The sequence below is a fragment of the Palaemon carinicauda genome, chromosome 9 (genome assembly GCF_036898095.1).
Source record: "Palaemon carinicauda isolate YSFRI2023 chromosome 9, ASM3689809v2, whole genome shotgun sequence".
NCBI classification, from domain to species: Eukaryota; Metazoa; Arthropoda; class Malacostraca; order Decapoda; family Palaemonidae; genus Palaemon; species Palaemon carinicauda.
This window is the reverse complement of record NC_090733.1, coordinates 54,585,338-54,657,426: the sequence shown is the minus strand read 5'-3', so window position 1 is coordinate 54,657,426 and position 72,089 is coordinate 54,585,338.

Sequence of the window (72,089 nt, the reverse complement as noted above, 5' to 3'; positions counted from 1 at the left end):
CATACATATATATATATATATATATATATATATATATATATATATATATATATATATATATATATATTTATATATATATATATATATATATATATATATATATGTATATATATATATATATATATATATATATATAGAATTGAATTATGATGGCTTCCAGTTTTGGGCACCAAAATATATTATAATATAGTCTCGTGTCTGGGAACCAAGCATATAATATTATTTTTGGGCTCAAGCCATGTCGTCCTGATGGAAGTTCCTATAGGGTAGCTTCCTAGGGTATATTACAACTACGGTGATATTCCCAGAGAATTTACCTTAAGGTACCAGAATTCTAACTCCTGGAGCGAGTATCCCTCGTGAAAGGGATATCGCGACATATCAGAGGACGTATTCTAGACACGTCACATGGCAATCTACATCCTTGACAGAGATTTCGTCTCGTAGGAGGTGATTGACGAGATACGAATTCGGGAAAGAAAAAGGGGGAGCCGCTCCCAAGGCTTCCCTATCCCCCGATTCGTATGCGTGCCTGGCGCCAATCCTGGCGCCATCTGTATTCCTTTTTGCGTAGTTTAACAACTCGGTGTTTTTTCCTGTTTTTCTCGCAAATCTTGGATTTATTCGGCTTTTCATGGCTTCTCCGTCTTCGTTGGCCTCTGATAAGTTGAGTATAGTGTCTGTTATGTATAAATGTAGGCTCTTGGTAAAATTTTGAGTGATTAATAGGATTAATCTTTGATACAAGAGCCGTAGCCTACCAGAGGTGTCCTGGACACTGTCGCTCGCTAGGTATAAATTAGTTAGTCAGAGCGACATTCCTGGTTGTTTTGCTTTAATAAATTTTAGCTATTTAGCTTTACATAGGATTTCCTTTCGTGCTTAGTATTATTTGGCGAAGTATTCGCCATTCTGGCCTACGCTAGGCCATGTAGCCTAGTCGTTTGGTCCTAGTACTTCATGCATGATTTTGGTTTTTCCGAGTGTAATTAAAACTTTATTGAAGCTTTAGGCTATATTTTATACATTTTAGACTGTGTGGAATATTTCCAAGATTGTATACGTGTGAGTTTCGGTGAATTAGGTAATCGATTCTCTTGGTGCCTAGGCTAATTGCTTATGGAGCCTTAGTATACTTTATCATACTCCCCGGTTGCTTTCTTTTCTTCGGAGAAGGTATGCAATCCCTTTCCCTCTGTTTAAGCCTTGGGCTTATCCCTAAGTGGTTTTTTCCGAATTTATTTTCGATAAAACTATACTAGGGTGTTACTGTACCTTCCTGTTCCTGTAGTTATGGTTCAAGAGGGACAGAACAACAGAGTTTTTAGTCTGAGTCTGTGTTTTCTGGCTTGGGGCAGAGTCCCCCTCGCTGACCTAACACATACAAAGGGAGTTTAGCTCCCTTAGGTCACTACCGAAGGTTTCTGTAGTTATGATTCCTTCTTTTGTGATCTACCAGACTAGTCCTGTTGCTGTTCTCGGGGGAGGATAAGTTCTTCCCTTGGGAGTAGCAACGCCTTCCTTGCTTTGGTGCTCTGGAAGCTGGCAAGTATTGCTGGCCTTTCCCCTTAGATCTCCCTTAGGCTAAGATAAGTTTCTTGGCTGCGGGTGATCTGTCACTAAAGCAAGGTTGGCAGGACCCTCTTGTCCCTTCCCCCTCTATCTCCGTAATGGCCTAGCCATTACTGTACTGTACCTTGCCGGCCGGCAGAGCTGGCCGGCAGGGGTCTTACTGTACTGTACGTCGTTCTACTTCTGGACCTAGTATAGGTTGGGATGTGGAATTGACTCAGCCCATTGCCGGCCGGCAGAGCTGCTGGCCGGCAAGGGTCTTATGTTTTCGAGTGCTGCCCGGACCTCTCTTGGTCCCTCATCCATGCCTGCCGGCAGAGCCGGACGGCATTGGTCAAGGAAGCCTGAATTAGTTTCTCCCCTTCCTTATATGCACTCTTTCGGTTGCCGGGCTTGGGGGTTGTGTACACTCTTATCCCGGCATCCATTCTATTTTCTTCTAGTGCTGTACCTATCCCGGCTGCCGGCCTATGAGGCCGGCAGCCGGGCAGGTGTAGTCTTCTGGTTCTTTTGCTGCCGGCTGGCATCGGTCTTGTACCTTTGCCGGCCGGCTTATGTCAGTCCTTGTCTGCCGGTCACCAAGAGTGTGGCCGGCAGCTGGGTACTACCTTGTGTAGTTGCTGGCCGGCAATGGCTGTTACCGGCCGGCAGTTGCTGCCGACCGGCACAGGCATTTGAACCAGAGTGCTGCCGCCCTATAGCTGTTAAGTAGTATACTTTAAAGCTAGTTGTGGTGTGTGCCGGCCGGCAAAGGCAGGCCGGCACACATCCCCCTATACTGTACTAGTATTCTTCTGTATAGCATATACAGTAAGAAGAAAACTATAGTAAAGGTTTAGGTACAGCTCTGTATCTTCTAACACTATTGTGTTTTCTTGCACAGCCCTTTGCTGTTGCCCTCAGATAGGAAGCTGAGTTCTTCCCTGTCTATTATCCAGGATTTTAAAATCATTGCTTAGGTGTGAGCTCCACCTGTTTCCTCTGGAAACCTTGCATTGGTTACTCTAGAAGAGATAAACCATTTTGATTTTATTATCTGGAAGGCTGCAACAATGGGTTGTGAGGGAAACACAAGTGTGTGTCTTTCCTTTATGAATTGTTATGCTATACTATGCATATCCAGTGATACATAGTTCACTTGATACTCATGGAAATTTCTTCTCTTTACAGGAGGACCCTCCGAAGTGCGGAAATGTTTTCTGCAATGTCCGCAGCAAGAACCTCTGCGGACATGAGTGTTGTAGGAGACACGCAGCATGCGCTGTCTCCAAGGATGATCTCCAGTATTGGGACCCTCAGGTATGTACTGTATGCACTAACCTGATTACTGAGGCTTTTGATTCCCCTAGAATGGCGGAATCAAGGGATATAGCAAGGGAAAAGCTTCGTACTTGGGTAAGGGGCTTCAAGAAGAACACCTCTGGCCCTTATCTTCCAAGTGAGAAGATGAGGGCGTATCTTTTTCCCCAGGCATCAGCTGATGCAGTGATTCCCCAGCCTCAAGAGGAGATCCCTCAAGATCAAGTCCAGGTGGACGTGGAAGTCGCAGTCGCGATGCAAGACATCCAGTTGGATGACAGGATGTCTGACCTGGACGAACGTTTGGAAGAAGACCTCCTGGCAGAAGGTCAGGATCAAGTTCAAACCCCGGATGTCGTAGAGGATGAGGTCGACGAGGTGTCGGCTACTCCGGTTCAGATGCCGGAGCCTATCCCCTCAACATCGGCTGGTCTCCCAGTAGAACTGGGACAGGCCCTCTCTTCGATTGTTGGAATGATCCAACAAATGCAGAAGGAGAATCAGGAGAAGGCGGCTGCAATGGAACTGCGTATGCAGTCCCTGGCAGAATCACATGGGCCCCGGAAAAGGCTCAATGTGAAAGACCTTCCCATATGCTCAGATGCTAACCCATGGAGGTATGCTGAGCACATGCCGATGACGACTGGAAAGATCGTCATCTCGGATAAGCTGGGTTCAGTTACCCTAGAGGAGGTAGAATTCTGGCCCAGCAAGGCATCATATCCGGACTGCTATGTCCGGCTGAGAAAAGAACCAGCTTCAAGGGAGGAGACAGAGCCGAAGGAGGTCATTATTATGGACCACGCTAAGGCTCAAGCCCTACTTTCATCCTCGATGAAAGAGAGGGGCTTCTCTAACTCGAAGGTAGCTGCATTGAGCAAGAAGCTCCCTTCTTTTGTGTCCTCTCCTGATAGAGCCTTCCCCTTTTTACAGAAAGGGTTTGCGGCTGTCCTAAAGGCAGTCGAGGCCGGCAAGCCTTGCCCCTCCCTGGAGGAGTGTAAACCCTTGTCGCTGGCCCTGCCTATGGACCACAAAGACTGGAAGGATGTCCATCTGACATTCTCAGTGGGAAAGTTGGAGGCTGATATTGCCGGACGGCAATTCGGCGAGGACCTCCCCAAGCAGTCCGACTCTCTTTTACGAAGGGAGTTCGAGACAAAAGAAAGACTGGCTGCCTCAATGTCTCATCAGACTACTCTTGAGACGATGGCAAGTGACCCCAAGGTCCATGAAATGTTCATGGTAGTGGCTAAGTCTCACCTAGCCACAGTGACGAAGGACCTTTATGGCTTCGTCAAGGCAAGGAGAGCTTGCAGGGAGTTCGTGTTCACCGGGGCTTCGGTGAGACACGAGCCAAGGAAGTTAATCTCCTCCAACATTTGGGGAAAAGACCTTTTCCCTACCGATGTGGTCAAAGAGGTTGTTGATAAGGCCGCCGTGGAGAATAGAAACCTTCTCCAGAAGTGGGGCCTGGCTATCAAAAGAAAATCTTCCCCGGATGAGGGTCCTCAACCAAAGAGGAAGAATATGAGGACTAGGCTACCGTCTCGGCCAGCCAAGCCTTATAGACAGCAACAGCAACTGCAATTGCCATTGCCTCCAGTGCCCCAGATGGTGGCACAAACCCCGACTACTTTTCAGTGGGTACCCCAGGCTGTGCCAGGTCAGTCAACCACATTCACCCCAACGTTCGAAGGACAGTCTTCTTCCTTTCGTGCAAAACCTAGAGGAGCAGCCAGAGGCTCGTCTAGGCGCCCCTCAAGGGGAAGGGGATTCAGAGGTGGTCGTGGTCAGGGAGGCAAGACCTCAGGACGGCAGTCCAAGTGAAACGATACCGGTAGGAGGGAGACTGATGAAATTTTGGGATCGCTGGACCTTCGATCCCTGGGCCCAAAGCCTACTCAAGAATGGACTGGGCTGGAGCTGGTACAGCACTCCACCCCCGTGCCTTCGGTTTTTCCAACACTCCACCCCCGTTTTGGAGGAGTACGTTCAAGAACTGTTGGAGAAAAAGGTGATCCGAAAGGTGAAGTCCATCAAATTCCAAGGGAGGCTGTTTTGTGTTCCCAAGAAAGACTCGGAAAAACTCAGAGTCATTCTGGACTTGTCGCCACTCAACAAGTTCATAGTGAATTGCAAATTCAAGATGCTAACACTGCAACACATAAGGACCTTACTGCCCAAGAGGGCATACTCAGTCTCTATAGACTTGTCAGACGCCTATTGGCACATTCCAATCAGCCGTCGACTCTCCCCCTACCTAGGGTTCAGGCTACAACGGAGACTGTACGCCTTCAGAGCCATGCCATTCGGGCTAAACATAGCCCCAAGGATTTTCACGAAGCTTGCGAGCGCAGCTCTCAAACAATTACGCCTAAAGGGAATTCAGGTAGTAGCCTACCTGGACGACTGGCTGGTGTGGGCAGCATCCGAGACCGAATGCTTGCAAGCTTCCAGTCAGGTGATCCAGTTCCTAGAGTACCTAGGCTTCAAGATCAACAGAAAAAAGTCTCGACTTTCTCCATCCCAAAAGTTCCAGTGGCTGGGAATCCACAGGGACCTTTTGTCACACAGTTTCTCCATCCCGACGAAGAAAAGGAAGGAGATAGCGGGCTCTGTCAAGAGACTCCTAGATTCCGAAAGGATATCAAGACGCGAACAGGAGAGGGTACTAGGCTCTCTCCAGTTTGCTTCAGTGACAGACCCAGTGCTAAGAGCACAGCTAAAGGATGCAACCGGAGTTTGGAGAAGGTATGCATCAAACGCGCGAAGAGACCTGAGAAGACCAGTGCCGCCTCGGCTACGTACTCTTCTCAGACCTTGGTCCCAAGCCAGACATCTAAAGAAGTCGGTTCTTCTTCAGCCACCTCCCCCGTCGATGACGATTCACTCAGACGCCTCAAAGGAGGGATGGGGAGGTCACTCTCATCGGAAAAAAGTCCAGGGGACTTGGTCCAAGCTATTCAGGACCTTTCATATAAACTTTCTAGAAGCTATGGCAGTGCTCCTTACCTTAAAGAAAGTCTCCCCGCGTCACTCGATCCACATAAGATTGGTGATGGACAGCGAGGTGGTTGTGAGATGCTTGAATCGACAAGGGTCGAGGTCACCACCTCTCAACCAAGTGATGTTAGCCATTTTCCGATTGGCGGAAAAGAAGAAGTGGTACCTGTCGGCAGTTCACCTTCAAGGAGTCCGCAATGTGACAGCGGACGCTCTATCCAGGTTCACACCGATAGAGTCGGAATGGTCCTTAGACGCAGGATCATTCTCCTTCATTCTGAATCAAGTCCCAGAACTGCAGATAGACCTCTTTGCGACGAAAGACAACAAGAAGTTGCCCCTGTACGTGTCCCCGTACGAGGACCCCTTAGCGGAAGCAGTGGACGCAATGTCCCTCGACTGGAACAGATGGTCCAGGATTTATCTGTTCCCTCCTCACAACCTTCTGTTGAGGGTCCTCAACAAACTGAGATCCTTCAAGGGGGTAGCGGCAATAGTGGCCCACAAGTGGCCGAACAGTATGTGGTTCCCCTTAGCGTTGGAACTACAGATGAAGTTCGTGCCGCTACCACATCCAGTTCTGACCCAGCGAGTCCAGAAGTCGACTGTCTGCGCTTCATTACAGAAAACCCGGACCCTGCAGCTCATGATTTTCTCGCCCTTGCGGTGAGAAAGCGTTTCGGGATTTCGAAAGCCAGCATAGACTTCCTAGAGGAATATAAGTGCAAATCGACTAGAAGGCAATATGAGTCATCTTGGAGAAAATGGGTGGCCTTTGTAAAGGCAAAGAATCCGCAGGAGATCTCAACAGACTTCTGCTTATCTTTCTTCATCCACCTCCATGGCCAAGGGTTGGCAGCTAACACGATTTCAGTGTGTAAATCTGCTTTGATGAGACCCATTTTATTTGCCTTCCAGATCGACCTAGGTAACGAGATCTTTAATAAAGTTCCGAAAGCCTGCGCTAGGCTCAGACCTTCAGCACCTCCAAAGCCCATCTCATGGTCTTTAGACAAAGTTCTTCATTTCGCCTCCCTGTTGAGCAATGAAGAATGTGCGTTAAAGGATTTGACGCAAAAAGTTATTTTCCTATTTGCACTCGCGTCCGGGGCCAGGGTTAGTGAGATCGTAGCCCTCTCGAGAGAGGCAGGTCGTGTTCAGTTCCTGGATAGGGGGGATCTGAACCTGTTTCCGGATCCTACGTTTCTCGCCAAGAATGAGTTACCCACCAACAGGTGGGGTCCCTGGAGAATCTGCCCTCTGAAAGAAGATGCATCTCTATGTCCAGTAGAATGCCTAAAGGTCTATCTTCGTAGAACTTCAGACTTCAAGGGTGGTCAACTATTCAGGGGAGAAACATCAGGCTCAAATTTATCTCTGAATCAACTCAGAGCAAAAATCACATATTTTATTCGCAGAGTGGATCCTGACAGTACACCCGCAGGTCACGATCCGAGGAAAGTTGCCTCATCCCTAAATTTCTTTAATTGTATGGATTTTGAACATCTCCGTTCATACACGGGCTGGAAGTCTTCCAGGGTGTTCTTTCGCCACTATGCGAAGCAAGTAGAGGAACTTAAGAGATCTGTGGTAGCAGTGGGTCGTGTAGTTAACCCTACTGTTTAACTCTGCGAGGAACAGTGGTCTTAATTGGGACGATTAAGTCCAGGGTGAGTGTGTAGGTACATACTGTACTACAAACTAAATGAGGGCACCAAGTGCCCATATAGACTGTTCCTTCTTTCAAAGGTGAACCTAGCATAAGTTCAGACATGTGTGCCGAGCGTTTCTAACGCTAATGTGATTGATTTGTAATACAGACTTTTATGACTTGATATCTAGGTATCTTATTAAAGTGGTGTTTAATGGTTTTTCTTTCAGATAAACAAGTTCTGTTTACTATCATACTTATGCTTAAAGTTTTGGGTTATCCTCTTTTATGTATATATATATATATTTGTTGTTAACCTGTCTGTTTATTATCTGTCAATAAACTTGTTCTTGAGAACCTTGCGTCTCTTTCACCTGTGTCAATTTATTGGTATAATTGAGCATTTTAATTCTATGTATCTTATCTGGGATAATTCTGATAGAATTGTTCTGTTATGCAAGCTATGTTGCATTGGTTTATGTAGTCCCCTAATGGGAGGACTCCGTCCCATAAAGGGACGAGGGCGGTTTTATTAGTTTCTTCCTATGCGGATATAAACCTTTGTCCAATACAAGTATTGTGCGGATTACTGGTCAATATATATTGACGCAGTGGTTCTATACAAACTATGCTTTACTTAATATAGGGCGAGACCACTATATTAGCTTGCCTGGTATTCATACATAGATATATGTACTCTTCGAGACTTTCCAGAGTCTAGTAGGACTCTTCCCTGTAGGGGGCAGGAAGCTCTAACATAGTTTATAGTTAGTTGAAAAGATGTATAACGGTAACATCTTAGGTCTCTAGGTCTAGTCGACCGGGAAAAAATTACCTCCGGGGAGTACGGCACGTTCTGAGAATCCACAGATACAGTAATGCTCTGGTACACTTCCATCAGGACGACATGGCTTGAGCCCAAAAAACGGATTTTGAGCGAAGCGAAAAATCTATTTTTGGGTGAGATAGCCATGTCGTCCTGATGGACCCGCCCTTGCCTTTCTAAGAAAGGGCTGTAGGACCCCTCCCTACATACAGTATCTGTAGCACCTCGTGTACGCTACAAGGAATACAGATGGCGCCAGGCACGCATACGAATCGGGGGATAGGGAAGCCTTGGGAGCGGCTCCCCCTTTTTCTTTCCCGAATTCGTATCTCGTCAATCACCTCCTACGAGACGAAATCTCTGTCCAGGATGTAGATTGCCATGTGACGTGTCTAGAATACGTCCTCTGATATGTCGCGATATCCCTTTCACGAGGGATACTCGCTCCAGGAGTTAGAATTCTGGTACCTTAAGGTAAATTCTCTGGGAATATCGCCGTAGTTGTAATATACCCTAGGAAGCTACCCTATAGGAACTTCCATTAGGACGACATGGCTATCTCACCCAAAAATAGATTTTTCGCTTCGCTCAAAATCCGTTATATATTATGGCCGGGAAACTATACAACCTCTCAAATTCCAAACACATCTGTTTGCTTATACAATAAATCTGTTATGCTTGAAAAAAATATCAATAACCGAACTCTGAGACAATTATATAACTTCCAGACAGCAATATATAAAATACTGAATATCCAAAGGTCTCTAAGTACACTCAAAACTAAACTGGGTAATTATTATTATGAAAATTCAAACAACTCAAACGTCGGCCATTCACGGGATACGTGCGAATATGCATTAAACACTGATCATAGAAATAATACACTCTTTACAAAAATATATATATTCTATGTAAATTACAACACAAAAAATTTACATAAAACAAATAAATCACTCGAAATATTAGGTCTGAATAAAACTTAAATTAAGACAAAAACGTTACGATCTAAAAACTATATAACTACTTGATTTAGAATAATAAATCTGAATAAAACTTAGACCAAGACAAAAGAAGTACTTATGAAAATTATGCAATCACTTGTTCCACTTGAAATTAAATCAGAATACAATATTTAAGTTTAACACTTAATGAAAATAGATAACCAGATCACAATACAAGAACCTATCACCTTCCTACAGGGACATTTACAAGAACTCTAAGAGAATCTTTATTAGTACTCACTATGATTATAAAAACTCGTCGCACCAAAACTTCGATATTTCACTAAACACTTTTAAAAAAGTACACTGAGCTGCTTGCGGGAGACGGGGGAGATGGCTGTCTTAAAGCTGGAATTCTCTCTCTATCTATGCAGCCCTGGGTTTGACTTTTTCTAGGAAATTTAGCTACTTGCAGAAGATTCCAGGAGAGCGAGTTCTAGAAGTATGGGGGCTGGGGTAAGGCGTCAGAGTTACCAAGCATTGCTCTGTCAAACAGGTATCCACACAACACGAGACAAATTCTTTCAGTCAGCTAGCTGTGCCCACCCTTTGTCCCCTAAATAAAAAAAATAAAATCCAGCCCTAAGGCCCCGAGAATCTTCCAAAGCACATAGCATATTACGTATGCTCTCAGAAATTTGACGCAATACCTCATAGAAATATAAAGGAACCTTACACAACCCTTTGTAACAAAAATACGTGAAATAAAAAGTTAATTCTTAAAAATAATGTAAATGTACATATGCTAAATTGAATGAATAATACAATGAAATTAACGATGAACGAGTTTCGTAATTTACATACAAATCTTAAATCTACACGAGAGGAACTCATCTTGAGAGATGGCTAACCTCTCTTCAATGCACATCTGAAAACATAAATAAAATCATGAATAAACTATTGTATTTATACTTGATCCAGCTTCATAAAATTATTTATTCCGGGCCTAAATCCATCGATTCTGCCCGAGTTAAATAATCTGCAACTACATTATCTTTACCTGAAATATGCTTTAAATTAATACAATAAGGTAGCATACATAATGACCACCTAATTAACCTTTGATTATTATTTTTCATCTTATTAACAAAAGTTAAAGGATCCGAATACACTGTAATCTCTTTATTTTGTCGATTCACATAGATTGGAAACTTATTTATCGCTGCAATCAGTGCAAGCAGTTCCGTTTTAACTGTCGAGTAGGGTCGTTGCTGCTTCTTCAGCTTCGATGACATAAAACACACAGGATGAAGAATCCTTCCTCGTCTTCTTGCAATAAGACAGGCCAAATCCCATTATCCGACGTATCCATTTGGATAAGGAATTTCTCATCTGGTGCTTGAAATATTGGTTTCGAAGTTAATATGGTCTTCCTCAGATTCTTCCTTTCTCCTGATATCTCAATAACGAAGGTCCGGTCACTGCTCTCTTTCAAAATCCGGAAGGGTTCAGGGAACTTGTTGGCGAGAGGGAATCTCCTTTCTGGTGAATAACCCGCACCTGTTATCCTACCTCAAACTACCTGTTCGTGCTCTTCATACCAAACCTTTTCTTTGCTCGTCCTTAGCTTGTTTTCATGTCTTCTGAGGAAAATTTCCTTAACTCGCCGATCCATTTTCTCAAATCCTCGACATTATTTTCCTTCTGTTTCCTCTCGATCTTTCCCTTTTCTTGCCAACATTCCCTTCGGTCCTTGTATTTCTCGGTCCAAATACTATTTCATTTGGGCAACATCCCATGCTTTTTTGATAAGCATTACGTACCTCAAATAACATCAATGGCAGTCCGATGTCCCATTCATTTCCCGTTTCATTGCAGAACTTCGTTAACATACTTTTCAATGCTTCATGAAACCTCTCTAATGCACCTTAGGGGATCCGGATGGTAAACAATTGATAGTTATTGTTTCACATCCAACATTTTCATTGTCTTGAAATAATTTTGACGAGAAATTCTTTCCTTGGTCTCTTTGAACGATTTCCAATATACCAAATTTAGTGAAAAAGTAAAAAAGTCTAGTAACTTCTCGGCTATTATTTTGGCATTGGTGTATCTCGTCACTGGACACATCAAGGTTAGCATATATTCATGACCTTTTTTCGTCCTTTGTAAAGGTCGTATAACGTTGATCATTACTTTGCGGAAGGGTTCTACTCGCACTTCTATCTGGTGTAAGGGAGCTTTCTTGATGTACTCGTTCAGCTTTCAAGCCATCTGATATACGTGACGTGCACAGCAAAACTGGCTCACGTCCTTATGCATGCCAGGCCAGAAAAAGTGTTTCTTAATTTTCTCCATCGTGTTCCTTATCCCATGTCCCGTCTCGTGTGCTACCACTATCACCTGTCTTCTCAGCGTTGCGGGAATTTGTATCTGATGATATATCCCCCATTCGCCATTTCCAGGGATATTGGTGGGTCTATGCTTCCTCATAAGCAACCCGTCCTTAAGATAATAACAGGTCAGAGACTGCTGTGCCTCCGTCTCGTCTATCACATTGTACAATAACTCTGTTAACATTGCATCCTTCCGTTGCAATCTTATCAGCCTTTTCCTAATCACTTGTCCTACTTCTAACGCTGAATTTTCTATTTTTTCCAGGTTCTGTCTTCTTTATTTTCTTGTCCACCCGTCTGTCGTTCCTCTTTGCTGAGGCATACTCGGGAGTTCTCCTCTTGCGTACCATCAAAGGAGTCCTCTTCTTCGGAAAACAAATCCTCCAAGTTCATTTCTCCTTCGATTTCTTTTTCTTCTTTTTCAGCCACTTTCTTCGTCATAATCCTAGTCGTAACACAACTAGGAAACGGATACGGGTAGTCCTTCTCGAGTTCAGTCGTAGGAGTATACTTCAATGGTTTCTCCATTACATTGGGACAAGGCACAAACTGCGCTCCACCAACCTCATTACCCAGCAGGATGTCTACTCCTTTGACAGCCAATGAATACTTTACTGCAAAGTCGAAATTACCTGTCACCAATTTGCATGACAGTTTCAAACGGCAAATAGTGGTAACCTCCTCACCTTCTATTCCCTTCAAAATAACCAAGTGTCCTTTGAGAAACCGACCCACCAACGGGTGTACTACTCATACCACCACACTCTGGTTGCAACCTGTGTCGCGCAATATCCTGACTGGGATTCACTCACTCCGGTCTATTACTTCTAATATGCCTTTATAAATAAATGATTTAAAGTCCTCCATGCTGCTGGGTTCCTCCTGTTAGTCGTGTAAACGTTAGCTGGTTTGGTTTCTTCTCCGTCCTTTCCCGATTGCTTGTTCGTCTTTGCATTCTGTGAAGTTGAATATTCCTTAATCACTTGGGCAACAGCTTTCGGTTGGTCTGACTAACATTCCTTACTGATAAGGCCTCTCTTGCCACACTTAAAACAGACAACATTAACCTTCGGCACGTCTTTCACAATACTTGAAGGAGGACGATTCTATGATTGTTGCTGTGGTACTATCGCATTCTGCTTAGGAACAGTACCAGTGCTACTTCCGCTGTAACTTTTGAATTTGTTCATCTAATTACTACTGAACTGGTTTCCATGGTTCGGCGAATACTTAACACTTGGTCAGAATGACGGGTGAAACTTCATGCCCGAGGAGTGTTTATGACTGATAATATTATAATCTTCACTCAGCGGAGCAGCTTTATCAAGTATCTCCACCTCTCTCTCTCAGCAACATTCGAATATGTTCAGAAATTCCTCATAGATACTGCTCTAGTATCATCAATTCTTCTAAATCAGCCATCTTCCTCATGTTAGCAGCCTCTGTACATCTCTTAAAACATTGTCGTAGCTTATAAGTGTAATCCAGGAGGGTCATGTTATCGTCCTTTCTCAAACTTCGGAATCTTTCATTATGATATTCAAGGGTCATCCGATACACTTGCAGCACGCTCCTTTTCACTTCTTGATACTCCTTCCTCTGGTCCTGAGATAAGGAAAGGTATGCACTGCACCCTATTCCAGTCAATACACTCTGCAATAGCACAGCCCATTTATCTTCTGGCCATTTCATCGTTGAAGCGACCGCTTCAAAATGATCAAAGAACTCATCTGGAACCTCTTCTGTGAACCTTGGATTAACCTCTGGGAATCTGACACATTAAACACGGGTTCAGGCCTACCAGGGAGCGCCTCTGTCTGCGTTGTCGACTGTGCACGGGTATGCAACATTCCAACTCCCTAGCATGGCGTTTTTCTTCTCTTTCTTCCTCTTCTCACCTTGCTTCCATTAACCTTGCATGTCTTGCGCTCTCTCGGGCTTCTTCTCGTTCTTTTTCTTCCATTTTCTTTGCACTTACCATCATCTTCAACTTGATCAAATTCTCCTTCGCTGCAATTCGTCGAGTTTCAGCCTCAACATCTCTATTTGCTTTCATGCTTTCAGTTTGTTGGTCAACTGGTCCTTGCTTCACTGAAATTTCCTCCTCAGCTTTCTAAAACAGTTCACGAGCTGCTACAATATTTTCTAACGACAACTTTCCCGAATTTATCAACACTTCTAAAGCTAGACACTTGATTTGGGCTTTAATCATCATGCCATTAAGATAGAGAGCCACTGAGCTTCAGTTACATTAGCTTCTGACAATTCCTGAACATTTTGGCTATTCAAAAACTCTTGGATATTAAACTGTGCCATCTTGTTCTTTTATACTTTTCCCACAAAATATGTATTCTAATAATACACAAAATTCTATCAACATTGTACTACTCAAACTTTTAATCAAAACACAGCCCTGTTTTCACCAATATTTAAAACAGACTCGCTCAATCCCAAGGGTCTGGGCACCAAAAATATATTATATGATTATAGCTCCCGGTGCTGGACACCGTACCTTTTGGGAATGGCTATTTGGGCGCCAGTTGGCAGTTGGGCACGGTCTTTGGGGCACCATCCGTTTTGGCACCAGCCGGGCATTTTAACAAATTTTAAAACTTTTATTGAAAGGTATAAACAGGCACATAAAAATTTAAAAACAAGCACATAAAAATGTGAAAAAACCTTTAAAACTTTATTCAGCTTTATTTATTTCATTTGGTAATTATGTGCAAGGCTTCTCGAGTACTCAACAGCATCCATATTTTCAAATCTAAGAACAGTTTCATGTATTCTTCTATCTGCATCTCAATACTTTTTTAGTTTTTGTGGTGGTTCATGACCACCCAGTAATTTTTCATAAAATGCACCTCTACCTTTTTGCACTTTACGCAGGGCATCTATCAATTTCCAAATGGTGGGATGGTGCGTGCCAATTTTGTATTTCAGTCAACGGTGGGCTGCCTCAGCATTATTGTTTGTGGGATCTTCCCCATTTAACGTTCTCTGATAAAGGTTCCGAATCTCAGGAAGAAATAGAGGAGTTCGTCTTCCATTTCCTTGTCTGTTCTGACGACCAGCATATGTATCTTCAAACCAGTTGAGTAAATATCCAAGTTCTTGCTGCAGTTTGGTCATTAGAGCATCCAGATATTCATCAATCTTGTTCAAAGGCACAAAAGTAATGGCAATAATCATTTTAGCTTTTAGAGCGAGATCTGGATCAGTGTTATACAAACTAGTGAACCCCAGCCTAGCTATATGATTTTGCATATTTTGAGCTAAATGAAAAAAGCATCCTTTGATTCAAACATCAAGGAATGTTTCAATCATAGCACTGTGTGCAGCTTGTCCAAAATTGCAGAGGATTGAACTGGGTTTCAAGTTGGGTTCCATTTCTTTCAGTAACTCGAACATTTTCACATATGTGGTGCATTGTTTGTTGGTCAAAAGAGCATAAACTGCATGGTGAAGTCCTCCGTATTTTTTTACCATGATTATATAAATTTGACAAAAGAGGCTGGGTGCAATACTGAAGATGCCATCGGCAAACCACATATTTGATGTCACTAAGTGCTGCAACCAACTTTGTCTCCCGAAGATCAATATCCAGTCGTTGTCAGCTCCACTTGATTTGCCAAAGACGTATAGGAATCCGTTATGAGCAAACTTCTCTTTACCACGTTTTGTTAGTATTTCCTCAGCCATCCAGTGGATATAACGAATGTTTTAAGTTAAAGATGTATAAAATACATAAAAAGTTGGTAAAAGAACGAAACACTTGCAACAGCGCACCCAAAGCTAACTCGACTAAGGCTAAAAACTGACTGACACAACGCAAGGCGTCATTGGTATAGATAGCTTGAGCAAACAACTAAACAAGGAGACAACTAGTTTTCTTATTCAAATGGTCACAGTTCACTCAATTTAAAAGATAGTTTTCCTTTTTCTAAGTGTGTTTATTTGTTATCTTTTAATTTATAACTGATATACCGGTAATGTAATTTTGTCCATACAGACAGATTTAAAAGTAAAAAAAATATTCTTAAGATTTATAAATACAGTAAGATTTATAAATAAAATGAATTAACAACTGATATACTCAGTGGGCTGGTTAAAACATTTGTTAATATATATATATATATATATATATATATATATATATATATATATATATATATATATATATATATATATATATATATATTATATATATATATATATATATATATATATATATATATATGTATATATATATATATATATATATATATATATATATATGTATATATATATATATATATATATATATATATATATATATAGTATATATTTGTGTGTATATATATGTAAATGTATATATGCATATATAACAGATTTTGAGCGAAGCGAAAAATCTATTTTTGGGTGAGGTAGCCATGTCGTCCTGATGGAAGTTCCTAATTGGTAGCTTTCTAGGGTATATTTGACTAAAGTGATATTCCCAGAGAGTTTTACCTTAAGGTATCCCGAATTCTAACTCCTGGAGCGAATATCCCTAAATAATCTTACAGGGATATCGCATAATATCAGAGGACGTATTCTTGACACGTCACATAGCTATCTTCGCCCCGAACAGTATTAAGGCTTCGAGGGGGATGTAGTGACAAGAATCCGAAACGAGAATGAAAAGAGAGCCGCTCATAAGGCATCTCTCCTATTCCGTTTCCAGTGTGTATCTGATGAAGGCGGTAGCGCCCTCTTTATTCCTTGTAGCGATATACGAGGTGGTACAGATACTGTATTATAGGGAGGGGTCAATAAGCCCTTTTACAATAAAAGGAAGGGCGGGTCCATCAGGACGACATGGCTTCCTCACCCAAAAATAGATTTTTCGCTTCGCTCAAAATCCGTTTTTTGGGCTCAGGCCATGTCGTCCTGATGGAAGTTTACTAGAGCATTACTGTATCTGTGGATTCTCAATCAGTGCCGTACTCTCAAGAAAGTATTTTCCTGGTCCGTCTAGACCTAGAGACCTATGATGTTACCGTCATACATCATATCATCTAAGCATGAACTATGTTAGTGCTTCCTGCCCCCTACAGGGATGAGTCATACTAGACTCTGGAAAAGTCTCGAGGAGTACATAATAACTTATGGATGACAAAATGACAAGCTTGTATAGTGGTCTTGCCCTATACATTATAAAGCAAAGTTTGTATAAGAGTCGCCAAAGTCAGAATGAATTTGTGACACCTTCCCCAATGTGACTACTCTTAATAACTATCGGATAAAGGTCATATCGACATAGGAACAAATTTGCATCTCTCCCGTTAGGGTACCACCTCAACCCAGGAGAGTGGACTTTGCTTGAATAAGGGAACAATCTTAAAAGACATACCATGATAAAAATATCCATATTTTAATCTTCATGCTCAGTACATATCTCATAAAAATGAGTGTGGGCGAATAAAACGCAGGGTTCACTATGAACTAGTTTATTAAAATTTAATAAATCTGCATATCAGATCTACCTTTATAAAATTTATAAAAAGTGGATGATATCCATTAAAGCACAAAGAAAACAGTCAACAGAAAATATTGTTTCATCTACCATGAAACAGACTTGCCACTTCAATTGAATAGTAATAATGCTACAGTCTGTATACTGTTTAATTACACTAGCGTAAGAAACGCTTGGCACAAGTGTCCGTATTATGCCATAGTTCACCAACGTCAGTGGAACAGTTCGTAAGGACACTTTCGTGGCCTATCGCTCAGTGTGTAGTACACACAGTGACTACACACCCACCCTCTTAATTAATCGTCCCAAATTAATTACACTGTTCCTCGGAGATTTAAAACAGGAGGTTAAAGGATTCTACCTGGTGCTACCACAGATTACTTGAGTTGCTCCACTTGCTTCGCATAGTGCATAAAGAACATCTTGGATGACCACCAGCTGGTGTACGAACAAAGATGTTCAAGGTCCATATAAATAAGGAAATTTTATGGAAGAAGCAACTCCTCTCGGATCATGACTAGTGGGTGTACTGTCAGGACCCGATTTGCGAATAACACAGGTGAGTTTCACCCTTAGTTATAGATAACCTTGAGCCCGAGGTTTCTCCTCTGAACAGCTGTCCTCCCATAAAGTCTGAAGTTCTATGAAGATAGACCTTTAGGCACCCCACTGGACATAGAGATACATCTTCCTTCAGAGGGCAGATTCTCTAGGGACCCCACCTGATGGTGGGTAGCATGTTCTTGGAAAGAAACGTTGGGTCTGGAAATAGATTCAGTTAACAATAGTATTGTGTCGGCTGCTCACCCTTTCCTCCTCACTAGGGAGAGAAAATCATGAGATGTACGTTTCTGGTTTTCTGTGATGAAGCGAAGACAGTCGACTTCTGTACTCGCTGAGACAGGGATGGATCCGGTGGCGGTACAAATTTTAGGCGTAGTTCCAATGCCAGAGGGAACCACACGCTATTTGGCCACTTGTGGGCCACTATTGCCGCCTTCCCTTTGAAGGATCTCAGTTTGTTAAGGACCTTCAAAAGGAGATTGTGCGGAGGGAACAGATAAATACCAGACCATCTGTTCCAGTCTAGGGACATAGCGTTCACAGCCTCCGCTAGCGGATCCTCATATGGGGACACATAACGATCTATTTTCTTGTTGTCTTTCGTCGCAAAGAGGTCTATCTGCACCTCCGGGACTTGACTCGAGATGAAGGAGAACGATCCTGCGTCTAGGGACCATTCTGACTCTATTGGTGTAAACCTGGATAGAGCGTCCGCTGTCACATTGCGGAACCCTTGAATATGAACTGTTGACAGGTGCCATTTCTTCCTTTCTGCCAAACGAAAAATGGCCAACATCACTTGGTTGATTTGAGGTGACCTCGACCCTTGTCGATTCAGGCATCTCACTATCACCTCGCTGTCTAGAACCAGTCTTATGTGGGTCGAGTGGCGAGGAGATACCTTCTTTAAAGTCAGAAATACTGCCATGGCTTCTAGAAAGTTGATGTGAAATGACTTGAAAAGATTGGACCAAGCTCCTTGGACTCTCTTCTGATGAGAGTGACCTCCCCAGCCTTCCTTTGAAGTGTCTGTGTGGATAGTTACTGACGGGGGAGGAGGTTGAAGAAGTATTGATTTCTTCAGTTGCTTGGCATTGGACCACGGCTTGAGAAGCATTCGCAGTCGAGTCGGTAGAGGTATTATTAGATCTCTTCGCGCGTTTGATGCTTATTTCCTCCAGACTCCTGTTGCATCCTTTAGCTATGCTCTTAGCAAACTGTAGAGAGCCCAGCACTCTCTCCTGTTCGCGCCTTGATATCCGTTTGGATTTCAGCAGTCTCTTGACAGATCCTGCTATTTCCTTCCTTTTTTTCCCAGGAATGGAAAGTCAATGTGACTCCAAATTCCAATGGATTCCCAACCACTGAAATTTTTGAGCTGGAGAAAGTCGAGACCTTTTTATATTGATCTTGAATCCCAAATGTTCCAGGAACTGGATCACTATCTTAGAAGCTTGCATGCATCCTGTCCTGGATGCTGCCCACACCAGCCAGTCGTCCAAGTAGGCTACTACTTGGACCCCCTTTAAGCGTAATTGACGGACGGCTGCGTTCGCGAGCTTCGTGAAAATCCTTGGGGCTATGTTTAGCCCGAAAGGCATGGCTCTGAAGGCTTAAAGTTTTCTATGTAACTTGAAGGCTAGGTAGGAGGAGAGGTGGTGATTAATTGGAACATGCCAATAAGCGTCAGACAAGTCTATAGAGACAGTAAATGCCCTTTTGGGCAGTAGGGTCCTTATGTGTTGAAGTGTGAGCATTCTGAACTTATAGATCATTATGAACTTGTTGAGTGGCGACAAGTCTAGAATGACTCTGAGTTTTTCTTTGTCCTTCTTTGGAACACAAAACAGCCTCCCTTGGAATTTGATGGACTTAACTTTCCGTATCACTCTTTTGTCTAAGAGCTCTCGGACGTATTCTTCCAGAACGGGGGTTGAGTATTGGGAGAATTGAGGAAATTGAGGTGGAGGGCTGCTCCAACTCCAACCTAGTCCATTCTTTATTAGGCTGTGGGCCCAGGGATCGAAGGTCCAGCGATACCTAAATAGCTGTAGCCTCCCTCCTACTGGAAGCATCTCACTTCTGCTGTTGTGGATCTGAGGCCTTGCCTCCTTGACCGCGTCCTCCCCTGGATCCCCTTCCTCTTGAAGGGCGTCTAGAAGAATCTCTGGCTGTTCCTCTAGCCCTTGAACGAAAGGAAGAGGTCTGCCTTTCGAAGGCTGGGTTAAAAACTGGCGACTGAGTCGCAATTGTTGAGGTACCAGCTGGTACGTGGTTGGAGATTGTGCCATTATCTGAGGTACCGCGGTCACAGGAAGTTGTTGCTGTTGTTGCTGTCGGTAAGGTATAGCCGGCCGAGAAGATGGCCTAGGCCTTTTTATCTTCCTCTTGGGTTGGGGACCCTCATCCTGAGAAGACTTTCTCTTAAGATCTAAGCCCCACTTTTTGAGAAGGTTCCTATTCTCTGTGGCGGCTTTGTCTACTACCTCTTTAACCACATCGTTGGGAAAGAGGTCTTTACCCCAGATACGAGAGGAGATCAGTTTCCTCAGTTTGTGCCTCACCGCAGCCGAGGCGAACACAAACTCTCTACAGGCTCTCCTAGCTTTAATAAAGCTATAGAGATCCTTCGTAACTGTGGCCAGATGGGTTTTGGCAACTACCATGAACATGTCCTGGATCTTGGAGTCACTTGCCATCGTTTCTAATGTCGTTTGCAACGACATCGATGCCGCAAGTCTTTCCTTCGTCTCCTGCTCCCTGCGCAAGAGAACCTCCGACAGCTTAGGGAGTTCCTCACCGAACTGACGTTCAGCAATATCAGCTTCCAGCTTCCCAACTGAGAAGGTAACGTGTATGTCCTTCCAGTCTCCTTGGTCCAAGGGCATGGTCAGAGATAACGGCTTGCACTCCTTGGAGGGGCATGGTTTCCCTGCCTCTACCGCCTTTAAGGCTGCCTTATATCCCTTTTCCATGAAGGGAAAGGCTCTGGTAGGCGAGGCCACAAAGAAGGGAAGCTTCTTACTCAAGGCTGGCACCTTTGAGTTCGAGAAGTCCCTCACTTTCATCGAGCTGGATAGTAACGCCTGAGCTTTACTATGGTAAAAAATTATGGCCTCCTTCGGCTCAGTCTCCTCCTTTGAGGCTGGCTCCTTCCTAAGGCGGACATAACAGTCCGGGTAGGAATCTTTATTGGGCCAAAATTCCACCTCTTCCAAGGGAATTGCTCCCAACTTTTCAGATATGACAATCTTCCTGATTGTCATTGGCATGTGTTTGCCCTACCTCCAAGAATTGGTATCCGAGCGCAAAGGAAGATCCTTCATGTTGAGTCGCTTCTGGGGCCCACGTGATGCTGCAAGCCTACGTATCTCCAGTTTCATTGCAGCCTCCTTCTCATCATTCTTCTTCTGAATTTGTTGGATCATCTCAACAATAGAAGAAAGAGTCCTTCCCAGGTCATCTGGGATAGCAGACGATGTAGAGGGAACAGGTTCTGGGTCCGGAACCGATGTAACCGACACCTCATCGATTTCTTTCTCTTCTACTGAGCCTGGCACAGCTCCTCCTCTTGACCTTCTCCTAGAAGGTCCTTCTCTGTAGAATCCGACACCTCCGACATCCTATCGTCCAATTGGATGTCTTGAAGGGCGGCCGAGACATCAGAATCCACCGGATTCTGGGCAGTTGGTACCTCCACCTGAGGCTGAGGAATGACTGCATCGGCTGATGCCTTAGGGAAAAGGTAGGCCCTCATCTTCTCATTTGGAAGGTAGGGGCCTGAGGTGTTTTTTCTGAAAACCCCTCACCCAGGATCGTAACTTTTCCCTGGCAGCATCCCTTGACTCCGTCGACTTGGGGTCGTCAAAAGCCTCAGTAATCAGGTTAGAATATACTCCACAAACCTGAGGGTCCCAATACCGGAGATCACCTCTGGAGGTTGCGCATGCTGCGTGCCTCCTACAATGTTGATATCCACAGAAGAACATACTGCGGACATTACAGAACACACTCCCGCACTTTGGATGGTCCTCCTGTAAAGAGGAGAAAATCCATGAGTATCAAGTGAAAGCTTTTCACTTATATTGAAACATTTAGCTTATATAGAAAAGCTATAAAAGAAAGAAGGAAAGACACATGCTTGTATTTCCTGTCCAGTCAATTGCCGTAACCTCCCAATATATTAAAACTAAGGTTAATTCTATAATAGAATACTTTATGTAATTTCCTAAACGGAAATTTAATGTGTAGTTTTAATATACGGGATCGAAAGAATACAAAAAGAACTCATTTTCTATATAATGTACGGTCTCAACAAAAGGCTGTACAAGATAACATTAATTATGAAGAAGAACTTTAGTGTTATCACAAACTCTGTACAGCAGTTCTACTAATGCAGTGTGCACTACACTACGAATATAGCAACTACTGTACATCGCATGCTGTTGTGCCAGCCAGCACGTGCCGGTACGTACCGGCGTATGCCAGCACGTGCCGGCCGGCATCTACCCTTTTATAGATCAAAGATATACTATCTTTAACTAATAGGCAGCAGCCCACTGATTCGCGACTGTGTGCCGGCCGGCAATCATTGCTAGCCGACGGCTGAAAACACCAATACCCGGCTGCTGGCCGCTAATCGTAACGGCCAGCACATTCGGGCTGTGATTCCACTGCCGGCCGGCAAAGGTAATAAAACCCATGCCGGCCGGCAGTAGCCAAGAACCAGAGAACCTCTACCTGCCTGGCTGTCGGCTGTCAAGCCAGCAGCCGGGATAGAGGTGCAACACAATAGTCAGAGAAACAGTATGGATGAAAGGTTATAAGGTGGCATGCCATACGACCTTCCATCCAGAAAGAGTGAACTTATGGTAGGGAGAATGTATAATTCAGGCTTCCAAAGAATTCACAGCCTGCCGGGGTCTACCGGCTGACATGGAAGAGAGACCAAGGGAGGTCTGGGGTTCACTCTGCAAAGAACAAAGGGTCTCTGCTGGCCGGCACGTAATGCCGGCCAGCAGAGAGCTGAGCCGGTCCTCCATCCTAACCTATGCTAGGTACAGAAGAAGGACTATGGCCAAAGGAAAATAAAAGAAAGAGAGGTGGGGAAGGGATAAGGGTCCTAAAGACTTCGTTCTAGCAAGAGACACACTCGGCAGTTAGGGAAGCTCATCCTAACCAAGAGTTGTCTATTAGGGAGGAAGACTGGCAATGCTTGCTATCCTCCTACAACCAGAACAAAGTTAGATGAAGTTATTTCACCGGGCACTGAGAAACTCATTCTCCAGCCCGAGAAAAAACAACACAGGACAGTCTGCTAGGCCACTAGAGGAAGGAATCATCCTTACGGAATCCTTCCAACATGGACTAGGGAAGCAAAGCTTCCTGTGTTCGCACCTAACCTAGCAAAGGAGACTCATTCTCCATGCTAGGAAGAAGCAGACCACAGACTAAAAACTCTGAAGTTATGCCCTAACCCAAAAACCAGTCACTCTGGTTATCAGGACAGGGCAGCTATATCCTAGAATAGTAATACCTGAATTAATATACAGGTAGAACCACTAGGATTAAGCCAAGGGCTTTCAGAGGGAGAGAGGGATTGAACTTGGCCTCCAGAGGAGAAAAGAACAATCGGGGATGTGCGAAAGTATACTACTGTACCTAGAATACTAGCTAGGTAAGGTGAGAATCGATTACTTAAATCACCGAAACTTTCGTATACAATCTTGGAAAAAACATTCAACAATATCTTACATGTATAAAATATTTGCCTATAGCTTCAATAATATAACACTTGGAAAAACTTATACCATGCATGAAAGTACTAGTGCCAAACGTCTAGGCTACGAAGCCTTGCGAAGGGCAAGATCGGTACCTCGACCCGTGTCGAAATCACCGAGCTAAAACTGACCGAACGATATAAGCATTTCTAGAGTAGCTAAATAGCTAAATTATTAAAGCGTAACAAACCGGTAACGTCGCTCTAGCTAACTAACTGACCCATAAGAGCAGCTATAGCATCCGGGATGCCTCCGGTAGGCAACAGATCTTGTTTACGTTAATATCACTTTTGATTTAATTCAAAACGACAAGAGCTTATATTTATACATAGTAAAGATAATACTCAACTTTCCAGAGGCAGAAGAGGTCGGAGAAGTCATCAAAAAGTTGAATTAAATCCAAAATATAGAGAGAACACAAGGGAAAACACCGAGTAGTAGAGCTACACAAAAAGGAATAAAGAGGGCGCTACCGCCTTCATCAGATACACACTGGAAACGGAATAGGAGAGATGCCTTATGAGCGGCTCTCTTTTCATTCTCTTTTCGGATTCTTGTCACTATATCCCCCTCGAAGCGTTAATACTGTTCGGGGCGAAGATAGCTATGTGACGTATCAAGAATACGTCTTCTGATATTATGCGATATCCCTGTGAGATTCTTTAGGGATATTCGCTCCAGTAGTTAGAATTCGGGATACCTTAAGGTAAAATTCTCTGGGAATATCACTGTAGTCAAATATACCCTAGAAAGCTACCAATTAGGAACTTCCATCAGGACGACATGGCCTGAGCCCAAATATATATATATATATATATATATATATATATATATATATATATATATATATATATATATATATATATATATATATATATATACCAAGGCACTTCCCCCAATTTTTGGGGGTAGCCGACATCAATAAATGAAACAAAAACAAAAAAGGGGACCTCTACTCTTTATGTTCCTCCCAGCCTAACAAGGAACTCAACCGAGTTCAGCTGGTACTGCTAGGGTGCCACAGCCCACCCTCCCCCGTTATCCACCACAGATGAAGCTTCATAATGCTGAATCCGCCTACTGCTGCTACCTCCACGGTCATCTAAGGCCACAGAGGAAGCAGCAGGGCCATTCATTCCTATTTCTAGCACGCTCTCTTGCCTCTCTCACATCTATCCTCCTATCACCCAGAGCTTCCATCACTCCATCCATCCACCCAAACCTTGGCCTTCATCTTGTACTTCTCCCATCAACTCTTGCATTCATCACCTTCTTTAGCAGACAGCAATTTTCCATTCTCTCAACATGGCCAAACCACCTCAACACATTCATATCCACTCTATCTGCTAACTCATTTCTTACACCCGTTCTCACTCTGTGGAGGATTAATTTTATTTTAATTTATTTTTGTTTTGTTTTGCCAAATTGAGAGAGAGAGAGAGAGAGAGAGAGAGAGAGAGAGAGAGAGAGAGAGAGAGAGAGAGAGAGAGAGAGAGAGAGAGAGAGTTGTTTTAGTATTGTTAAATCGAGATATTTTATTTGCTTTAGCTTTGTCATTAGAGAGAGAGAGAGAGAGAGAGAGAGAGAGAGAGAGAGAGAGAGAGAGAGAGAGAGAGAGAGAGAGAGAGTGAGTGAGTGAGTGAGTGAGTGAGTGTTTATTTACTTTAGTTTTGTCTAACAGCAAGAGAGAGAAAGTGTGTTTATTTGCCTTAGTTTTGTCAGAGAGAGAGAGAGAGAGAGAGAAAGTGTTTATTTGTTTTAGTTTCGTCAAATAGAGAGAGAGAAAGAAAGAGTGTTTATTTGCTTTAGTTTTGTCAGAGAGAGAGAGAGAGAATTTCATTTGCTTTAGTTTTGTTAGATCGCGCGTGCGCGAGAGTGTGTGTATGTGCATTTGTGCGTGCGTGTTTTGTGTGTCCGCGGTGCGCGCCGAAGAACAAGGGTAGTTTGCGAATGATTGGTTGTTGTTGGAAAGATTGTCGGTATATTTGAGGTTGTTTGTTTATATTTTTTAGCTAGGATAGGGCGGTGATGAATGTCTTGGGCGAACGCATTGGATCTTGGACTGTAGAAGGAGTCGGTTCTATTTTTTTTGTTCTTCGAAAGCCGGCTGTTTAGTTTTTTTTTATATTCGGGGTAAGTACTGTTTTTATTCATTTTTTTAGGCGCGTTCGTGAATGATAGAAAGTTTATTGTTTATCTTTGATTATAGTGCGATAGTTAAGTTAGTTAGGAGTGTTCGTAAGTGTTTTTTCTTTTTTATTGCAGGCCGTAATTCCTCCTTTGGAGAAGTTTTCTTGAATGTAAATTTGTTTGTTGACGACTTGGCCTGTAACAGAACTTGATAGGACTGCTCAGATTGATTTACTTGTTGACGACCCGGACCGAATTTACTTCTGATTGCTGTTTATGATGATGATACCGATGAGGATGATGATGATGATGATTACGCTCACGGACTAAATCAATTAAAACATTTTGTATTGACTGAGTGTCAAGTGTTGCCATATTGTGGCGTTGCAACCGAGTTGTGGGGTTGGGCTATAAAAGAACTGTTGGCCCTTGTGTGGACAACGACGTCCACACATAAACAAATATTAGTTTTGGTGTGTGGGGTAATTTTAGGTCTGTTAGGGTTTTTGCGGGTTATATGAATGGTGCTTTTGGTTATTATATATTATATTATTTGGTGTTAAGTTTTGATTAGTTTTAATTGTTGGTAATTTGATTGTGGATGGTTATTGATTTATTTATAATAGTTTGTAAGAATATAGTGTTAAGGATATGTTTTGTTTTGATTTTTGTCCTTTCGTCCAAGAGTCCCGCTGCTGATAACGTAAGGGGAAAGTTTGTTTTGTGGAGACCATTGTAAGTAAGTAAGATTCAAGGGTGTGGGGGTTGTTTTGTTTACATCCCGCCACATAAATTTGGCGCCCGAACAGGGACGACTGTTGAAGGTGGGATTGAAACTGGACTGTTGAACAAGGGTATTAAAATAGGTTTAGGAATTAGATTTAAGATATTAATGGTATCGAAATGGAAGAACTGGAAGAACAGTTGTATATTTTAAAGGAGTAATTCCGGTTGTCTAATGAGCGAGAGGAGAGGTTGTTGTTGGAGAATGCGAGGTTAAGTAGTGAGAATGAGGAGATGCAAAGGAAACTTAGGGAACTTCAGGGAACTGTAGAGAGAGTGGAAGAGGGTGTTGAGATGAGGATGCGAGAAAATGAGAAACGAATGGAAGCTATGATAGGGCAAGTAATGGGGATGATGAAAACTGTCATGGGTGAAGGTGCAGTCGGAGGAGTGGCTTCTGCTTCTGGTAACGGGTTGATGGTGGAAGAGGATAGGGTAAGTGATAATGGGGAAGGTAGTGATAGTGATATTGAAAGTAAAGGGCCTAGACATAGTAAGATTGGAACGAAGGGTGATAGGAAGAAGGAGAAGAAAGGTAAAGATAATGTGAAGAAAGAAAAGAAGAAAGGTCAGGGTGTGAGTGAGGATGATCATGATTGGGTGAAGGTGGTAAGTAAGAAAAAGGGTAAGAAGGGAATAGTTAAAGATAGGACTTTGAGTGTAGAATTAGATTCATTGTATTCAAATGAAGAAGAAGGCAACAAGAAGGGAGTAGACAGTGAAGATAGTAGTGAGAATGAAGTAGAGGAAGTTTGTAAGACAGTGTTTATGAGAGAGGTACCTAGGTGTGAAAGTTTTAATGAACATAGCAGTAGGGATGTATATGACTTCTTTAGGGAATATGAAAAGTTTTGTCAGGCTAAGTATGGGGATAGTAAGAGAGTTTGGGCTAGGGAGTTGGGAGAATTTTTGTCAGGATATTTGTTGACGATGTATGGGGTGATAATGAGTGTAGGAGAGGTTGAGTATGAAAGTGTAAAGAAGAGGATAATTGAACAGGTAAAACGTATGAAAGGTAGTGTTAGGTATAAGCGAAAAAATGATTTTGATGAAGCACGAATGAAGGTGGGTGAAGCAATCTCGATGTATGTATGTCGGTTAGAAACATTGGCTAGAAAGAAGTATGGGGACGAAGGAATAAATGAAAATAAGGAACTAATGAAGAAGTTTTTGGGTACAGTACCAGAGAGTGTGTGTGAGTTTATTAATTTGAAACGGAAGGAGAAAATGAGGTGGACTAGAGAGAGATTGACTTGGGATGATATTTTAGAGATAGTTGAGGATTACAAGTTGGATAGGTGTATGAAAGAAAGTAAATCTGTGAGTGTAAGAACTGGAATGGAGGAATGTGTGCCAGAATTTGGTAGTTTTAGAGATGCTGTTATGAGAGGGCCAATGAGGGCAGCGGATAGTGTAGTAGATAGAAGTGTTAGGGTGAGTAATGTAGGAATACCCATGCCGAGAAATGACGGGTTTAGACAGGGAAATCAAGTTTGGAGAGATAGAAGTGCTAGTACGCAGCAAGTTAGGTTAGGTAGTGGTATCCGTGAAGAGAGGTGTTATAGGTGTGGGAAGGTAGGACATAAAAAGAACGAGTGTAGATGGGCATTAGGAGCATGTTTCGGGTGTGGAGAGACAGGGCATCGTATTAGCGACTGTAAGAAAGAGAAAGTGGTTAAGTGTTATCGGTGTGGTATGACTGGGCACATAGCGAGTGGATGCCGTAGTAATCGTATGAATGTAATTTGTGGTAATTGTGGTAAGGATGGTCATTATGCTAGAATGTGCAAGGAGCCGGGGGGTAAGTGTACTGAATGTGGTGCAGATGGGCATGTAGCTAGGGTTTGTAGAAAGAAGGGATCAAGTCAGCCAGGATGTTCGGGAAACTAATTAATCAGAGGGTTCAGCTGGGTGAGTCCTCGTGTGTGTGGGGAGTGAATGTGATGCATGTTCGTGAGGGTTTATTGCATGAAGATGTGATGGGAGAAAGAGCACATGATTGCATGAGTGTGAAAATGATTTTTAATGGTGTAGAGTTGGTTGGTTTGATTGATACTGGTTGTGGTGTCAATTTAATGTTTAGGAATGCATATGATAAGGTAAAAGAGGTTTGTGAATTTAAGGGATGTAAGGGTGAAGTAAAAGGTATTGGTAATTTGCGTATGCCTGTGCAAGGAAAGTTGCGGGAAAATGTTATGATTGGGGGGCTGATGATGGAGGATAATGATTTTTACGTGGTCGAGGGAGCGAATGAGAAATATGACGTACTGCTTGGGTATAAATTTCTGAAAAAATGTGGTATGATTGTACATGCAAGTGTTAATATGATAGAAATAAAGGTTAAAGGTAATATTTGTGGGGAATTTTATTTAAAGGAAGACTGCAGAGTGAGTACGAAGGTGTGGAAGGGAGTGCCGTTGGTAGCAAAGGAAAGTGTAAAGTTATCGGGTAAGAAAGGTGAGGTTATTAGTGTAAAAGTTGCATGGCTGAGCAGTCTGGGAATTTCAAATAGTGACAAGGATGAATATGTAGTGGAAGGTATGGAAGCAGGTAATTTGGTGAAAACGAGTGCGTATATATATGATGGTGTTATGAATATGCAGGAACCCCAGGTGTATGTAAGGTTGTTGCCGAGTGTTAGGAGGAAGAGAGTACGTGGTATACGTGAGGGCGATTGCATGGGATGTATGTATACACTGATCAATGTAGAGGATGGAAGATATGTTAAGGCGAGACAGGTAATGGCTGGTAAGGTAAAGAACGATGACGATTGGGATTACGATACGTTGAAAGGAAGAATTAAGTTAGATGAGAGTATAAATGAGGTCGAAAGGGAACGATTGCTTAAGATGTTATGGGATAAGCGGAGAGTTATGAGCCTCGGTGACGATGATTGTGGGGGGTCAGACCTGCCAGAATTTAAAATAGTTCTCAGTGATGATACCCCCATATATCAGTGTCCCAGGCATTTTTCTCCGCCTATTGCCAAGGAGATAGAGGAGCAGTGTCAGGAATTAGAGCGTATGGGTGTAATAGAAAGGAGTGAGAGTGCCTGGAATAGCCCTATTGTCCCTGTACGAAAGCCTGATGGAAGTGTACGCGTGTGTATTGATTATAGGAAGGTGAATGAGGTGACTGTTAAAGAACGTTTTCCAATGAATGTGGTGTCTGATTGTGTTTATAAGATGCATGGAATGAAAGTTTTTACTAAATTAGATTTTGTGCGGGGCTATTATCAGATGCCTCTGGCAGAGGGGAGCAGGCCCATTACTGCATTTTCAAGTACGAATTGTCACTTTCAATTTAAAAGGTTGAGTTTTGGTCTTGCTAATGCGCCTGCTGCCTTCCAAAGAGCGATGAATGTTGTATTGGCTGGTTTCGATCGACAGAAGGTGACTGTTTTTATAGATGATATTCTGATTGCGAGCGAGACTGTTGAGGAACATATGCGGTTGCTTGAGGCAGTGTTGAGGCGGTTAATTGAAGTTGGTGTGAAAATTAAGCTTGAGAAGTGTACGTGGTTGTCCAGGGAGGTGGAATTTCTTGGGCATGTAGTGGGTGAATCTGGTATAAGGAAGAGTGACAAGTTTGTGAATAAGGTGCGAGAATTTCCACGTCCCCGGACTGTGCGTGAGTTGCGAGGTTTTCTTGGTTTGGTTGAGTTTGGTCGCAAGTTTGTTAGAGATTGTTCAGGTATAGGGAAGCCTTTGAATGAATGGACGGGTAAAAGGAATAGTACAAAATTAAAATGGGATGATTGGATGATAGAAGCGTTTGAAAGGTTGAAGGAAGAGGCCGCGAAAGACGTCACTTTGGCATTTCCAGACTACAGTGAAAATGCGAATATGCTAGAGTTGTATACGGATGCGAGTGGGGTTAGTATGGGTGGTTGTTTGGTTCAAATGCAGAGAGTAAATGGAGAAGAGCAATTGAGAGTAATAGCGTATGTTAGTAAAGCATTTAATAAAGCTGAGCGGAAGTATTCGACGATTGACAGGGAATTGGCTGCAATACGATTTTGTGTGAAAGCATTGAAAGTATTTTTGTATGGTGTAAAATTCATTGTGCGTACTGACCATCAGCCCCTAGTGTACATGATAAGGAAAGAGTGTGTGAATGCAAGGGTTGCTAGGACCATAGAGGATCTGAATGAATTTGATTTTAGGTTAGAATATGTACCGGGAAATAAGAATGTGATAGCAGATGCGATGTCGAGGATGCATGGGAGGATGGAAGATAAAGAGAGTAATCAGAATTCTGAAAGGTTGCCTGAAGGTTTAGTTGTGGAGCAGAGTTGTGAAGGGCAAGATATGGTATATAAGTGTATCCTAATGGGTTTAAGTAAGTTGGTACAAGAGGGGTTAAATACGGAAATACCAGGTAGTGTAACTGAGCTTAAAAGAAGGGTGATGAATGAAGTCTCAAAAGAAATGGTATATGAGGAGGAGAGTAGTGTACTAGAAGGGGAAGTATTATCAAAGATATTAATGGTGGTAAGTATGTTGTATGGTGTAACTGTGTATTTGTATTTTGGATGGAATCGACCGATGGAATATAGGGCATGTAAGGAGAATGATAGGGAATATATTTTGAGGATTCAATGTAATGAGGAATGTTGCAAATTGTTGAGTGAGAAGGATAATGGTGCAAGTGACCTTAATCTAAGATATGATGGTATAGAGGACAGTGAATATGATGATGAACAAATTGGTGAAGTGAGCGACAGAATTGAAAGGAGAGTAAATGTATGTATGCATGGTGTAAAAGGAAGGATGATGACATATGTGAATATAAATGAGAATGAATATTGTAGTTTAATTGATACGGGTGCTCAAGTGTCATTAGTAAATGAGTCGGTTATCAGGGAAATTGAGAGGTACAATTGGGAAGTGAAAAGACAGTGTACGAGTGTGAGAATTCATGGAATAGGTCAGGGAAGTTTACTTGTTTGGGAAGAAGTGAGGTTGAAGGTGAAATTAGGGAGTATGGAAGTTGAACATAATTTTATTGTAATGGGAGAGAATGAAATGCCTAGTTGTTTTTTGTTGGGAATAGATTTTTTGAGGTTGCACCATGTGTCAGTTGATGTTGGTAAGGGTTTGCTTTCAAAGAATGGCTGTAAAGTAATAGTAATTGAGGATAATAGTGTATTCATGGCGAATTTTGTTGGCATGATTGATATTGCAAAAAGTGAAGATGATTTGTTGAGCAAAGAAGAGGTGGAAGAAATGCAAGGTGAATGTTTAGAGATAAATAGGTTACGTGAATGTATTTTAAATGGTATTAGGGTGGAAGAATGGCCGTGTGATTTGGAAGCGTATAAGAAAGTTGTTAAAAGATTTATTGTTTGTAAGAATATTGTGTATTTTTTGCATAGGGGAATGGATGAAGATATATATGTTCCTGTATTTCCAATGCATGCAGCTGTAAGTATGTGTATGGTAGTGCATGACAGGTATGGGCATATGGGGAAGAGTAAATTGTGGGAATGCATGCGAGAGAGGTTGTTTACGCCTGGGTTGAGTCAAATTTGTAGGGATGTAGCGATTACTTGTGAGGATTGTCAGAAGGGAAAATATCAGAGCATGCATGCAAGTCCGCCTGTTTTGAGGTTACGTATGAAAGAGCCATTTGAGATGTTTGTGATTGATTGTGTTTCGTTGCCTGTGACTGCGAGGAGACATGTGGGAATGATTATCATGGTCGATCATATGAGCAAGTTTGCGTATGCAGTACCCATCAAGAATAAAAGAAGTGAGACTGTAGCGAGAATGGTAAGTCAAGTGATGTTGCCAATGAGTGTGTGTAAGCCTGCAAAAATGTTAAGTGACAATGGTCCGGAGTTTGTTGGATGGGAGTTTGAGCAGATGTTGAGAGAATGGGGCATTGAACATGTATATTCGACTCCGTATATGCCAAGTGCGAATGGTTTGGCTGAAAGGACTGTAAGAACCTTGACAGAAATTTTGCGGATGATGAGTACATGTGATAATGATTGGGATTTATATGTTGGGCGTGCGTTGTGGGCGTATAATGCGACGGTGCACAAGAGTACTGGTATGTCTCCGTGTAAGTTTGTGTTGAATTTTGAAAAGATAGTAAGACCGGGATTGAGTGTGTCCGAGAATGATAGAGATGTTTGGAAGAAAGCAAATGAGAGATTTGAAAGCTACAAAGTGGGAGAGAAAGTGTTAAAAGAAGTAATTGAAAGAGGAAGAATGAATGTCAATAAGGTACGTGATAAGTTTGAAGGTCCATATGAGGTGTTAGATGTTGGTTCTAGTGGGTTGAGTTATGTTTTAGGTAAAGTAAGTGTGGATGGTAGTGTGGAAAAGGTTAGGGCACACCACAATCAGTTGCGAAAATGGAAGGAGGTACCAAGATATATTCAGGAGAATGGTATGAATAAATGGCTGAAAACGAACAAGTATGAGCCGAGTATTTGTGAGGCTTTAGGTTTAGAAGATAAGCAATTGGTGTTAGTAGAGTATGGAAAGAAAAAGAAGTCTGAGAATTTTACTGGGGATAAAAGACAGGAGAATGTTGGCGGGAATCAGAATAAACAGGACAAGGGTGTAAATGTACAGGTGAGCACGGAAGATAAATGTATTAATACAGATGAAACTTGGATGAGTATGAATGATACTTATAGTGTGTGTGGTTTTTCGTTAGATGAGGCAAGAGAACGTATGACAAACACGAGAATGAAAGATAGGAGAATGATAAGCAGTATGAATGATTCTTTTGTTAAAGTAGAAAATGGTTTAGATGTAATGGATGAATTGTTGACAGAAATTAGTGGGATTTTCGGGCCAGATGAAACTGAGGTAGATGAAATAGTGAATGATATCTTAGACGAGCAGAACATAGACGGGAGTAGTAAAAGTACATTGAATGAAAACGACATGGAAGAAGTGAATAAGAGAGTGCAGGTATATGAAGGCCCAGTTACTCGAAGCCGAGGCCCTGTTCCTGATTGCGACTGGGTAATGAGAAAATAGGTAAGTGTTGTGTGAGGATTTGGCAAAGTAAGGGGGGAGGAATGTGGAGGATTAATTTTATTTTAATTTATTTTTTTTGTTTTGCCAAATCGAGAGAGAGAGAGAGAGAGAGAGAGAGAGAGAGAGAGAGAGAGAGAGAGAGAGAGTTGTTTTAGTATTGTTAAATCGAGACATTTTATTTGCTTTAGCTTTGTCATTAGAGAGAGAGAGAGAGAGAGAGAGAGAGAGAGAGAGAGAGAGAGAGAGAGAGAGAGAGTGAGTGAGTGAGTGAGTGTTTATTTACTTTAGTTTTGTCTAACAGCAAGAGAGAGAAAGTGTGTTTATTTGCCTTAGTTTTGTCAGAGAGAGAGAGAGAGAGAGAGAGAGAGAGAGAGAGAGAGAGAGAGAGAGAAAGTGTTTATTTGTTTCAGTTTCGTCAAATAGAGAGAGAGAAAGAAAGAGTGTTTATTTGCTTTAGTTTTGTCAGAGAGAGAGAGAGAGAGAGAGAGAGAGAGAGAGAGAGAGAGAGAGAGAGAGAGAGAATTTAATTTGCTTTAGTTTTGTTAGATCGCGCGTGCGCGAGAGAGTGTGTGTATGTGCGTTTGTGTGTGCGTGTTTTGTGTGTCCGTGGTGCGCGCCGAAGAACAAGGGTAGTTTGCAAATGATTGGTTGTTGTTGGAAAGATTGTCGGTATATTTGAGGTTGTTTGTTTATATTTTTTAGCTAGGATAGGGCGGTGATGAATGTCTTGGGCGAACGCATTGGATCTTGGACTGTAGAAGGAGTCGGTTTTATTTTTTTGGTTCTTCGAAAGCCGGCTGTTTAGTGTTTTTTTTTATATTCGGAGTAAGTACTGTTTTTATTCATTTTTTTAGGCGCGTTCGTGAATGATAGAAAGTTTATTGTTTATCTTTGATTATAGTGTGATAGTTAAGTTAGTTAGGAGTGTTCGTAAGTGTTTTTTCTTTTTTATTGCAGGCCGTAATTCCTCCTTTGGAGAGGTTTTCTTGAATGTAAATTTGTTTGTTGACGACTTGGCCTGTAACAGAACTTGATAGGACTGCTCAGATTAATTTACTTGTTGACGACCCGGACCGAATTTACTTCTGATTGCTGTTTATGATGATGATACCGATGAGGATGATGATGATGATGATTATGCTCACGGACTAAATCAATTAAAACATTTTGTATTGACTGAGTGTCAAGTGTTGCCATATTGTGGCGTTGCAACCGAGTTGTGGGGTTGGGCTATAAAAGGACTGTTGGCCCTTGTGTGGACAATGACGTCCACACATAAACAAATATTGGTTTTGGTGTGTGGGGTAATTTTAAGTCTGTTAGGGTTTTTGCGGGTTATATGAATGGTGCTTTTGGTTATTATATATTATATTATTTGGTGTTAAGTTTTGATTAGTTTTAAGTGTTGGTAATTTGATTGTGGATGGTTATTGATTTATTTAATATAGTTTGTAAGAATATAGTGTTAAGGATATGTTTTGTTTTGATTTTTGTCCTTTCGTCCAAGAGTCCCGCTGCTGATAACGTAAGGGGAAAGTTTGTTTTGTGGAGACCATTGTAAGTAAGTAAGATTCAAGGGTGTGGGGGTTGTTTTGTTTACATCCCGCCACATAAATTTGGCGCCCGAACAGGGACGACTGTTGAAGGTGGGATTGAAACTTTACTGTTGAACAAGGGTATTAAAATAGGTTTAGGAATTAGATTTAAGATATTAATGGTATCGAAATGGAAGAACTGGAAGAACAGTTGTATATTTTAAAGGAGTAATTCCGGTTGTCTAATGAGCGAGAGGAGAGGTTGTTGTTGGAGAATGCGAGGTTAAGTAGTGAGAATGAGGAGATGCAAAGGAAACTTAGGGAACTTCAGGGAACTGTAGAGAGAGTGGAAGAGGGTGTTGAGATGAGGATGCGAGAAAATGAGAAACGAATGGAAGCTATGATAGGGCAAGTAATGGGGATGATGAAAACTGTCATGGGTGAAGGTGCAGTCGGAGGAGTGGCTTCTGCTTCTGGTAACGGGTTGATGGTGGAAGAGGATAGGGTAAGTGATAATGGGGAAGGTAGTGATAGTGATATTGAAAGTAAAGGGCCTAGACATAGTAAGATTGGAACGAAGGGTGATAGGAAGAAGGAGAAGAAAGGTAAAGATAATGTGAAGAAAGAAAAGAAGAAAGGTCAGGGTGTGAGTGAGGATGATCATGATTGGGTGAAGGTGGTAAGTAAGAAAAAGGGTAAGAAGGGAATAGTTAAAGATAGGACTTTGAGTGTAGAATTAGATTCATTGTATTCAAATGAAGAAGAAGGCAACAAGAAGGGAGTAGACAGTGAAGATAGTAGTGAGAATGAAGTAGAGGAAGTTTGTAAGACAGTGTTTATGAGAGAGGTACCTAGGTGTGAAAGTTTTAATGAACATAGCAGTAGGGATGTATATGACTTCTTTAGGGAATATGAAAAGTTTTGTCAGGCTAAGTATGGGGATAGTAAGAGAGTTTGGGCTAGGGAGTTGGGAGAATTTTTGTCAGGATATTTGTTGACGATGTATGGGGTGATATTGAGTGTAGGAGAGATTGAGTATGAAAGTGTAAAGAAGAGGATAATTGAACAGGTAAAACGTATGAAAGGTAGTGTTAGGTATAAGCGAAAAAATGATTTTGATGAAGCACGAATGAAGGTGGGTGAAACAATCTCGATGTATGTATGTCGGTTAGAAACATTGGCTAGAAAGAAGTATGGGGACGAAGGAATAAATGAAAATAAGGAACTAATGAAGAAGTTTTTGGGTACAGTACCAGAGAGTGTGTGTGAGTTTATTAATTTGAAACGGAAGGAGAAAATGAGGTGGACTAGAGAGAGATTGACTTGGGATGATATTTTAGAGATAGTTGAGGATTACGAGTTGGATAGGTGTATGAAAGAAAGTAAATCTGTGAGTGTAAGAACTGGAATGGAGGAATGTGTGCCAGAATTTGGTAGTTTTAGAGATGCTGTTATGAGAGGGCCAATGAGGGCAGCGGATAGTGTAGTAGATAGAAGTGTTAGGGTGAGTAATGTAGGAATACCCATGCCGAGAAATGACGGGTTTAGACAGGGAAATCAAGTTTGGAGAGATAGAAGTGCTAGTACGCAGCAAGTTAGGTTAGGTAGTGGTATCTGTGAAGAGAGGTGTTATAGGTGTGGGAAGGTAGGACATAAAAAGAACGAGTGTAGATGGGCATTAGGAGCATGTTTCGGGTGTGGAGAAACAGGGCATCGTATTAGCGACTGTAAGAAAGAGAAAGTGGTTAAGTGTTATCGGTGTGGTATGACTGGGCACATAGCGAGTGGATGCCGTAGTAATCGTATGAATGTAATTTGTGGTAATTGTGGTAAGGATGGTCATTATGCTAGAATGTGCAAGGAGCCGCGGGGTAAGTGTACTGAATGTGGTGCAGATGGACATGTAGCTAGGGTTTGTAGAAAGAAGGGATCAAGTCAGCCAGGATGTTCGGGAAACTAATTAATCAGAGGGTTCAGCTGGGTGAGTCCTCATGTGTGTGGGGAGTGAATGTGATGCATGTTCGTGAGGGTTTATTGCATGAAGATGTGATGGGAGAAAGAGCACATGATTGCATGAGTGTGAAAATGATTTTTAATGGTGTAGAGTTGGTTGGTTTGATTGATACTGGTTGTGGTGTCAATTTAATGTTTAGGAATGCATATGATAAGGTAAAAGAGGTTTGTGAATTTAAGGGATGTAAGGGTGAAGTAAAAGGTATTGGTAATTTGCGTATGCCTGTGCAAGGAAAGTTGCGGGAAAATGTTATGATTGGGGGGCTGATGATGGAGGATAATGATTTTTACGTGGTCGAGGGAGCGAATGAGAAATATGACGTACTGCTTGGGTATAAATTTCTGAAAAAATGTTGTATGATTGTACATCCAAGTGTTAATATGATAGAAATAAAGGTTAAAGGTAATATTTGTGGGGAATTTTATTTAAAGGAAGACGGCAGAGTGAGTACGAAGGTGTGGAAGGGAGTGCCGTTGGTAGCAAAGGAAAGTGTAAAGTTATCGGGTAAGAAAGGTGAGGTTATTAGTGTAAAAGTTGCATGGCTGAGCAGTCTGGGAATTTCAAATAGTGACAAGGATGAATATGTAGTGGAAGGTATGGAAGCAGGTAATTTGGTGAAAACGAGTGCGTATATATATGATGGTGTTATGAATATGCAGGAACCCCAGGTGTATGTAAGGTTGTTGCCGAGTGTTAGGAGGAAGAGAGTACGTGGTATACGTGAGGGCGATTGCATGGGATGTATGTATACACTGATCAATGTAGAGGATGGAAGATATGTTAAGGAGAGACAGGTAATGGCTGGTAAGGTAAAGAACGATGACGATTGGGATTACGATACGTTGAAAGGAAGAATTAAGTTAGATGAGAGTATAAATGAGGTCGAAAGGGAACGATTGCTTAAGATGTTATGGGATAAGCGGAGAGTTATGAGCCTCGGTGACGATGATTGTGGGGGGTCAGACCTGCCAGAATTTAAAATAGTTCTCAGTGATGATACCCCCATATATCAGCGTCCCAGGCATTTTTCTCCGTCTATTGCCAAGGAGATAGAGGAGCAGTGTCAGGAATTAGAGCGTATGAGTGTAATAGAAAGGAGTGAGAGTGCCTGGAATAGCCCTATTGTCCCTGTACGAAAGCCTGATGGAAGTTTACGCATGTGTATTGATTATAGGAAGGTGAATGAGGTGACTGTTAAAGAACGTTTTCCAATGAATGTGGTGTCTGATAGTGTTTATAAGATGCATGGAATTAAAGTTTTTACTAAATTTGATTTGGTGCGGGGCTATTATCAGATGCCTCTGGCAGAGGGGAGCAGGCCCATTACTGCATTTTCAAGTACGAATTGTCACTTTCAATTTAAAAGGTTGAGTTTTGGTCTTGCTAATGCGCCTGCTGCCTTCCAAAGAGCGATGAATGTTGTATTGGCTGGTTTCGATCGACAGAAGGTGACTGTTTTTATAGATGATATTCTGATTGCGAGCGAGACTGTTGAGGAACATATGCGGTTGCTTGAGGCAGTGTTGAGGCGGTTAATTGAAGTTGGTGTGAAAATTAAGCTTGAGAAGTGTACGTGGTTGTCCAGGGAGGTGGAATTTCTTGGGCATGTAGTAGGTGAATCTGGTATAAGGAAGAGTGACAAGTTTGTGAATAAGGTGCGAGAATTTCCACGTCCCGGACTGTGCGTAAGTTGCGAGGTTTTCTTGGTTTGGTTGAGTTTGGTCGCAAGTTTGTTAGAGATTGTTCAGGTATAGGGAAGCCTTTGAATGAATGGACGGGTAAAAGGAATAGTACAAAATTAAAATGGGATGATTGGATGATAGAAGCGTTTGAAAGGTTGAAGGAAGAGGCCGCGAAAGACGTCATTTTGGCATTTCCAGACTACAGTGAAAATGCGAATATGCTAGAGTTGTATACGGATGCGAGTGGGGTTAGTATGGGTGGTTGTTTGGTTCAAATGCAGAGAGTAAATGGAGAAGAGCAATTGAGAGTAATAGCGTATGTTAGTAAAGCATTTAATAAAGCTGAGCGGAAGTATTCGACGATTGACAGGGAATTGGCTGCAATACGATTTTGTGTGAAAGCATTGAAAGTATTTTTGTATGGTGTAAAATTCATTGTGCGTACTGACCATCAGCCCCTAGTGTACATGATAAGGAAAGAGTGTGTGAATGCAAGGGTTGCTAGGACCATAGAGGATCTGAATGAATTTGATTTTAGGTTAGAATATGTACCGGGAAATAAGAATGTGATAGCAGATGCGATGTCGAGGATGCATGGGAGGATGGAAGATAAAGAGAGTAATCAGAATTCTGAAAGGTTGCCTGAAGGTTTAGTTGTGGAGCAGAGTTGTGAAGGGCAAGATATGGTATATAAGTGTATCCTAATGGGTTTAAGTAAGTTGGTACAAGAGGGGTTAAATACGGAAATACCAGGTAGTGTAACTGAGCTTAAAAGAAGGGTGATGAATGAAGTCTCAAAAGAAATGGTATATGAGGAGGAGAGTAGTTTACTAGAAGGGGAAGTATTATCAAAGATATTAATGGTGGTAAGTATGTTGTATGGTGTAACTGTGTATTGGTATTTTGGATGGAATCGACCGATGGAAGGGCATGTAAGGAGAATGATAGGGAATATATTTTGAGGATTCAATGTAATGAGGAATGTTGCAAATTGTTGAGTGAGAAGGATAATGGTGCAAGTGACCTTAATCTAAGATATGATGGTATAGAGGACAGTGAATATGATGATGAACATATTGGTGAAGTGAGCGACAGAATTGAAAGGAGAGTAAATGTATGTATGCATGGTGTAAAAGGAAGGATGATGACATATGCGAATATAAATGAGAATGAATATTGTAGTTTAATTGATACGGGTGCTCAAGTGTCATTAGTAAATGAGTCGGTTATCAGGGAAATTGAGAGGTACAATTGGGAAGTGAAAAGACAGTGTACGAGTGTGAGAATTCATGGAATAGGTCAGGGAAGTTTACTTGTTTGGGAAGAAGTGAGGTTGAAGGTGAAATTAGGGAGTATGGAAGTTGAACATAATTTTATTGTAATGGGAGAGAATGAAATGCCTAGTTGTTTTTTGTTGGGAATAGATTTTTTGAGGTTGCACCATGTGTCAGTTGATGTTGGTAAGGGTTTGCTTTCAAAGAATGGCTGTAAGGTAATAGTAATTGAGAATAATAGTGTATTCATGGCGAATTTTGTTGGCATGATTGATATTGCAAAAAGTGAAGATGATTTGTTGAGCAAAGAAGAGGTGGAAGAAATGCAAGGTGAATGTTTAGAGATAAATAGGTTACGTGAAAGTATTTTAAATGGTATTAGGGTGGAAGAATGGCCGTGTGATTTGGAAGCGTATAAGAAAGTTGTTAAAAGATTTATTGTTTGTAAGAATATTGTGTATTTTTTGCATAGGGGAATGGATGAAGATATATATGTTCCTGTATTTCCAATGCATGCAGCTGTAAGTATGTGTATGGTAGTGCATGACAGGTATGGGCATATGGGGAAGAGTAAATTGTGGGAATGCATGCGAGAGAGGTTGTTTACGCCTGGGTTGAGTCAAATTTGTAGGGATGTAGCGACTACTTGTGAGGATTGTCAGAAGGGAAAATATCAGAGCATGCATGCAAGTCCGCCTGTTTTGAGGTTACGTATGAAAGAGCCATTTGAGATGTTTGTGATTGATTGTGTTTCGTTGCCTGTGACTGCGAGGAGACATGTGGGAATGATTATCATGGTCGATCATATGAGCAAGTTTGCGTATGCAGTACCCATCAAGAATAAAAGAAGTGAGACTGTAGCGAGAATGGTAAGTCAAGTGATGTTGCCGATGAGTGTGTGTAAGCCTGCAAAAATGTTAAGTGACAATGGTCCGGAGTTTGTTGGATGGGAGTTTGAGCAGATGTTGAGAGAATGGGGCATTGAACATGTATATTCGACTCCGTATATGCCAAGTGCGAATGGTTTGGCTGAAAGGACTGTAAGAACCTTGACAGAAATTTTGCGGATGATGAGTACATGTGATAATGATTGGGATTTATATGTTGGGCGTGCGTTGTGGGCGTATAATGCGACGGTGCACAAGAGTACTGGTATGTCTCCGTGTAAGTTTGTGTTGAATTTTGAAAAGATAGTAAGACCGAGATTGAGTGTGTCCGAGAATGATAGAGATGTTTGGAAGAAAGCAAATGAGAGATTTGAAAGCTACAAAGTGGGAGAGAAAGTGTTAAAAGAAGTAATTGAAAAAGGAAGAATGAATGTCAATAAGGTACGTGATAAGTTTGAAGGTCCATATGAGGTGTTAGATGTTGGTTCTAGTGGGTTGAGTTATGTTTTAGGTAAAGTAAGTGTGGATGGTAGTGTGGAAAAGGTTAGGGCACACCACAATCAGTTGCGAAAATGGAAGGAGGTACCAAGATATATTCAGGAGAATGGTATGAATAAATGGCTGAAAACGAACAAGTATGAACCGAGTATGTGTGAGGCATTAGGTTTAGAAGATAAGCAATTGGTGTTAGTAGAGTATGGAAAGAAAAAGAAGTCTGAGAATTTTACTGGGGATAAAAGACAGGAGAATTTTGTAGTTGTTGGCGGGAATCAGAATAAACAGGACAAGGGTGTAAATGTACAGGTGAGCACGGAAGATAAATGTATTAATACAGATGAAACTTGGATGAGTATGAATGATACTTATAGTGTGTGTGGTTTTTCGTTAGATGAGGCAAGAGAACGTGTGACAAACACGAGAATGAAAGATAGGAGAATAATAAGCAGTATGAATGATTCTTTTGTTAAAGTAGAAAATGGTTTAGATGTAATGGATGAATTGTTGACAGAAATTAGTGGGATTTTCGGGCCAGATGAAACTGAGGTAGATGAAATAGTGAATGATATCTTAGACGAGCAGAACATAGACGGGAGAAGTAAAAGTACATTGAATGAAAACGACATGGAAGAAGTGAATGAGAGAGTGCAGGTATATGAAGGCCCAGTTACTCGAAGCCGAGGCCCTGTTCCTGATTGCGACTGGGTAATGAGAAAATAGGTAAGTGTTGTGTGAGGATTTGGCAAAGTAAGGGGGGAGGAATGTGGAGGATTAATTTTATTTTAATTTATTTTTTTTGTTTTGCCAAATCGAGAGAGAGAGAGAGAGAGAGAGAGAGAGAGAGAGAGAGAGAGAGAGAGAGAGAGAGAGAGAGAGAGAGAGAGAGTTGTTTTAGTATTGTTAAATCGAGACATTTTATTTGCTTTAGCTTTGTCATTAGAGAGAGAGAGAGAGAGAGAGAGAGAGAGTGAGTGTGAGTGAGTGAGTGAGTGAGTGTTTATTTACTTTAGTTTTGTCTAACAGCAAGAGAGAGAAAGTGTGTTTATTTGCCTTAGTTTTGTCAGAGAGAGAGAGAGAGAGAGAGAGAGAGAGAGAGAGAGAGAGAGAGAGAGAGAGAGAAAGTGTTTGTTTTAGTTTCGTCAAATAGAGAGAGAGAAAGAAAGTGTTTATTTGCTTTAGTTTTGTCAGAGAGAGAGAGAGAGAGAGAATTTCATTTGCTTTAGTTTTGTTAGATTGCGCGTGCGCGAGAGAGTGTGTGTATGTGCGTTTGTGTGTGCGTGTTTTGTGTGTCCGTGGTGCGCGCCGAAGAACAAGGGTAGTTTGCGAATGATTGGTTGTTGTTGGAAAGATTGTCGGTATATTTGAGGTTGTTTGTTTATATTTTTTAGCTAGGATAGGGCGGTGATGAATGTCTTGGGCGAACGCATTGGATCTTGGACTGTAGAAGGAGTCGGTTCTATTTTTTTTGTTCTTCGAAAGCCGGCTGTTTAGTGTTTTTTTTTATATTCGGAGTAAGTACTGTTTTTATTCATTTTTTTAGGCGCGTTCGTGAATGATAGAAAGTTTATTGTTTATATTTGATTATAGTGCGATAGTTAAGTTAGTTAGGAGTGTTCGTAAGTGTTTTTTCTTTTTTATTGCAGGCCGTAATTCCTCCTTTGGAGAGGTTTTCTTGAATGTAAATTTGTTTGTTGACGACTTGGCCTGTAACAGAACTTGATAGGACTGCTCAGATTGATTTACTTGTTGACGACCCGGACCGAATTTACTTCTGATTGCTGTTTATGATGATACCGATGAGGATGATGATGATGATGATTACGCTCACGGACTAAATCAATTAAAACATTTTGTATTGACTGAGTGTCAAGTGTTGCCATATTGTGGCGTTGCAACCGAGTTGTGGGGTTGGGCTATAAAAGGACTGTTGGCCCTTGTGTGGACAACGACGTCCACACATAAACAAATATTAGTTTTGGTGTGTGGGGTAATTTTAAGTCTGTTAGGGTTTTTGCAGGTTATATGAATGGTGCTTTTGGTTATTATATATTATATTATTTGGTGTTAAGTTTTGATAAGTTTTAAGTGTTGGTAATTTGATTGTGGATGGTTATTGATTTATTTATTATAGTTTGTAAGAATATAGTGTTAAGGATATGTTTTGTTTTGATTTTTGTCCTTTCGTCCAAGAGTCCCGCTGCTGATAACGTAAGGGGAAAGTTTGTTTTGTGGAGACCATTGTAAGTAAGTAAGATTCAAGGGTGTGGGGATTGTTTTGTTTACATCCTGCCACAACTCTCACCACTTCGTTTCTAACCCTATCTACTCGAGATACACCAGCCATACTCCTTAGACACTTCATCTCAAACACATTCAATTTCTGTCTCTCCATCACTTTCATTCCCCACAACTCCGATCCATACATCACAGTTGGTACGATCACTTTCTCATATAGAAGTCTCTTAACATTCATGCCCAACCCTCTATTTTTTACTACTCCCTTAACTGCCCCCAACACTTTGAATCCTTTATTCACTCTCTGACGTACATCTGCTTCCACTCCACCATTTGCTGCAACAACAGACCCCAAGTACTCAAACTGATTCACCTCCTCAAGTAACTCTCCATTCAACATGACATTCAACCTTGCACCACCTTCCCTTCTCGTACATCTCATAACCTTACTCTTACCCACATTAACTCTCAACTTCCTTCTCTCACACACTCTTCCAAATTCTGTCACTAATTGGCCAAGCTTCTCTTCTGTGTGTGCAACCAGTACAGTATCATCAGCAAACAACAACTGATTTAAATCCCATTCATGGTCATTCTCGCCTACCAGTTTTAATCCTCGTCCAAGCACTCGAGCATTCACCTCTCTCACCACTCCATCAACATACAAGTCAAACAACCACGGCGACATCACACATCCCTGTCTCAGCCCCACTCTCCCCGGAAACCAATCACTCACTTCATTTCCTATCCTAACACATGCTTTACTACCTTTGTAGAAACTTTTCACTGCTTGCAACAACTTTCCACCAACTCCATATAACCTCATCACATTCCACATTGCTTCCCTATCAACTCTATCATACGCTTTCTCCAGATCCATAAACGCAACATACACCTCCTTACCTTTTGCTAAATATTTTTCGCATATCTGCCTTACTGTAAAAATCTGATTCATACAACCCCTACCTCTTCTAAAACCACCCTGTACTTCTAAGATTGCATTCTCTGTTTTATCCTTGATCCTATTAATCATTACTTTACCATACACTTTTCCAGCTACACTCAACAAACTAATACCTCTTGAATTACAACACTCATGCACATCTCCCTTACCCTTATATAGTGGTACAATACATGCCCAAACCCAATCTACTGGTAGCAATGACAACACAAAACACATATTAAACAATCTCACCAACCATTTAAGTACAGTCACACCCCCTTCCTTCAATATCTCAGCTCTCACACCATCCATACCAGACGCTTTTCCTACTCTCGTTTCATCTAGTGCTCTCCTCACTTCCTCTATTGTAATCTCTCTCTCATTCGCATCTCCCATCACTGGCACCTCAACACCTGCAACATCAATTATATCTGCCTTCCTATTATCCTCAACATTCAGTAAACTTTCAAAATATTCCGCCCATCTTTTCCTTGCCTCCTCTCCTTTTAACAACCTTCCATTTCCATCTTTCACTGTCTGTTCAATTCTTGAGCCAGCCTTCCTTGCTCTCTTCACTTCTTTCCAAAACTTCTTCTTTTTCTCTTCATATGAATGACCCAATCCCCGACCCCACCTCAGGTCAGCTGCCCTCTTTGCCTCACGTACCTTGCGCTTTACTTCCACATTTTTCTCTTTATATTTTTCATTCTTCTCTATACTATTACTCTGCAGCCATTCTTCAAAAGCCTTTTTTTTCTCTTCCACTTTTACCTTCACTCCATTCCACCATTCACTGCCCTTCCTCATGCTGCCTCCAACAACCTTCTTGCCACACACATCACTTGCAATCCCAACAAAATTTTCTTTTACTAACTTCCACTCCTCCTCTACATTGCCAGTTGCTCTTACTTTCACTTCGTCATATGTCATTTTCAACCTTTCCTGATATTTACTTTTCACCCCCGGTTTTATTATCTCTTCAACCCTCACTAGCTCCCTTTTACATCCACCTACTCTATTCCCCCACTCTTTTGCTACAACTAATTTTCCTTCCACCAAAAAATGATCAGACATACCGTTAGCCATACCCCTAAATACGTGCAGGTCTTTCAATCTTCCAAACATTCTTTTAGTTATCAACACATAATCCATTAATGCCCTTTCTACTACTCTTCCATTTGCCAGTCTTACCCATGTATACTTGTTTTTATCTTTCTTTTTGAAAAAGCTATTACTTATCACCATCTCTTGCTCAACACCTATATCTACCAGTCTCTCACCACTCTCATTTTCACCTGGTACGCCATACTTCCCAATGACACCTTCTACCTTTCCAGCGCCCACTCTAGCATTTAAGTCACCCATGACAACTACTTCCCCCTTATGTACTTCCTTCACCGGAAGTGAATGCCCCGGGGGGGAAAGACTGAGCCGGCCATGACGGCTGCTGGTGGGAAACCCAACATACTGTTGAGAATTCTTAAGTTCTTAATTCTTAATTCTTAATTCCTTCTATGTATATATATATATATATATATATATATATATATATATATATATATATATAAATATATATATATATATATATATATATATATATATATATATATATATATATATATATATATATATATGTATATATATACATATATATATATACAAACATATATATATATATATATATATATATATATATATATATATATATATATATATATATATATATATATATATATATATATAGGTATATATATATATATATATATATATATATATATATATATATATATATAGGTATATATATATATATATATATATATATATATATATATATATATATAGGTATATATATATATATATATATATATAGGTATATATATATATAGGTATATATATATATATATAGGTATATATATATATATATATATATATATATATATATATATATATATATATATATATATATATATGTATAGGTATATATATATACATAAATACATTTATAAATATATATATATATATATAATATATATATATATATATATATATATATATATATATATATATATATATATATACATAAATACATTTATAAAAATATATATATATCTATATATATATATATATATATATATATATATATATATATATATATATATATATATATATATATATATATATATATATATATATATATATATATACGCTCGGCCATGTCGTCCTGATGGAAGGTTCCTTTAGGTAACTTTTTAAGGGATATTTGCTACAGTGATACTCCCAGAGAATTAACCGAAGGTTTTCAGAATTCTAACACCTGGCGCGAGTTTCTATAATATAACGTTAAGGATATCGCATAATATTTTTAGATATGACACATAGCAATCTTCATCCCAAATAGATTTAACTCTTTGAGGGGGAAGATTGGCAAACTAAAGGGGGCCCATTATCTAGGTACCCGGTTGACCTCCTGTCCGTACTACTACCGGCCGCCATTCCTTTCTCTGTAACATTTAAGCTAAGTGGGCTCCCAACCTTTTCTTGGTGTTTGTGACGGATTACAGGAATATTAATCATGCATTCTCCAGCATCTTCATCCTCTGGAAAGTTGAGTATTTATTCTTTCCTGTGTATAATTCTAGGCTCCCTCCTCTCAGTTAAACTCGTATAATTTAAGTGTGTTTGTTTGAGCATAGCCACGATCCGGAGGCGGCCATTTTACGACCGATGTCGCACATTATTATTGCATTTTATTTAGCCAATAGAGTGACTATCCCGCTATTTAGCTATAAATTTAGCTAGTTAGGCAAATTATACTAGTGAAGATTGTGCCTACAAAATTATCTTATTCCTCTTCCTAAATGTGACTTTACTTTTCGTATACGTGGGGTGCCCTGGCGGTACCAACCATGGCCGCGTTCCCCACCGGAGTTAGGCTAGCCTAACTCGTACATATATACGTTAGAAAAGTAATTCCCCATGTTTAACCTCGCCCTATCGTTCCTTATTAATTCGGATGGGGACATACATCCCCTAGAATTTATGGATAAGGGGACATACATACCCTAGAATTTATGGATAAGGTTCGATATATATTCTCTTTTAGAGAAAAGAGGCTAAATCCTTCCTCCCTCCCTGAGCCGCCGCCATTACAGGTGGCAACCTCTATCTTTCATCATTACCGTCAAGTAGAACTGCGGCTTGACCTACATAGTAACAATACCGTCTTTTTTCTTTGCCGCCGAGTACTCCGGCTTTGAGGATTAGATGGTAATTCAGGGTGCCCTGTCTCGCAGCTGACAATGTCGCCGACAGGGGGAAGCTTTGCTCCTCTGTCGCCCATGACATCATCGGCATAGGAAGCCATGCTTCCTTAGTTCACGGTCGAAGGTAGGCGGCATACCAGCTGCCGCCTTTCTCCCCCGTGAACTATAAGACCCTTCCCCCTTCCCCCTCTGTCCTTTAGTGTCTCCCTAGCCATCACAACATTCTCTCACCGGTACTCAGACAGTCATCCTGGCTTTCCGAGTTGACTGCGTTGCCGGCCGGTACCCTACTGGCGGTGGTTAGGTAGCCACATCGGTTACTTCCCCCTTATGTACTTCCTTCACCGGAAGTGAATGCCCCGGTGGGAAAGACTGAGCCGGCCCTGATGGCTGCTGGTGGGAAACCCAACATACTGTTGAGAATTCTTAAGTTCTCTCTTGGTCTGTCATCCACAAACCTTGCAGCCGGCAGTATAGCCGACAGGTACTATCTTAACCCCGGTAGTGTACCGGTAAAACTACAGTATACAACAATACAGTAGTATAAGTAATTTCTAATATACTCTGTGTGTGTATCCTATCACAGGCTATTGTTGGGACTGTATACCATGTTGAGGTTGAGTAATCCCTCAACACCCAGATGAATCCTTTGATCATCGGGACCCATGTAAAACCTTGATCTATATTAATATACTACAGGTGGAGAAGTTAGTATAAATATTTACTAACCCTGTTTCTATGTACGAGAGTCGTTCCACCCTGTATTCTCCCTTATAGGGAATCTAAATATTAATATTCACGAAGGTCTCAGCGATTGCCTGGGAGAGGAATCACAGATATGTGTCTTTCCTATTTCCTTTTTAGCTTACTATCCTAAGCTAATAATTACAATAGTAAGTATTACTATTAAATGTATGCATTTATATCAATGATATAAACAATTAAATACTCATCAAATCATTTTCCTTTATGGGAGGACCCAATGGTGACGTGTGCAGTTGTGTTCTGCAACCACAAAAGTAAGGACTTTTGCGGGCATACGATGTGTAGGTCTCATGCCCCTTGCTGCATCGTATCTGAAGTACTGGGACCCAAAGGGCTGCTCCAACTGCTTTACCTTGCTGTCCAACGGCTTTGGAGAAACCATCCCTGTCTCCATAGAGGCTAGGGATACAGCAAGGGAAACCCTTCGTAGGTGGGTAAGAGAGTTCCAAAAGAACTCTCTTGGACCTTACCTGCCCAATGAATCTCTCAGGTGCCTTCTGTTCCCTAAGGCTAACCCTAGTGCGGTAGTGCCCCTGGAACAGGTCCAGCCTCCCTTCATCCAACTGAAGATCGACGCGGACATCCACAATGCACTTGAGGGCATGGCCATCCACCAAGAACGGATGTCGGAACTGTCTACTGACACTGAACAGGACCTACTGCAAGAAGGCCCCAAAGAAAATGTGGTTCAACCACCAACGGAGGAAGAAGGATCCATTTCGACGGTGACTGAGGATCCCCAGTTCACCGTGACGGCATATCAACCTATGCCGTCGACCTCTTCAGCCCCAACTCCCCAACCGACTACACAGGTTGAGAGGAGCGAGGCGCTCCTATTGTCGATCCAGCAGATGTTGGAAGTGTTCTGGAAGGAACAAGAGGAGATGAAACAGGACATCCAACAGAGGGAGAGAGAGGTACAAGAAGGAAAGCACCCCGGAACTTCCAGGGGCTCTACTAAACCCCTTAAAGTATCAGACCTCCCTCACTGCTCCGAAACCAACTTCTGTAGGTATACGGAGCACATGCCCATGATGAATGGGAAGCTATTCATATCCGAGAAGTTGGGGGCCAAGCCACTTGAAGATCTTGAATTCTGGCTGAGCTTTTCAACCTACCCAGATTGTTACGCGAGAAGACGGTACCAAAGGAAGTCATTGTCTTCGAACATGACAAGGCAGAGGCCATACTTACCAAGACATTGAAAGAAGCCGGGTACACCAACTCCAAAGTCTCAGCACTGAGCATGAGGCATCCAACCTTTATTGCTCCTTCCTCCAGAGCTTTCCCCTTTTCGGAGAAAGCCCTCAACTGTGTCATTAAAGCAGTCGAAGAGGGCAAACCCTGCCCAATCCTAGAGGAATGTAAGCCATTATCTCTAGCTATGCCTACCTGTGAGGAGAAGTGGAATGAAGTACATCTAACCTTCTCCGTCTCGAAGTTGGATCCGGAGATAGCAGGCCAATAGTTCAATGAGAACCTTCCAAATTTGCTAGATCATCTCTTGAGAAGGGAACGGGAGACGAAAGAAAGACTTGCCGCCTCCCTGTCTCATCAGAACTGTTTGGAAATGTGTGCAGGTCTACATAACGCCCCAGACATGTACATCGTCTTATCCAGGTCTCACATGGGTACCCTTGTGAAGGACTTGTATGCTTTTGTCAGGTCAAGGAGGACCTGTAGAGAGCACGTGTGCACCATAGCAATGGTGAAACACAAGCCCAGAAAACTGATTTCATCATGTATCTGGGGCAAAGACCTATTCCCACAGGAAGTGGTCCAAGAAGTCATTGCCCAAGCAGCCACGGAAAATAGGAACCTTCTCCAAAAGTGGGGCATGTCTTCAAAGAGGAAGCCTTCCTCAGATGGAGGTCCCCAGCCTAAGAACAAGAAGGCAAAAAGACCACGTAGACCTGCACAACTTCCGGCCCTGACCATGGCCACGGTGTCTCAATTGGTAGCCCAGCCACAAACCACCTTCCAGATGGTCCCTCAACAGCTGGTAGCCCAGTCACCTGTGTTTAACCCAGGCTTTGAGAGGCCCTTGACCACCTTTTGGCCCTATAAAGGTAGAGGCCCAAGAAGAGGTTCCTCCGGAAACCCCCCAAGGGGCAGAGGAGGATTTGGTCATGGAAACAAGTCCTCAAGAACCCTGAAGCATTGAGGGGTTCCAGGTAGGGGGCAGACTTTTTCACTTTCGGGATCGTTGGACCTTCGATCCCTTGGCCCACAGCCTAATCACGAATGGACTCGGGTGGAGATGGAACAAAATTCCACCCCTTCTCCAGAATTCTTCCAACACTCCACCCCCTTGTTAGAAGAATATACCTCAGAACTCTTGAACAAGAAGGTAATAAGGAAAGCGAAGTCCATCAAGTTCCAGGGAAGGCTGTTTTAGGTTCCCAAGAAAGACTCCGACAAACTCAGAGTCATTCTAGACTTGTCTCCACTCAACAAGTTCATCGAGAACAACAAGTTCCGGATGCTTACCTTGCAACACATAAGGACCCTTCTACCCAAAGGGGTGTACACAGTCTCAATTGACCTGGCAGATGCTTACTGGCACCTACCAGTCAGTCACCCCCTCTCCTCCTACCTAGGATTCAAGCTACAGAAGACAAAATTTGTCTTCAAAGCAATGCCCTTTGGACTAAACATAGCCCCAAGGATATTCATGAAGCTAGGAGATACAATCGTCCATCAACTGCACTCCGAAGGAGTTCAAGTAGTAGCATATCTAGACGATTGGCTGGTGTGGGCAGCATACAAGAATACTTGTCTGCAAGCGGCCAGAAAGCTGATCCAGTTCGTGTAGCACCTGGGCTTCAAGATCAATTGCAAGAAGTCTCGCCTTTCTCCAGCTCAGAAGATCCAATGGTTTGGAATCCAATGGAACTTACAGTCACACCACCTCTCCATTCCATTCGAGAAGAGAAGAGAGATAGCGGGAGCTGTCAAGAGACTAATCCGATAGAAGAGGATTTAAAGACGCCAACAGGAAAGAGTATTGGGCTCTCTCCAATTTGCAGCAGTGACAGACTCGGTGCTAGAAGCACGGCTAAAAGATGCGTCAGGAGTCTGGAGAAAATACGCATCAAATGCTCGAAGGGATAAACCAAGGTTGACCCCGACCCGATTGCGCACGCTATTAAGGCTGTGGTCAACAGCTAAGAGTTTTATTTTATTCCTATAAATAGAACCTTGAATAAATACAGATGTCCAAAGCACGAAAAGGTAACCTCTAGAAAGTTTCCCTGTTGTTCATACGGATTTACAAACTTTGAATCCTTATAGTCGAAGCCGACACTTTCCCTGCAGGGTGCAGGGAGCCCTAAGCATAGTGGATATGACAGATAACGGTAATGTCAAATACAGGTCTATCAGACCAGATAAGAAACCAATTCAAAGTAAAGGTACTTACACAAATCCCCTGATATAGTACTTTCAAGTTAATTCTCTGGTAAGCTTTCATCAGGACGACATGGCCGAGCACAAAAAACGAATATTGTCCAAAGTGAAAAATCTATTTTTGGGTGAGATAGCCATGTCGTCCTGATGGACCCACCCTTCTTTCTTGATGACCCCACCCGAAACTACTCTATCTGCGGCTATTCCTGCTTAAATACAAGAAAGGAATGGCGGCCGGTAGTAGTACGGATAGGAGGTCCACCGGGTACCTCGATAACGGCTCCCTTTTAGTTCGCCACTCTTCCCCCTCAAAGAGTTAAATCTATTTGGGGTGAAGATTGCTATGTGTCGTATCTAAGAATACGTCCCTTTATATTATTCGATATCCTTAAAATTATATTATGGATATTCGCACCAGGAGTTAGAATTTTGGAGAACTTCGGTTAATTCTCAGGGAGTATCACTGCAGTAAATATCACTTAGAAAGCTACCTAAGGGAACCTTCCATCAGGACGACAGGGGTCTCTCACCCAAAAATAGATTTTTCACTTTGCTCAAAATCTGTTATATATATATATATATATATATATATATATATATATATATACATATATATATATATATATATATATATATATATATATATATATATATATATAAAATATATATATAAATATATATATATATATATATATATATATATATATATATATATATATATATATATATATGTATAAATATATGTATATGTATATATATATATATATATATATATATATATATATATATATATATATATATATATATATATATATATATTAATTGAGTGTATTAAATCATTTCCCTAACATGAGATGGCTTAAAAAAGCAATGAATTTCAATAATAGGAATTTTGATTCTAACAATAATTTTGATAATTTTAATAATATTTAGACAAAGAGAAAATATAGTAATCCTTAGTCTGGAAGTATCTTTCTTTTTCCAATACACCATTTTATTCTAGGATAACAGATGGTGAGTGGATCCATACTTGCAAAATGCTGGTATAAAATGGGGATACTATATATATATATATATATATATATATATATATATATATATATATATATATATATATATATATATATATATATATATATATATATATATATACATGTGTGTGTGTATGTATGAATGTATGTATGAATTATATTTTCCCACAAACCTAAATATAGGTAGATCTAAATTTTTTCTATGGGGCAAGTAAACCTCACAATTTAGCCTGCTTTGGATGAAAGAGGCCGGCCCTGAAGAACTGACGTTAATATCTTTGCATGAATGAAACCATAAGCTTTGTTGTAAAACGGGAAGCATACGATTGGCCCTTCATTCATTCATATCTTATTGTACCATCGTTCCACCCACTGGAGTGCTGTATCCATCTCCAAACAGGCGAGCTCTAGTGAGCAGCTACGCAAGATGTGATTCATTGTTTGGAATGGCTCCCCACACGGGCATTCAGCACCATTTGTGTAACCCCATCTCTGGAGGTAATCCCCTGTCTTAGCAACTTTTGTTCCGCCTCTATTCATGGTGAAGGAGAATCCAAAGGGCAGGTCTTCATTTGCTTTAAATTTATGCAGTCTCTATTTTGATAGGTCTGAGGTCTCTAGTTCTTTCACGGTCCTGGAGCTCTTCTATGATATCAAATGTCATTGTTTGCGATAGTTATAATGTGGGTACCTGGGATTATTTGCTTATTTGTTCTTTTCCTTTTTTAGCTATGGCATGTCAGATGGTGCGATGCTTGTTATTCTGTACAAAACTGGAAGGGTTGTTCCCTTAGTGTACCAGTGGCCAGTCTGCGTGCTTTATTTAGCTCAATATCCAGTCTTTTGGCGTGGCTTTATCTTTCCCACACAGAAGCATCAGCTCCCCACTTGGTGGATGCTATTTTGCTAATGCGGTTATTTCTGGTGGTCAATTTTTTTTTTGAAGATGTTGACATGCTCCTTGAAAGTCAGTGTTTTATCAAGATTGAAACTAAGATAGACTGGATGTGGAAGTTTTTCCAGTTATTCCTTTTCCCATTTTATTTTCACTTTTCTGTATGCCTGGTTGTTATTCACATTGAATGATCATACCTGGGTTTTCATGTTGTTGTCTTAAGAGATGCTATTTTATGTAATAGTCTAAGAGAGGGGATAATGCTCTCATCAACTTTCTTTTTTCTAAGAGTGATCCAATGATGAATACAATAGCATAGTTTTGAGTCATTTGGGCTACCTTGAAGAGAAGTACTTTGTTTGATCTCGAGCCCATCTACTTTAAATTGAGTTAGGTTCAAGACCTAACTGCAGAGTGCATCCACTTCCTGTTCGGTCTGATGTTATTTGCTTCTCAATGGTGGGGGTTAGGCAGGGAATTATCAGATGTTCATTGAGCTTGTAACTGATGATGAGTAAGCATACTTGGTAGCTCTTAAATGAGCTTAGATCTTTAACAGGCTTTAGGAGAGCCACGACTCTCTCTTCATATCCTTAGGATTCTGTATGTTAATGCACATTTATTGAAAAGTGTTAGAACCCAAATTCTACCTTTGTCTCTGAAATTCAGAATAATCTCAACTGGAATTCCATCTAGACCAGCAGCTTTTCTGGACTTCATGTGTTTCATAGTTGATTGTAATTCGATCATGGTAAACGGCTCAAATATATCATCACTCTGTGACATGATGCGTTGCATGTCTTGCTGCATTTTCTTTAGGTATCACCTCTCTCCCTTTTGATTCTTTTCATTGATTAGAAATTTATGAGATACTTCATTACTGGTGCCTACTGATAGTCTTGCAGAGTGCAGGTCGATGTTTGTGATGATTTCTTGCCAGCGTTCATGTTTATCATAGTATAGTGATGATAACAAGTCATTTACAATGTCCATGGAGCTTTTTGAGAAATAATTGCTATTGTAGGCTTGTACGTACTCTCGATATATTTGTTTATTTTGATCTAAGAGACCAGGCACGTACAAGTCACTACAGTTCTGGGAATGATTTTCTTTGCCGCTCATATTGCCAGGGACTGAAATTCTTCATATCACACTGAGTCAGGTATGATGTTTGCAATCTCATTTTCTATATCAGATGTAAAACCTTGCCAATCATTGTTGTGGGGTGTCAGTATTTTGTTACATAGGGTTTTATGGGTGTTTTCTTATGTCAATGACTAGTGTTCGGTGTTGGAAATTTGTTATTGGGTTCATGATTGTTATTGAGAATGATTGGTGGTATTTGGTCGAGATAAATGCCAATGTACTACATGTGTATCACACACGCTTATACACTGTAACAGTATTTCTGTTTTTTGTATATTACCGTTTTCGCTCTCTTCTTGCACTGGTAACCTGTTTATTCCTGTATGTTCTTGAATCATTGTGTTTGAGAGTCTTTGCCATTCTTGACTGGAATGGGTTGTATATATACTTCTGCTCCGTCCAAATAAAGTTGGTTGCATTCACCCTGCTTCTCAATTATTACCTAACTAGTGCATCTGCATACCAGGTTCAGAATGTATCCTCTCCTCCATCGTGCACATTGAAAAATGGTTTTGCATCATACAGGATTGTAAGGTGATTAGCAAAGGCCCATTCCTTCACTGCCTTTCCACCACGGTCGTGATATAACTCAGTGTTGTGGCTATTGAAGACACTTACCACGAGACAAGGCATACTGTCAAGGATCTTGAATTGGGGCTGTGAGAAAGGAGCAAAAGTAGGTTTGTAGAGTGAGGTGATAGTTAGGTGTTTAGTTTTTATATGTAAGATTTCTAGCCCATCCTCGTAGTTTTACAAAAAGGCCTTTCATGCTTGTTTGATTGAAAATAAAATAAATATGCCTCCATCGTTTTCTAGTTCTCATAAGAGTAATTGTTTTTAGTCCCGTAATGTGTTTTCCTCCTTATAATCCAGTAATCACACTAATATTCTAATGTTTCTTTACGATCCACCATTCAATTCATCTTATTTATCCAATTCCTTTCAAACATATCACTCTATATATTTTTTTCATTTATACCATTTTTAAGCCACTGGAGTAAATGTTATCATTTTTGTTAGTCAATTGTGAGAATTCATCGTCTATATCATCATATAAAAGATTAACAAGTTTCAACTTCTGAAAATAAATTGCCTTACGTTTATGACGAAAATCTGGTTTCGCCATTCTCTCTCTCTCTCTCTCTCTCTCTCTCTCTCTCTCTCTCTCTCTCTCTCTCTCTCTCTCTCTCTCTCTCTCTCTCTCATAGTGAATTTTAATTCTACTAAACCAGTGTTAATCTTTTTTTAATCGTATACATTTTATCTGCTGTGTATTATGATAAATCACATGTTACTAGGCCCTAAATCATGTGAATGGCAATTTAAGTCATTTTGTGAGAAAAATAAATCAGCGAGGAAGGAGAAGAAGGAGAATCAGACCACGAGAGGCACCGACAATATATTGTCTAGATTTATTGGAGGAGCAAATCCCCCTTTGGATTCCATCACGATTCACGAAGCTCTTTATCTTGTAAGCTATGTTTTCCCATTCAAGACGCTGTCTAGGTCTATTTTCCGTCAACCATCTATAAGTAACGTGTATCTTCCTTATCTTGTGCAAGATATGTGTTCCCTTCAATAGCCCTGTTTCACTTTGTGATGGTGAGAATTGAGCTCTCTCTCTCTCTCTCTCTTTGAGCAAAGGGTGATAAGCGGTTGAAAGTCATAATTTTCGAGAAAAGAAAATAAATAACATTTAAAACGGATTTCATGAGCAACTGTTCAATTCGAAAATACTTCTATTTCAATAATATCATAAAGTAGATATTTAGAAAGAAAAAGACTCATATATATTCAGTTTTACTTTAATGTTTTGGGTGCCTATATGTTTTTAGTTGCCAGTAGTGCTCTCAATTCTCATAGGACCCAAAACCGAAAAACCACCCGAGTTTTCCACTTTCTTTTTTTTTTTGCAATTTTTAGCAAAGTTGAGCCCAGTATTTTTGGGCTCAGGCCATGTCGTCCTGATGGAAGGTTCCTATAAGTAGCTTCCTAGGGTATATTTGACTACAGTGATATTCCCAGAGAATTTACCTTTAGGACTCCAAAATTCTAACTCCTGGCACGAATATCCTTAAAATTTCTCTCAAGGATATCGCAAAATATCAGGGGACGTATATCTTGATACGACACATAGCAATATTCACCCCGAATAGCGTTTTCGCTTCGAGGGGGAAAGTGGCAAAAATAGAAGGGGAGCCGTTATCAAGGTACCCTTCCTCCGTTAATACCTTGAGTATCTAGATGGCGCCATCATCACCGCCATGTTTTATTCCTATAATTGTAGCGCTACAAGCTCAGTGATTTTCCCTTTCGCTCTCATGTTTACGCTTATCTCGTTGGATTTATCATGCAATCTCCAGCCTCTTCTGCCTCTGGAAAGTTGAGTATTTGATCTTTACATTGTATAAATTTTAGCTCTTATCTCACAGTGAAATTAGGTTAAATTAAGTGAGAGAGCTGTTGCCTGAACCGGAAGCGTCATGGGCGCTGTCGTTCGTTATGCATAAGTTATATAGTTAGCCTGAACGACTTTCCCGGTATAAATAGCAGGAATATCTAATAGCTATTCAGTCTTCGTTGCTAGTAGTTAATTATATTATGCCAATTGTATTCGTAATAGTTTTGGCGATTTAGGTAACCGAACTTTGCTTGCGCTAGGCTTCCTAGCCTAGGCGTTTTAGTTTACTTTCATGCATGATATAATAGACATTCCTAGTGTTATTACAATTAAATGAAGCTATTTAGGCAATTTATCCGTGTAAGATACATTGATTGCATATAAATTTTCCTTTTCTGAGATCGTATACGAGAGAGTTTCGGTGATTAAGGTAGTCGATTCTCACCCACCACTAGGCAACTAGCCGAGTGGCTTTAGTATACTTTCATACATATTCCTCGGTTACCCTCGTGTATCGTTTTATCAATTCAGGTGGAGATAGATATCTCCTGGAATTATTTAAACCAATACTCGTCTCCAGTGGAGATTTAAGGGTAATCCCTCCTTCCCTCTGAGTGTAGCCTTAGGCTACAACACTAGTTGGTCGTGCCTCAAGTTGTCATTCAGGCATGACTAGGCTAGAGTTTTTCTGTCCCTTCCCTTAGCCGCTGATAGCAGGTTTTGGGTTTCGGTCAGAACCTCAGAGTATATCGTCTTGTGCCGTCAGCCGGCCGGCAGGGTAAATAGTCATTCCCCTGTCGGGTTAGGCTGCCGGCATAGGAGGCTAGTACTCCCTAGGCCGCACCTGAAGTGGTTTTATGATGCACCACCTTCTCCCTGCGGTCTAGTAGACTAGTCCTGTGCTCGCAGACCCTAGGCTGAAGAATAAATATTCTTCTGCCACCTAGGATAGCGCCGCCACTGGAACTCCGTTTCTCTCTTGTTGAGAGGAGGCGGCAAGCTTGCTGCCGGCCCCTTAACTGTATTGGCAGACCCTAGGCTGGAAAATAGATATTCTCCTGCCGCCTAGGATGGCGCCGATACTGAAACAGAGTTTCTTTAAGGTGTGGATGGACCGGCAGCCTTGCCGGCCCCTTCCACACCTCATACAGGACTGTTTTTTGGGCTCAGGCCATGTCGTCGTGATGGAAGTTCCTTCATTAGTAGCTTCCTAGGTATATTTGACTACAGTGATATATCCCAGAGAATTTACCAAAGGTATCCAGAATTCTAACTCCTGGAGCGAATATCCCTTAAAATTTTCAAAAGGGATATCGTGTAATATCAGAGGACGTATTCTTGACATGTCTCATAGCTATCTACACCCCTAATAGCGCTTTTGCTTCGAGGGGAAAAGTGGCAAGAATAAAGGAGAGTCGTTAAAGAGGACGCTCCTACCGTACCGTAAATAGTGCGCCAAATCGCCACCGCACGGCGCCACCAAGCCATTCTTTCTCTTGTAGCTTCGTTGACCACTGTTATCCCGTGTTATCTCTCGGTATTTTGGAGTTATTTGTCGCTATGATGTCTTCACCAGCCTCATCAGCTTCTGGAAAGTTAAGTAATATCTTTGAATTGTGTAAATGTAAGCTCTTGCCAGTTTTGCTTTTTGATTGAGATCGTAATTAACATAACAAGAGCTGTTGCCAGCCAGATGGCGTCATGGACGCAGTCGTTCTTTCTGTACATTTAGTTAGCCAGAACGACCTTTTTCCCGGCATTATTTGCTTTAATAACTTTAGCTATTTAGAAATTTTAGCTAGGGATTCTTATATTATGTTATTGTTGTCGTGGATTTGGCTATTTATGATCAAGCCTTACAAGTGCTAGGCTTCCTAGCCTAGTCACCTACACACTTCATGCATGATATAACCTTCCTGGTAAAGTTTTATTGAAGCTCAGGCAACATTTTATACATCTAAGATATTACTGTTTTAGATTTTTCCTCTTCCAAGATAGTATACTAGAGAGTTTTGGTGAACGATTCTCAATGCTCCTAGTCTACTAGCCTTAGGGCTTTAGTATACTTTCATACATGTCTCCATTGCTCTTGTATTGTCTTTTAAAGGGGAGACTGACACCTCCTATACTTTTTAAGTCGATACTAATCTCCTAGGAGATTTAAGAGCAATCCCCCTTCCCTCTGATTAGCCTAGGCTATCTTCAGTTTTCTTTGCTGTGAACTGAGTTCTGGCAAAGTTTTACCGAAGCGTTTCGCTTTCTTTCTCCTAACCACTGAGTCGGTTTTGAGTTTAGAATGGGACATCAGAGTAATAAGTCTGTGTTAGGCATCTTACTGTCTTGGTGAAATGATTTCCCATGTCAGATTAAGCTGCCTTTAAAGGAGGCTAGACCTCCCAAGTCCATTCGTGGAGGGTTTTGTATGACAATCCCTCCTTCCTTGGTCTAGCAGACAGTCCTGTGCTGGTAGATCTTAGACCGAAGAAATGACTTCTTCACTGCCTAAGGTCTCTGGTACGAGATTCTGTTCTCTTGTGAGATTGTGTCCTGGGTGCCGCTGTCTCACTTGACTAACCCAACCTGGGGAAATGATTTCTTCTACCTGAGGTTACTCCATGAGATCAGAATCCTTTAAGTCGGGTGGTGCCTTCGGGCATTATCTTACTTATAGGACATCTACCCCCTCCCCTCTGTCTCTTTCGTGTTGGATGAGCCATCACCCTCCCTGGCCGTCATTCTACATTTGACCCTAAGGATTATTTGTAGAACTAGCCTGAGCTTCCCTGTCTGCCGCCGGCTGAGCCGGCTGCCGGCAGGTACCCTCGTATTCTTTAGAGTGTTCTTCAGTCCTCCCTTGGACTGTCTTCCATAGCCCATGTGGATGGGATATGGTTGGGTGGAAACCCGAATACAATTCCCCCTTCCACTTGAACCCTCATTCTGGATGTAGGCCGGCAAAGCTGAGCCTTTGCCTTCCTCCATCCTCTCTTTTTCTCTGCCTTTCTTTTTACTGGGCCATGTGGATTGTCTGCCGGCCGGCAGTTGCTCTGCCGCCGATTACCGTGGGTGTCGCTGATCGACGACCCAACGACAATAGACATACTGGGACCGGCTGCCGGCTACAGAGTTGCTGGCCGGCAGCCGGCCACCCATAACCTGGACATTTGCTGCCGGCTGCCGCCGTGTCCTACTTGATGGAAGGATCCTCGGCTGCCGGCCGGAGGCCTGCCGTCCATTACTTAGAAGAAAGTAACTGCCTTCAATAGCCCAGAATAGACCGGCATATGCCGGCTAGCCCGGCATATGCCGGCTAGCCCGGCATATGTTGGCAGGCCCGGCAGGACTGGCGGCATGCTACCGACAGTCAATGCTGTAGCCCAAAAGTTTTTTCCAACCTACAAAGTGCTTCATGGGCAGCCTATTGTGAGACCATCACATATATGAGAGCGATTCTCTCTACTAATTAATGGTTATTAACCATTATTGTTTTTAATCCCCAATATTGAACCTAGAAGATTGTGTTAAGAAGACACTCTATATCAAAGGATATCATCTTCCCCTAAAATTCGTTAAGAATTTAGTGTTCAATGTCGGAGGAGGTCATAGCAATGGGCTGGACAGGAAACACATGTAGGTGTCTTTCCTATCTCTAGCTTACCCTGTCCAAGCTAATATTATGAATAATATGTATGCTGAAATCTGAGAATTTCACTGAATACTTATATGCTTTTCTTTCTTTACAGGAGGAGCATCCCGAGTGCGGGAACAACTTTTGCAGGGTCCGTAGTAAGAACTTCTACGGCCATGGCATGTGCAGGGCCCATGCTCACTGCGTAGTCACCAAGGGGGCTCTCAAGTACTGGGACCCACAGGTATGTACTGTTTGTGAAAAACTGGTGAAAGAGGCTTTTGATGACCAAAAGTCTTCTGAGTCAAGGGACGCAGCAAGGGAGACGCTGCGAAAATGGGTCAGGGGCTTCCAGAAGAACACCTCTGGCCCATACCTTCCTAATGAGAGGATGAGGGCTTGCCTTTTCCCTAGAGCATCTTCGGATGCGGTTATTCCCCAGGCTCAACCTGAGATTCCCCTTGTCCAGATTCCGGTAGAATCTGAAGTATCGGATGCCTTGGAGAGCATCCAATTGTAGGACAACATGTCAGTTGTCTCGAAGGAGGCCGAGACCGAAGTCGAGAAAACCGAAACGATTTCGGTATCATCAGCCACGGTGACGTAGCCGGTGCCCTCGACTTCTTCCACTGCACCCCAGCTAGATTCCATCATGAGTACGTTGTACTCGCTGTTGTCTATGGTGCAGGACATTCAGAAGAAATCGTCCGAGAAAGAAGCTTCTCTTCGGACGGAAATGCATCAGCTGGTTTCAACACGTTTAGCCCCGAAGAAGCTAAACGTCAAGGATCTCCCCGCCTTCTCTGACGTCAACCCCTTTAGGTACGCAGAGCATATGCCTATGTCAGGGGGGGAAGATCTTCCTCTCAGAGAAACTGGGCACTGTCACAGTAGAGGAAATTGAGTTTTGGCCCAGCAAAGGGGCCTATGCGGATTGCTATGTCCGTCTAAAGACGGAACCTGCATCCAAAGAGGAAACAGAGCCGAAGGAGACCATCGTCCTTGAACTCTCTAAGGCCCAGACCTTATATACAACCACCTTGAAGGAGAGGGCCTTTACTAGCTCCAAGGTGCCGGCTCTCAGCAAGAAGCACCAGTCCTTCGTTGCTGACCCCAAACGGGCCTTTCCCTTTATGGACAAAGGGGTTAAGGCAGCCTTAAAGGCAGTTGAGACAGGAAAACCTTGCCCAACACTGGAAGAGTGTAGACCCTTCTCCCTCGCCTTTCCATCAGATGATGCAGACTGGAAGAATGTCCACAACACCTTCACAGTCGGGAAGCTGGAGGCAGATATTGCCGGACGACAGTTCGGCGAAGACCTCCCGAAGTTGTCAGACTTTCTCCTGCGCAGGGAACAGGAGACAAAAGAGTGTCTTGCTGCTTCCATGTCTCTGCAGACTGGCCTAGAGACTATGGCGAGCATCCCCGATACCCCAGACATGTACATGGTCTTCGCAAAATCTCATTTGGCGACAGTCACCAAGGACCTGTACAACTTTATTAAACTCCGAAGGGCTTGCAGAGAGTTCGTGTTCGCCTCGGCTGCGGTGAGACACGAACCAAGGAAGCTGATAGCTTCCAACATCTGGGGAAAAGACCTCTTCCCAAGCGAAGTGGTCAAAGAGGTCGTGGACAAGGTCGCAACAGAGAACAGAAATCTTCTCTCTAAATGGGGCTTGTCCTCTAAAAGAAAATCTTCAGCTGATGAGGGTCCCCAGCCAAAGAATAAGTCGAAACGACCAGGAGTGCCCTCTCGGCCGAGACAACAGCAACAGCTTCCCGTGGCCATGGTCACAACCACCCACCACCTTCCAACTGGTGCCCCAAATGCTGGCGACCCAATCGCCTGTGTTCACCCCAGTTTTCGAAAGGCAGTCAACAACCTTTAGGCCGAAGTCTCGAGGCTCCTTTCGAGGATCCTCTAGACGCCCCTTCAAAGGTAGGGGCAACAAAGGTGGACGTGGCCAAGGAGGTAAATCCTCCAACCAGCACTCAAAGTGAGATGCTACCGGTAGGAGGGAGACTTTTCCTCTTCCGGGATCGTTGGACCTTCGATCCCTGGGCCCACAGCCTAATCAAGAACGGACTTGGGTGGAGTTGGAGCTCAACTCCACCAAACTTCCCCCAATTCTTCCAACACTCAACCCCCATACTGGAAGAATATGTTCAGAAACTCTTGAACAAAAGAGTAATAAGGAAGGTGAAGTCCATCAGATTCCAAGGAAGGCTATTTTGTGTTCCGAAGAAGGACTCGGAAAAGCTCAGAGTCATTCTGGACTTATCACCACTCAACAAGTTCATAGTGAACTAAAAGTTCAAAATGCTGACGCTTCAACACATCAGGACCCTTTTGCCCAAACGGGCATACACAGTCTCCATAGACATGACGGATGCGTACTGGCACGTTCCAATCAGCCGTCAAGTTTCCCCCTACCTGGGATTCAAACTACAAAAAAGAAAATACGTTTTCAGGGCCATGCCCTTCGGTCTGAACATAGCTCCAAGGGTATTCACCAAGCTTGCGAATGCAGTCATTCATCAACTACGCCTAAAGGGAATCCAGGTGGTAGCCTACCTGGACGACTGGCTGGTGTGGGCACCATCCGAGGAAGAGTGCATACAAGCCTCCAAGGAAGTGATCCGGTTCCTGGAACACTTAGGATTTAAGATCAACTTGGAAAAATCTTGACTATCTTCAGCTCAAAAGTTTCAGAAGCTGGGCATCCACTGGAACTTGCAGTCACACTGCCTTTCCATTCCGTCAAAGAAGAGGAAAGAGATAGCAGGATCTGTCAAAAGACTCCTTCAATCCGCCAGGATATCAAGAAGGCAACAGGAGAGAGTGTTGGGGTCCCTCCAGTTTGCCTCAGTGACTGATCCAGTATTGAGAGCACAATTAAAAGATGCATCAGGAGTTTGGAGAAAATACGCATCAAACGCTTGAAGAGATCTACAAATACCGATACCAAATCGTCTGCGATCACTACTCAAGCCATGGTCGGAGGCCAAGAACCTAAGGAACAAGGTACCCTTACAACCACCTCCACCGTCAGTCACCGTTCACACAGATGCCTCAAAAGAAGGGTGGGGAGGTCACTCTCATCATCGGAAAGTCCAAGGAACCTGGGTCTCCCCTCTTCAAAACCTTCCACATCAATTTTCTGGAAGCTATGGCAGTTTTTCTCTCTCTGAAGAAACTGAAACTCCGCTTCTCAATCCACATCCGTCTGGTTCTAGACAGCGTAGTCATAATGAGATGCCTAAACCGACAGGGCTCGAGATCGCCTCACATAAACCAAATGATACTAGCCATCCTCCGTCTAGCGGAGAAGAAGAGATGGCACTTGTCAGCAGTCCACCTTCAAGGGTTCCGCAATGTAACAGCGGACACTCTATCCAGGATCAACCCGATAGAGTCAGAATGGTCCCTAGACGCAATATCATTTTCCTTCATATTACGCAAAGTCCCATGACTGCAGATAGACCTCTTCGCAACGAGCGACAACAAGAAGCTACCCCGGTACGTAGCCCCGTACGAGGATCCTCTAGCGGAAGCAATGAATGCAATGACCATAGATTGGAACAGATGGTCCAAGATCTACCTATTCCCTCCAACCAACCTTCTGCTGAAAGTCCTCGACAAACTGAGATCCTTTCGAGGGACAGCAGCAATAGTGGCCCACAAGTGGCCCAACAGCGTCTGGTTCCCTCTAGTAACGAATCTACGCCTGAAGCTGATTCCGTTGCCGGACCCAGTTCTGACTCAGCAAGTGCAGAAATTGACTGTCTCCGCTTCATCAGAGAAAACCCAGAACCTTCATCTCATGATTTTCTCGCCTTAGCGGTCAAGAAACGGTTTGGGATTTCTAGGGACAGTATTAACTTCTTAGAAGAATACAAGTCAAAGTCAACAAGAAGACAATATGAGTCTTCCTGGAAGAAGTGGGTGGCCTTTGTCAAGGTGAAGAAACCTATGGAGATTTCTACAGATTTTTGTTTGTCCTTCTTCATCCATCTTCATGAACAAGGTTTAGCAGCTTATACGATTACTACATGTAAATCTGCCCTAGCCAGACCAATGCTTCACGCCTTCCAGGTAGACTTTTTTAATGAAATCTTCAACAAGATTCCTAAAGCCTGCGCTAAACTTCGGCCCGCAGCTCCTCCAAAGCCCATTTCATGGTCTTTGGATAAGGTTTTTCACTTAGCATCAACCCTGAACAATGAAGATTTCTCGCTGAAGACTTGACTCAAAAGGTGATATTCTTATTTGCACTAGCCTCAGGAGCCAGAGTTAGCGAAATAGTGGCCATCTTGAGGGATGATGGCCACATTCAGTTCACAGACAGCGGAGAACTGAACCTCTTTCCGGACCCGACGTTTCTCGCCAAGAACGAGCTGCCCACTAAGAAATGGGGTCCCTGGAGAATCTGCCCTCTGAAGGAAGAAGCATCCCTCTGCCCAGTGGAATGCCTAAAGGTCTATCTTCGTTGAACTTCAGACTTTAAGGGAGGTCACTTTTTCAGGGGAGAGACTTCCGGTTCAACGTTATCCTTGAAACAGTTAAGGGCGAAAATCACCTATTTTATACGCAGAGCGGATCCAGACAGTATACCCGCAGGTCATGATCAGAGAAAAGTAGCCTCGTCTCTGAATTTCTTTCAGACGATGTCGTTTGAAAGCCTTCGGGCTTATACTGGATGAAAGTCGTCCAGAGTTTTCTTCAAACACTACGCAAAGCAATTACAAGAAATAAAATTTCATGTGGTGGCGGCAGGCAGTTTAATAAAACCTGCCGCTTGATTACTGCGAAGAACAGTGCACTATTTGGGACTTTTAGTGAAGGGTGTACATGATAGACTCTCAAGGCATATTATGTTGAGTATTGTGTTTAGTGATGACACTATAGACTGTTCTATTCACACGGGTGACTTTAAGCATAACAGACTGACACAAGTGCCAGGCATACCTATATGCACAGTGTTCCTGGTAATAACAGAATACGTAGTGAAATTCTTATTTCCCATAGAGTGGCTGGTGTTTCCTTTTCAGGTGAAACTGATATTTATTTCTGTTATTACTGTTTATGCTTCTATGCAGAATTGTTCAGTGTACTATGTAATTGAATACATCTATGAATTCTAAATTTATTGTAATAAACAATAGAAGGAATCTTTGTGTCTCTTTCGCTTCAAACATTTTAGTTTAAGAATAAGTCAGAGCATCCTTGATTCTTTTAATATTTAAGAAAATATTGGGAACTAAGATTACTATTGTTCCAAGCAAACAGGTAAGAACTTATTGTACTAGACTGTTCATTTTACTGTTTAAGGTTTCCTACACGTATATAAACCTGTCTGTCTCTTTAACAACAGACCCGGGAGGTACCAGTAACCTGCACAGATCAATACCATCCAACTACAAACTATGCTTTACGTATATGATGACACTAATATACAAACTGTTTGCTAGATTGTTTCCTTGAACTCACAATCCTCGGGTTTTCCTTGAGTCTGCCCAGACTCTTCCCTGTAGGGGGCAGGAAGCACTGACATATTTCATGATCAGCTGATTGATGTATAACGGTAACATCAAGTGTCTCTAGGTCTAGAAGACCGAAAGGAAAAATTTATCTCGAGATGAATTGCACTATTGAAAATCCACAGATACATTAATGCTCTAGTAAACTTCCATCACGACGACATGGCCTGAGCCCAAAAAACGGATTTTGAGCAAAGCGAAAAATCTATTTTTGGGAGAGGTAGCCATGTCATCCGGATGGACCCACCCTCTTTTTGACAAAAGGATAATGAATCCCTCCCTATGGTACTGTATCTGCAACACCTACAAAGCTACAAAGAATGGCTTAGTGGCGCCGCGCGGTGGTGATTTGGCGCACTATTTACAGTACGGCAGGAGCATCGCCTCTTTAACGACTCTCCTTTATTCTTGCCACTTTTCCCCTCGAAGCGAAAGCGCTATTAGGGGTGTAGATAGCTATGAGATGTGTCAAGAATACGTCCTCTGATATTACGCGATATCCCTTTTGAAAATTTTAAGGGATATTCGCTCCAGGAGTTAGAATTCTGGATACCTTTGGTAAATTCTCTGGGATATATCACTGTAGTCAAATATACCTAGGAAGCTACTAATGAAGGAACTTCCATCAGGACGACATGGCTACCTCACCCAAAAATAGATTTTTCGCTTTGCTCAAAATCCGTTTTCCCTCCCCCCTCTATCCTCTAGTGATGGCCTAGCCATCGCATCCCTTTGGCCGTCGTCCTACAATTTCACCACTTGCTGGCAGGTTGTGGGGCCGGCCGGGGCTCCTGCTTGTAGTAGCTTTGTCGCTCAGCTTTCCCTTATGGACGCAAGGCTCCGGGAAGGCTGTGCCGGCAGGAGACCCCTTTACATTAGAGTGTTCTTCAGTCCTCTCTTGGACTGCCATTCACATTCCAGTGGCCGGCAGAGACCGGCAATGGTTTGTGTTGGGTGGAAGCCTGAATGACTCATTCTCCCCTTCCATTTGAACCCTCATTCTGAAGGAAGGCAGTAAGGCTGAGCACTTACACCCTTCACTCCTTGCTTTCTCTCTCTCTATCGGCTATTGCTGCCGAATACTAACCTAGCCAGCAATGGCCGGCCAGGTTGATGCTGTCGGCCACTACCCTAGCCAGCAAGGTGCTGGCTGGACCAGTGCACCGGCATCCGGTGAGACGCCGGCAGTTGGCGAGCGTGCAGCAGGATTAGCTTGATGCTGCTGGCCACCACCCCAGCCAGTAAGACGCCAGCTGGATTGTCCCGCCAGGTACTAGCCTTACCGGTATTATGCCGGCTAGAACTACAGTATATGACTATACAGTAGCCAGTATATCTGCAGTATAGATCATGCTGCAGACAGAAAACTATAGTATAAATTATACTGTAGTTAATTTTCAAACATACCCTTTGTATCCATGCACAGTCTATTGTTGAGACCATATTATATAGGGGAAGAAAAGACACATACTGATAGATGATCAGTTACAAATTTCCCTCTTTATTAAACCTTTGAAAAGTCAGTGTTAAGTTACACTTATCTATCCTCACGGGTTAGAACTCTTCCATTGGGTTTCCTGAATAAAAAAAACTCTAGGTTTTAATTTTGGGGGAGGTCACAATAATTGGCTGGACAGGAAACGCAAGTATGTGTCTTTCCTAATTCTTTTCTGGCTTGTCTATCCTAAGCTATATGCAATAAATATGCAAAAATATTAATAATATTTATATAGTTTATCAGGTGAGATGAACAACCGCATACTCATTTAGTTTTCCTCTCTTTACAGGAGGACCACCCTAAGTGCCTGGAAGTCTTCTGCAACGTCAGGAGCAAGGACTTCTGCAGCCATGCAGAGTGCAGGGTGCACTCTCTCTGTTCCATCACTAAGGGATCTCTCAAGTACTGGGACCCCCAGGACTGCAATGTATGCAAAGCCTTGGTTACTCAGGCTTTTGATGACCCCAAGACAGCAGAGTCAAGGGATGCAGCACAGAGTAAGCTGCGCAGATGGGTTCGTGGCTTCCAGAAGAATGCCACGGGGCCTTACCTTCCGAATGAACGGATGCAAGCCTATCTGTTCCCTAAGGCAACTGCGGATGCCGTTATTCCACAGCCTCAACCTGAGATCCCCTGCGTCCAGATTTCCGTAAATACGGATGTCTCTGAAGCGATGAAGGACGTCCACCTAGATGAGAGGATGTCAGAGGTGTCTGAGGACACCGAGAAAGACCTTGCGGAAGGTCTGGAAGAGGAGTCTACCTTGGGTCCTGAGACTGAAGAGGATGACTTCGAATCGGAGTCCGTTTCATCGGTTCCTGCCCCAGAACCAGTGCCCTCTACGTCTTCTGCTCCTCCATCTGACGAAACGGGAAAAGCCTTGGCTAGTCTCATGACGATGATGGAGACTCTTTGTAAGCAAAACGAAGAAAGGGACGCTGATCTGAGGAGAAGGACGGACCATCTCGCATCATCCCGTGGGTCTCAGAAGAGACTCAATGTGAAGGATCTTCTTTCTTGATCTGAAATCAACCCTTGGAGGCATGCAGAGTACATGCCAATTACAAACGGGAAGATCTTTATTTCAGAGAAGCTGGGAGCCCTCCTCATCGAGGTTGTCGACTTTTGGCCCAGCTTTGAGTCGTACCCAGACTGCTTCGTCTGTTTAAAGGCGGAACCTGTGTTTAAGGAGGAGACAGAGCCGAAAGAGGTCATAGTTCTTGACCATGGGAAAGCTCAAACTTTGATGGCAAGCAGTCTGAAAGACAGGGGCTTCACTAATTCGAAGGTGCCAGCCCTGAGCAAGAAACACCCTTCTTTTCTTGCTCCAGCTAAACTAGCCTTTCCCTTTGCGGATACAGGGTTTAAGGCAGTCATGAAGGCAGTAGAAGCTAGGAAACCTTGCACTACACTTGAGGAGTGTAGACCCTTATCCCTAGCTTTGCCTACGGATGACAAAGACTGGAAAGAAATACATCTTACCTTCTCAGTTGGAAAGTTGGAGATGGATATTGCTGGACCCCAGTTCAGTGAAAACCTCCCTAAATTGTCTGACTTTCTCTTGCGTAGGGAGCAAGAGACAAAGGAAAGGCTTTCTGCATCCCTGTCCCTTCACATTACCTTGGAGGCAATGGCAAGTGATAATAGATCCCCAGACATGTTCATGGTCGTGGCCAAATCACATTTGGCAACGCTGGTCAAGGACCTATATGGCTTTGTTAGGGCCAGACGAGCATGTAGGGGGTTCGTGTTTTCTTCGGCTGCGGTGAAACACAAACCCAGGAAGCTGATAGCTTCCAATATCTGGGGAAAAGACCTCTTCCCGAAGGAAGTGGTCAAAGAAGTAATTGACAAGGCTGCCACGGAGAATAGGAATCTTCTCCAGAAGTGGGGCATTTCGGCGAAGAGGAAGTCTTCCCCGGATGAGGGTCCCAACCAAAAAGGAAGACGAAGAGACCTAGGTTGCCCTCTCGCCCTGTCAGGAAACAGCAACTTCCCACAGTTCCAATGACTGCGGTGCCCCAGATGGTGGCACAACCCCAAACCACCTACCAGATGGTGCCTCAGCAGATGGTGGCCCAGTCACCAGCCTTTACTCCTGCCTATGAGAGGCTGACCACTACCTTTCGCCCTAAAGGTAGAGTGTCGATTAGAGGCTCCTCTAGACACCCCTCGAGAGGAAGAGGGTGTAGAGGAGGACGCGGTCAAGCAATGAGATTCTTCCGTTAGGAGGAAAACACTAAAGATTTTGGGATCGCTGGACCTTCGATCCCTGGGCCCACAGCCTCATCAAGAACGGACTAGGTTGGAGCTGGACAGCTCCACCATCATTTCCTCAATTCTTCCAACACTCTAACCCCGTCCTGGAAGAATATACCCAAGAACTCTTGAGCAAACGGGTGATAAGGAGGGCAAAGTCCATCAAATTCCAAGGGAGGCTGTTTTGTGTTCCCTAGAAGGACTTAGACAAACTCAGAGTCATTCTGGACTTGTCGCCACTCAACAAGTTCATAGAAAACAACAAGTTCAGGATGTTAACCCTTCAACACATAAGGACCCTGCTGCCAAAACGGGCGTACACAGTATCGATAGACATGTCAGATGCCTATTGGCATATTTCAATCAATCGCCCACTTTCCTCCTACCTAGGATTCAGGCTACAGAAGAAGAAATACATCTTCAGAGCCATGCCCTTCGGACTAAATATAGCCCCAAGGATCTTCACAAAGCTTGCAGATGCAGTCGTTCAACAACTACGCCTAGAAGGTGTCCAGGTGGTGGCCTACCTGGACGATTGGCTGGTGTGGGCACCATCCGAGACAGAATGCATGCAAGCATCCAGGAAAGTGATCCAGTTCCTGGAACATCTGGGATTCAAGATCAACGTCAACAAGTCTCGATTATCTCCAGCTTAGGAGTTTTAATGGCTGGGAGTACATAGGGAAGAGGAGAGAGATAGTGGGATGTGTCAAGAGACTACTGAAATCCGACAGGATATCAAGACGCCAACAGGAGAGAGTACTTGGCTCCCTTCAGTTTGCATCAGTGACAGAACTGGTGCTAAGAGCACAGCTAAAAGATGCATCAGGAGTCTGGAGAAGATACGCATCAAACGCTCGAAGAGATCTAAGGAGACCGATACCGACTCGACTACGATCACTTCTCAAGCCATGGTCAAAGACCAAGAACCTGAAGAGGTCCGTACCCTTGCAACCACCTCTGCCTTCAGTCATCATCCATACGGACGCATCAAACGAAGGATGGGGAGGTCACTCTCACCAATGGAAAGTCCAAAGGACTTGGTCCTCTCTACTCAACACCTTCCATATCAACATTTTGGAAGCCATGACAGTCTTTCTCACGCTGAAAAAACTGTCTCCTCGCCATTCAGTCCACATAAGACTGTCTCTGGACAGCGAGGTGAATGGGAAGATGTTTGAATCATCAAGGTTTGAGATCACCCCAAATCAACCAAGTGATGTTGGCCATCTTCCGCTTAGCGGAAAAGAAGAGATGGCACTTATCAGCAGTTCACCTTCAAGGGTTCCGCAATGTGACGGCGGACGCTCTATCCAGGCTCTTGCCGATGGAGTCAGAATGGTCCCTAGACGCAGGATCATTCTCCTTAATCTTACGTCAAGTCCCAGGACTGCAGATCGACCTCTTCGCGACAAGCGACAACAAGAAACTACCTTGTTATGTGGCCCCATATGAGGACCCTCTAGCAGAGGCAGTAGACGCCATGTCCCTCAAGTGGAACAGATGGAACTGGATTTACCTGTTCCCTGCAACCAACCTCCTGTTGAAGGTCCTCAACAAGCTGAGATCCTTTCAGGGAATGGCAGCTCTAGTGGCTCCCAAGTGGCCGAAGAGCAATTGGTTCCCGCTAGTATTGGAACGGAAGCTGAGGCTGGTCCTGTGGAGGATTAATTTTTGTTTTGTTTTTTGTTTATTTTCTTTTGCCAAATCCAGAGAGAGAGAGAGAGAGAGAGAGAGAGAGAG